The sequence below is a fragment of the Chamaea fasciata genome, unplaced genomic scaffold, assembly GCF_029207755.1.
Source record: "Chamaea fasciata isolate MVZ Bird 193981 ecotype frontalis unplaced genomic scaffold, bChaFas1.0.hap1 SCAF_29, whole genome shotgun sequence".
Taxonomy (NCBI): Eukaryota; Metazoa; Chordata; class Aves; order Passeriformes; family Sylviidae; genus Chamaea; species Chamaea fasciata.
In genome coordinates, this window is record NW_027094114.1 from 2,443,761 (window position 1) to 2,514,305 (window position 70,545).

A 70,545-nucleotide genomic window follows, 5' to 3' on the forward strand; every position below is an offset into this window, starting at 1 on the left:
TATCTAAACCTGCCCTCCTTCCCTCAACGGCCATTCTCTGTTGTCCTGTCACTCTGAAGGCCATTCCCTCTTTTCCTGTCACTTTGTTCAAAGTCCCTCTCCAGCTCTCTCAAAGCCCCTTTAGGTGCTGGAATGGACTCCAATGTCTCCCTGGAGCCTTCTCACACCCAGGCTGAACAGCTCCAGCTCTCTCAGCCTGGCTCCAGAGCAGTTCCAGCCTTGCAAATGTCCATTGTGACACTGCAGGGCTTCCTGTAACCAAGGGTGCATTGTCACACTGTGGAACCAAGGAGACCCTTATGACACTGGGGTCCCCATGGAAACAAGGGGCCACTGTGACACTTTGGGGCCTCAAGGAACCATAAGTGTCCTTTGCGATACTGCGGAACCAAGGGGCCATTGTGACACTCTGGGGCCCCATAGAAGCAATGGGACATTGTGACACTTCAGGCCCTCATGGAACCAAGGAGAGCAGTGTGGCACTACAAGGGCTCATGGAATAAAGGAACCCTTGTGACACAGGGGAGGCCAAGGAAACCAAGTGGTTCATTGTGACATTGAGGGGCCTCCGAGAACCAAGGGGCCATTATGACACTTTTGGGTGTTATGAAAGCAAACGGGATCCTTGTGGCACTGTGGGGTCTTGTGTAACCAAGGGTCTGTGTGGCACAGCAGGGCCTCATGGAACCAAGGCCATTTAAAAACTGCTGAGCCAAGTAGACCATTGGGACACTGTGGGGCCTGATTGAACTGATGAGAATATGGTGACACAGTGAGACTTTATGGCAACAAGGATCCATTGTGACACTTTGGGGTCTCCTTTAACCAGGAGTCCAATTGTGACACTGCAGAGCCAAGGAGATCATTGTGATCCTACAAGGTCTCATGGAACCAAGTGGCCATTGTGTCACTTTGGGGCCCCATTGGACCAAGGCCACCGTTGTGACACTGTAGGGCATCATGGAACCAAAGGGCCCTTGTGACACTGCAGGGCCCCATGTGTAAGAGACAGTCCAAAGATCCCTCATCTGCCTCACAACCATCGTCAAGGACAGAGACTGAAACCCCTAAAAGGGACTTTAAAATCTCAGCACAGGAGTTCTGGCCTGGCTGAGGTGGGATGTTGACCAAGTGCTGCCTGCCGGTGTGTTTGATGGAAAAACCGCAGCACGCATTTCTATCGGAACATCAGAACCTGAGCAGAAACAATGGGAAGTGACGGTGAAGTGACTGCGCCTGCTGACTTGTACTGGTTGACACTGTACCTGCTGACGGCTGACCTGTTCTGAGTTCTCAAAACGAACACACTGTACTGATTTCCCCCACCTGTTTGGCCAACTGCCTGTCGCTTCGGAGAGGACTATAAGGACCCCTGAGTTAACCACAGACTTTGAGATCTCCCCACAGAAGAAGACGGATCTATTGGCCGGACCACGAGGATTTCGTCTCTCCGTTGGTAGCAATAACCCACCTCCTTTTTCTCTTTTCTCGCTATCCTTTATTTCCCTTCAAATCTCCACTATTGCATTTGTTGGCACTAAATAAAGGTGCATTTTTGATTGAGTAAACTGAGTTGTCCCCTGCTCTGTCTTTTGCGCCTTGAGATCTTTAAAACAAACCTCAGGTTCCCTGCATATATTTGCGGACCCTGGCATTAAATTGGCGTCAAGGACAGGATCTTGATGGACAGAGGGGTTGCGGGTTTTATATAGTTTGTAAATGGGGAAGGACCCTCGTCTCAGCCACACCTAGCACGCCACTTTGGTGAGCACTGTTAGAAAGCAAGGGGGGCGAGGGAAAATTCCCACAAACTCTATATGCCCAGGCTAATAGCACTCCCTGTCATCAGGATTTCACAAAAAGATCTCATTGTGCAAAAGATGGGACTGTAGTTATGGTTTTTTGTGTGTTTTGGGCTGCTTGGTGTAGTTGAGGAGACAAGTATTTGTAACTAAGGTGAACCTCCCAGGCAGTTTTGGTCTCCTCTCCCATTCCAGGGAAGTGAAGGGAAACACAGTTGTAGCTGTGCTTTTGGTGTAACTTTAAGAATACCTCCCTGAGAGTGGTTTTGGTCCCTTCACAAAATGACTGAAAAAGATAAGAATGCATTTTATGCTTTGTTAGCGAAACATGGCGCTAGACCTTCTCCAGATGGAGAAAGGTGGGCGCAGAATAATTGGTTTAACTTTGAAAACAGAGTGAATAGAATATATTCTTTACAACATGATGCTAAATATAAACTGGGCAGAAATAAAACCATTCTTTGCTCAGTTTTGGGGGCCTGTCTCTCGGCAGCCATAGCAACCCGTTTTAAACGGGTAAGTGAAGAAAAAGCAGTAATAGAATCCCTATTAAATTTGGTAGAAGCTTTGCAAACACAATTAGAACAGGAAAGAAAGAATTATTTGCTGCAGACTTCCCTTGCAGAAGGGCGAAGTAAAAACTTAAAATCTGCAGATTCACCCACAGAAATAGAAAGAAAGGAGACATGCAACATTAAACAAATCTACCCTCAGAAAGAATTAGAACACATGTAAAATTGTGGGGAACACTGTTGCTCCAACTTGAGACCTCTCATCAAAACAGAATATAATTCTATAAATGAAGAGGATCATGATCCCCACATAACCACCAAAGAAATACCATACACAGCCACTGAATTAGCTAAATTAAAGAAAGAATACTCCTGCCTCCCAAGTGAATCAGAGACGGAGTATGTTTTTAGAGTTTCCCTCACTGGGAGTGACCAAATTCAATTAAGTGAACAAGAAGCAAGTGGGTATTGGGGACATGGAGTTTTCTTAACAACAGGAAATACACGTGCTCCATTGTCCCTGACACAGCGTGCAGCTTACTGGGCAGGGGGATAAACCTCCTTGAGAGGGGTGACCCTCTGGCAATAGTCGGCACTCCAGACCAACTCCTAGAAAACATACACAAAGCTGCATGCTTGCAAATGATACATGAAAGGAAATTAGTCTCTGGCTATGAGTCACCAATGCAACAGCCTGCCAAACCTGAGATCATGACCCCCCTAATTCGAGGTTTGCCAGAGTCTCTTAAACCAACAGCAATTCTTCTTCTATAAACAAGAGCATCTATCTCTCTGGTAGATAGACTTGAAAGATTTCTTGGCCATACAAGAGATCGAACTGGTTCCACTGACTCCACTGACTCCTCACCTTTTACAACTCCTAGCACACAATATAACAGCAGTCATAAACTTTGGACATGGAGTGAGGTAGCAGAGGAGTTAATAAGTTACAGTAGAAAATATGGACCAGTGAAGTACTCAGAGGACAAACAAGAAAAACCCAGAGGAGTCAGGCACGTTGCCTCTCCTAATGAAAAATCAGAAAAGGGAAAACAAATTTCCAACTGGCAGCAACGGTGGTGGCTAGGACTGAAAAGGGGAGTGCCACGAGAAGTAATGGATAAATTGCCATATGAGAAATTGGCTAAAATAATTTCTAATTGGCTCTGTCCCAAACATTGTATTGGAACCATCAAACCGACAACCCAGCGCACCTCCTCTCCGCAAAGACGACAGCCCATCCTCCACTAACTTGGAAATCCAAGCAATTTTTCAACAAAGATCTGCAAAACTAAGGCCATCTGCTGGATTCAGAGAACCAGTGACCCAAGAACAGTAGCAGGAGCCAGTGAAGAGAACATCGCTCAGCGTCACTCCAGGCACAGCTAATGCCGGGCACAGCTCAGCCTGTGAGGAGCTCCCATAGCTCCTGCCTTCTCCCTCCCTGCTGACAGCTCCCTCCCTCCAGCCCTCAGACTCTGCCCATGCCCCCTTATTCCCTCCCAGCTCATCCCTTTGCTTCGCCTTCCATTAATAAACACTTTGGCTTCTTCACTTTACCGGCGTCTCTGTAGAGCTGAAGCGGCGTAAAAACCTGAGCCCTGGCACACACAGGCCCCTGCTGCCGTCCTCTTCCGCGCCGTGTTTTGTGCAGAGACACAGAGGAGCGAGGCCGCGTCAGGCTGGAAAGGTGCCTGTGCTGAAGGTCCACTTCCACAACACTGTGGAGTTTAAGGTCCTACTGAGCAGCCTGGAGCTCCTGGATTTTGAAAGAGCCAACCTGAGTATGCTCTGAACTCAGCTGTGAGGGATTCCATGGCAAGCATCTACAGAGGGCAAAGGAGCTTGGAATGCTGGAAGCTTTCAAGAATAGCTTCCTGAAAGCACAGCAGTGCTCCATCGCTGCACAGGGTCAGGGAGAGGGCAGAAGCAGAGACCATCAGGCCTTAACAGGGAGCTTTGGGTGTGCCTTAGGGCAAGTGAAGCAGCAGCAGCACGGTGGCCAAGACTCGGACGCGTGACTGAGCCAATGGCCCGAGCGTTGTCAGGCAGTGCCGGGATCCCGGCTGCGGTTCTGGTCCCCAGAGCTGAGGAATCGCAGCCCCTGCCTCAGAGCCTGTCAGAAAGCCAAGCAAGTGAGAGCAGAGGGAGGGCAGCCTTCCAGTCTCTCCTGGGCATGGCCACAAAGCAGCCCCTGCTTCTCCTTCCTCTGCCTGTGTTTGGGGTGTGCTGATGGCAGCGCCAGCCAGGCTGTGCTCTGTGTTCCAAAGGCTGTGGAGAGCGGGCATGAAAAGTTGTGGGTGCGCAGCAGAGAGTCCTGGAAGGTGCTGGCAAGAGCGTCCTGCGGGAACAGGGCTCTGGTCTCTGGCCGGGAAGAGCCTGGTTTTTCTGCTGTGAGCGCAGGCAGGCGTCGAGGCAGGTGAAGAGGCAGCGGGTAGCTTGTGTTTGTAGAGGGCCTGGGGCTGCATGTGCGAACCTCCACCTGGAACCACACTGGGGGAAATCCCAGCTAAAGCTGGAGCGCCTGTCCAGAAAGCACCAGAAGGAATTCAGCCTTGCCAGGGTTTCTTAAGAGTGTGTTGGTGTTCCCCAGGAAAGGTACACATTTGGGGAAATGCCTCTGGGGGAAAGGGGCTTGCTGCTGAAGGAAAGCGCTTTCCTAGGAGCTCCCGGTGCTGTAGGAGCAACTGTCCCCCTTTGGCTCTCTGTGGTCCTTTCAGTCCTTGAGGCCCGTTGCACTTGGCAGATGGACAAGGGAAAGGAGCATGCTGTGAAGAGCAGGTTTGGAATCCACCTGGACTTGCGAAGACCAAGGCCAGGACCTGCAGCAGGGTGTGTTCCCCCCCGTTTGGACACAGGTGTGAGCAGGAGCATCTCTGTCCAGCTGCCAGCCCCAAAGCTGTCTTTGAGAGCTGTGAATTCAAAGGCCTTCGCGCACACCCCTCTCACATCTTACCTGTCTGCTGTGTTTCAACTCTTGGCAATATGCATTTGCCTCTTGCTTGCTGGAAGCTGCTGCGGCCCAGAGGGCCAGCACCGAGATGGGCTGTGTGGGCCAGGCGGCACGGAGAGTCTTGGCTGATCTTGGGGTGTCTGTGGCCTCAGAAAAGTCTTGGAAGGTTTGCCTCCCAAGGCGCCCTGCTCACTGGCTCTTCCTGTGCATCTTGGAGAGAACAAGGCAGGCATTTCTGGAAGCTGGGCATTAGCAGGCCTTCAAATGGGGGCATGTTGTGGAGCAGGCCCAGCTGAGTAACCCTGAGAGGAGCCCAGCACTCCTTGCCCCTCTTCGCAGACACGTGAGCGTTGTCTGCTTTCAGGATGACCCTGGCTGTGTCAGGGGGTGCTGCTACGTGGACATGAGACAGCCAGTCATGTCCTGCTGGGTCCCAGCAGTGCCTCGCAGCAGTCCTGCATCCCCATCAGGATGCCAGCCAAGAGAGGTCCTGGAAGCTGAGGGAGCTGATTTGAAGCTTGCGCGGGTGCCTACAGGTCAAGGCCAAGGGCGTTCCCTCAGGATAGAGCAGTCCTGAGAGGTCTCTAGAATTCAAAGAAATCAGCAGACAAATGCATTGTCCGCCAAAAGCTCTTTGATTGGCAGGAGGTTAGGGCTCTGCACCCCACCACAAGGCTTCTTTGCCACGTCCAAATTGCAGTGGCTTTCTGTAGGAATTCTATCAAAAATACCTTCTGTCTTTAGACTGCTGAGGTGATTCCATAGGCAGGGGCTTAGAAAGAAACACATTGCATCAGAATCCTAGACTTGAAGCTAATGTCCACCTGCTGGCCAGGAGGAGTCTCAGCGCACCAAAGCAGCTCATCTTCCTCACCCCTTCCCTGCACAGGGCTGATTCTGTAGCTACCCTTAGGTCTTCCCCAAGGCTATGTCTAAAGCTTTTTGTCAAGTCACTCTCTTGCCAAGTTAGGCTTCCAGGTTTTTCTTATGTTAACTGGTGCTAAGTACTTCTGGATATGTGTGCTAAGTTCTCTTTCCTTCTGTCAATTGCCTGTGCTTCCTTACATCAAACAAAGGCCTTGTTTCATTCCTAAATGTGCCTGATGCTGGCCCAAGTCTTTTGGCACTGCTTGCTTTCCAGTGGCATGTTCTACCTCCCCCGAGAGGAAAGAGGGAGCTGGAGAAGGAGCTTGCCAGGCTGCTCTCCATCCTTTACCAGCAGTCTTGCTTAAGCGGACAAGTCCGAGCTGAGCGCAAAGGGAACAGCCGTGCATGGGAAGGGTGGGTGGGAAGGATGATCCAGGAACCGTAGGCCTGGCAGCCTGAGCTTGCTGCCGGGGACGGCCTTGGAGCACATCCTCCTGAGTGCCATCCCACAGCACGTGCAGGGAACCAGGGGGTGGGAAAGCTCTGCGGAGGGATGGGGACAGCTGCGGGTCTTGGCAGGGTGTTGAGCTGGGGTTGGTGTTGCTGGGCGTGTTGGGGAAGAAGTCGTCTGGAAGATGAGAGGTCTAGGCTGGAACTGGAGTCACTTTGAAGGCACCACCTGTGGTATGGTACAGCTTTGGTTATGGAGGACAGAAGGAATAGCTGGGACTTTTTCTCTTAGTCATCCTGCTTCTCCTGCAGGGAAGAGGAGGGGAGAACTGTGCTTTCTTGGCCACTTAGATATCTGTAGCAGGGGGAGGATTAGGCCTTTTGCAATCTACTCCTTTGTTTGGGCTACTTTTGTAACACTGAGTGGACTTTCATTCGTGGAGAGCTTTTATTCCTTAAGAGAATTAGGCTCTTAACATGCCTTCCTAGAAAAATGTTTGAAACCAAAGCAAGGCCTTTATTTTGCCTCTGTGTGGTCTTATGCTTTGTAAAGTGACATTCAGTGGATGACCTTAAGGCAAATGTGTTACTGCTTTGAGGTGGGAAGGAAACTTCCAAATCTATCAGGTTCTCAGGCCATTGCTATGAATTTAGGAAGTTTGCAACTTTTTGGAACTACTTGAGTTGAGTAATGGGAAGAAAAGCTTTCCTGAATTGAGGATTCTTAAATGACAGATGCTTCTATGCCTCTGCTGCCAGGGTGATTTTGTGCTTCAGGCAATGGCTCCAAGTAGAAAACAATTTCAGCATGGAGTAACAGCTTCTGACAGAGAGCAACAGTTGCCAGCACTTGCTCCAGGTGCTCCTGCCAACATGCCCTGTAGGAAGGAGCACGGCCCCCAGCGCACATTGGCTTTGGCTGCCCTGTGGCAGAGAAGCGCCCCGGGGCACAGGTCTCTGGGGCAGGAGATGACACCAGCACTGCCAGGGCTCGGGGGGCGGCAGGTCTGCTTGGGCGGGGGCTCCGTCACACCTGCCGATTTCAGCGCTCCCCTGGCCCCAGGGCTCAGAGCAGCATCCATGCCCTGGCCCACACATTCCTCGTCTGCGTCACACCCGCGTGTTTAGGACGGCCAGCGGATGGGGACGTGTCCCAGGGAGGCTGTGCCAGCTTCTGTGCAAGGCCCCATGGCCTTCCCACTGTGGCTGCGTCGGCTGCCCTGGGGGCTCCTTCTGCTGCCCTGGGCCCGCAGAGCAGGGCAGCGTTTGCCCACGGTTTGAGCCGCTCCGAAAGATGCTGTCTCAGGGCTGTCTTCGACACTTAGGGTGAGGGATTCCTTCCAACCTGGGCCACTTTGGCTGGGCTGGGGGCGGCCCCAGGGCAGGTGGCAGTGTGTGCATTGGCCCTTTGTGACACGGTGCAGCAGCGGGGTCACCGTGGCATGGAACGGGACAGGGTGTCAAAGGACCCTTTGTGACCCGTGGTGACATAAGTGCTGGCGGTGGCACAGCCAGGCCACAGTGCTCGGAGCAGGCGACGGGACAGGACGGGATAGAGCGGTGTCGTGAGGAGCCCCCCTAGGCACACTCATTCCCGTCTGATCCGGAGCTTTTCCGAGGCGTTATTCCTACAGGTGACCTCGAGGCCAGACCACAGGACTTGGGGACCTGTGGCCTACCCGAGGCTTCTCTTTTGCACGTAGCATCGAGGACTTGTTGACTCGGACCTCTTCTGAGCCACCTCTCGTGAAGGCGCCCTTAACACCACACTCTGGCATGGCGGGCAGATTTCTTGGCCTCTTCAAAGTCTTCAGCGTAGAAAGAAAGCAAGCCCGTGGAGCACAACAGCCTGAAGAGCCAGAGCAGTTCCAGCCAGTGCAGGACGGTGAGTGGCAGAACTGGGCCACAGGGCTGATGGCTGCAGCCAGCTTGGCTCCGTCCTCTCCCACCTGTTGTGGACATGCCCAGGGACAGGACGGAAGAGGGGCTGGGGCTGAACCTGGCAGCACCCATGCTCCATCCCCTGGGGCATCCCGGGGCAGTCCCAGCCTGGGGAGGACAGGGCTGGGCTGTGTTCTCCGGCCTCTCCCGCAGCCCCTCAGCTCTGCCTGCTCTCGCTCTTTGCCAGATGCAGCCGCGGACGGCACACAAGAGCACAGGCCTGCCAGTGGCCGCTTCCGCAGGACACTGAAGGTACCTGCAGCCCTCCCCACCTGGGCTGGGCCTGCTGTCACTGCTCAGCCGAGCACCGCACTTGGAGCGCTCCATGGAACATCCCTGGCTTTGTTCCCCTGCAGATGTTCCCGAAATTCCTGCGCATTCAGCGTAGGAACACCAGCAGCACTGCAACTGCAGGTACAGCCAAGCTTAACTCCAGGCTGACCAACTGCCAGGCAGAGCCTGATGTCAGCACAAATTTGACTGCACGCTCAGAAAATTTTGTCACTGCAGTGAATGATCTCCGGGCGAAGGCTGTTGTTATGGAAATGACCGAGGGCACGACCATCACAGACACTGCCACCAGAATGACTCAAGGCCTCCCAAATACTGACAGCACCCCCACTCCCACCATGACTCATGCTCCCACCGTGGATTTTTTCAAGGAGAGTTCTGTTTCTCCTCTGCAGCGGGTAAGCAGCCTGGGGCCAGGGCTGGAGGCCTCCCAGGATTGTGTGTCCCCTCAAGCCGCTGGGTCCTCTCAGCCTTTGAAGCCATTAGAGTACTGTGTGAAGGGAGGCTGGAGAAGTTGCTCCCTTGGACAGTGCTCCAAGTCTTCCCCATGCCTCCTCCAGGTACCAGCCATTGTAAGGAATATTCACCAGAGACTAGCATCCCAGGTCACTGTGGATGCCAGGATGCAAATTGACATTGTGAGGCTGGCTGAAGAACACCCAGCTGACGTGGTGCTGACCCTCCTGCGCTGTGCCCCAACATGACAGGTATGGGCTCACCTGCCTTGAGAGCTCAGGGCTCACCGGCCTTTAGGGCCATGGCCCTGCACGGCCTGTGCAATGGGCTCTGCCAGACAGGTCCAGGACCCTCAGGCCCCTCTGTTTCCCGAGCCTGCTGCCATGCTCCCTCCCTGCCCTTCAGGGCACTGGGGCTCTGTCCCCTGGCCCCCAGACCCGCACAGGGCATGGTAGTGTGGCTGAGACATCCCTGACACAGAGCTCTGATCCCACAGAGCTGCTGCAATGATGTGGAGAACCATAGGCTCATCGAGTTCCACAGTCGAGAAGGTGCTGCCAACACTCCTCAGTGTGATGGAGGACTGGCCTCTGTCTCGCATGGTTACCTCTGATGGGGACAAGGAGGACGTCTTTGCCCTGGCTGTGAGTTTCTGGGCATTTGCTCACCCCCAGGTCGCCTCTCCAGCAGCTCTCCATCCTCTCCCTGCCTCAGGCCCTGCGCTGAAACCTGGGCTAAGGGCAGGCTCAGGGGGCACCAGGCCCGCTGCTCCCCCTGTGTCTCCCCTGGGGTCCTGCCACATGGACACCTTGGCACTGAGCGCTCTCCTTGGCAACTTCTTTTGCAGGCAACTCTGGTGGTGTGGGTGATTGTCCAGGTGCCTGAGTGCCACGAGGCACTGATCCTTCATTCCTCCCGCCTGTTTGTGGCTCTGCTTTTCCATGTTGTCATCACCACACAGCAGATGCCACCACGGGAAGTCGATCACTTCTGGAGAGCATGCCGAGAGGAACACCGCCTTCCCAGCGACCCCAACAGGTCTCTGTCCTCCTGTCCTTCCCACGTCCTTGTGGCCAGTGCCAGTGCTCCCAGTGTGACCCAGGCTTTGCTCTGCACATAGGTTTGCAGTGCAGGCCGTGAAGTCCCTGCTCTGCCGGCTGGAGTGTGACAATGAGGTGATCGCTGTGGAGTCCAAGCATGGCTGGGACACGCTGCCCTGTGCTGACACCCAGCACTATGCTGTGGCTCTGCTGGCCAGGTGAGACCCCCTATCTCCCTGCTGTCCCTGGAATTTGTGCCCTGTGCCTGGGCTGCCCCACACAGTCCCTGTGGTCATGGGCCAGAGGGCCTCGTCACTTTAGGGATGGCCGAGCAGACTGGAAAAGGCTGGGAGAGGAGGGTGCACAGGAGTGGCCGCCTCCCAAAGCACCCACGTCCCCTCCAGGGATGCTGGGGAAAGACTGCACCTCTATGAGTCAGTCCTGAGAAAAGTGTGCCCCCCCACCTCAGGCTCTTTGTTCCTTTTTGCCCCTGACAGGGAGATGTGCCATGTCTCAATCCCTTTGTCTTCCTGCATCGCAATCCATTTGCTCTGGCTGCTCAGCATTGAGAAGCCAGGCTGCGATCTGCCTCTCCTGGCATTCCTTGTGGAGGTGAGCCTGAAGGCCAGCGCGGCCTCGCTGAGCTGCCTCCAGGCTCTCTGCCCTCTCGCAGCCGCATCCCTGGCCCGGGAGGGCACCAGCGCCCTGTGCTGCTGCCTGGGGCTGGCCCTGTGCACTTCTGGGCTCCTGCCAGCCGGGCCCTGTGCCACTGCCCTCTGCCTTTCAGGTCCTGGAGTGCCTGGACTTGACTAAATGTGGTGGCTGGGTCCTGAGGGTCGTGTCGAGTTACCTGCGGATCGAGTGCAGGCAGAGGTGTCACCTGGTGCTCAGAGGCCTCCTGGTGCTCAGCAAGGATCCCCTGATGGTGAGAAGGGGACAGCAGCTGAAGCTGCACTGGGGAGAGCAGCCCCATGGGCTGGCTGGGCTTCAGGAGCTGAGGCAGCTGCTCCCAGCTCTTCTGCCTCAGCTGCCCGACTGCTTTGGGACAGGCCTTTGGTCTCTGGGCCCTGCGGCAGCAGGCTGGGCTGGCAGTGCCAGGGCGCTGTCGCTGGTGCAGCTGTTGACGGCTTCACAGCACAGCCTTGTGTTCCACACAGGCCAGAAGAATGTGCTGTCTGTCTCAAAGCTTTGTGGATCTGCTGGGCGATGAAGATGGAGTGGTGGTTGCCCTGACCCTCCGTGTGCTTACTGGTATGCTGAAGAACGAAGACATCCTGATATCCAGCACCACCGCCCCAAAGCTGGCTGAGGCACTCCTGGCGCTCTTTAACAATGTAAGGTTCTGCAACCCAAGCCACAGGCATTGGGTGCTGCCCAGATAATTTGTGCTGTCTGCATTTTCAGGCCTTTGCCTAGGTGGGCCTGGAGTAATCGGTGTAATCGGTGCTTAGGTTTTTTCCTTTCCTCTAGGAAAATAGCTTCATGCAACTGCTCTCCATTGACCTCTTCTGTAAGGTGATGGAGTTGGTAGTGGATGAGGGAAAAAAGCCCCTGAAGACAATTGTCAACAAGAGCCTGCACCTACTTTTAATCTACTGCCGTGATGAGAACCGGCGTGTGGCAAATGTGAGGTTTTGTGCATGCCTGGGAGGGGGCTCAGCTGCCTCCTGCCCTGGTGCCACGCAGGCTGCGTCCTCCTCCAGGCCTTGGCACAGGGATGCAGGTCCCTTTGCCCTGGGCTGTGGTGCCATCTCTGCATCTCTGCGGTTCTTCAAGCCTCTCGGGAAACCCTGCATTTTGCGGCCAAGTTCCTGAAGTGGAGGGATCTGGAGGAGCTACTGACCAAGGAAGATCCGTTGAATATCGATGAGTGTAAGGTAAGGATGGCTTGGAGAAGTGCCAGCCTCAGCCTGGAGAAGATCCATGGCTGCGGGGCTGGCAGCCGTGGCCCCTGCCCAGTGCTGCACCCAGGGGCTCCGGCCTGCGCCCCACACGCCGCTCCCTTCCCTGGGCCCCGTGGGCTCTTCTCCAGGCTCCTGCGGCCCCGAGCCGGGTGCCCGTGGAGTCCCGGCCCAGCGGGGCTGCGGGGCGGGGCGTCACCGCCGCTCCCCGGGCAGCAGCTGGCCCTCTGCCCCCTCCAGTGCCCGGCACCAGCGGCTGCTGGCCGGGCCTCAGGGCCGTGAGGGCAGGGGAGGCCGGGGCCGGGCGCAGCCAGAGCCCGGCCCAGGGGCTGAGCCCGCGCCAACCCTTCCCTCCTGCCACTCTCTCCAGCTGGCAGACGACAGGAGCCGAGCGGCCGAGCACCTGCAGAACCCACAGGAGTCCCTGCTGGAGGCGGCCATGCCGTTCATTGGTAAGCCACGAGACAGGGCTCCCTCCCCGGCCCGCCGCAGCTCAGCCCTGGCCCCGGCTGCTGCCCCGGCTGCACCGGCATCTGGGCCCGGTGCTGTGGAGCCCCGCCTGCCCTTGGGGCTGCTGCCGCCCTCTGGCAGCTGTGCCCTGGGGCGGCAGCAGGCGGCAAGGGCCCGGGCTGAGCCCTGCCGGGGCAGGAGGCCGTGTGGCCACAGGGGTGGCAGCGGCGCTGGCAGGGAGCCGTGCCGCTGGGGCCGTGACATGCTCTGCGTTCACAGGCATGGCCGTGCGGTACATGAGGATGTAGCAGGGAGAGCTCCAGCTCGTTGCCAGGGGTGAGTGAGGGCAGCGGGTTGTCAGCGGCTCTCTCTGGCAGGGGAAGCTGCACTGCCTGGGCCGAGAGCTGCAGTCCCCGGCTGTGGAGGGCTTTGCTCCTTGTGTGGACGAGGGCTGGAGAGGGCACAACACACAGAGATTTCAGGGGCGCGTGGGGGATTCGTGGCAAGCACCTTCTGGCTGATCCCAATGTCTCCTGCTTCCTTCTGGGTGGGATGGCCCTGGCAGGAAGATCTAGGGTTCCCCAAGATCCTGGCTCTGACCATGGCTCTGTTCTTCTCTCTTCCAGCCCTTCAAACCCAGAGGCAAGACAGCAGCCCGTCATGCTCTAACCTGCAAAATGAAGCCCGGTTTCCGCAAAAAGCTCAACAACTGGGGACGTCTTCTGAATCCAGTGAACCAGTGTCCCAAGAACACACCGGGAGACACTGAAGAGGACACCATCTCTAAGTGCTGCTGGAGCTCCACGCACAGCTGAGTCTGAGCACAATTCCCATGGCTTCAGACATCTCCCTGTTTGTAGTTAGCTCCCTCCCTCCAGCCCGCAGACCCTGCCCATGCGCTTTTTTTCCCTCCACTCTCCACCCCTTTTGACAGTTCTTTCCCTCCCAGCCCTCAAACCCTGCCCATCCCCCCTTATTCCCTCCCAGCTCATCCCTTTGCTTCGCCTTTCATTATTAAACACTTTGGCTTCTTCACTTTACCGGCGTCTCTGTAGAGCTGAAGCGGCGTAAAAACCTGAGCCCTGGCACACACAGGCCCCTGCTGCCGTCCTCTTCCGCGCCGTGTTTTGTGCAGAGACACAGAAGAGCGAGGCCGCGTCAGGCGGGAAAGGTGCCTGTGCTGAAGGTCCACTTCCACAACACTGTGGAGTTTAAGGTCCTACTGAGCAGCCTGGAGCTCCTGGATTTTGGAAGAGCCAACCTGAGTATGCTCTGAACTCAGCTGTGAGGGATTCCATGGCAAGCATCTACAGAGGGCAAAGGAGCTTGGAATGCTGGAAGCTTTCAAGAATAGCTTCCTGAAAGCACAGCAGTGCTCCATCGCTGCACAGGGTCAGGGAGAGGGCAGAAGCAGAGACCATCAGGCCTTAACAGGGAGCTTTGGGTGTGCCTTAGGGCAAGTGAAGCAGCAGCAGCACGGTGGCCGAGACTCGGACGCGTGACTGAGCCAATGGCCCGAGCGTTGTCAGGCAGTGCCGGGATCCCGGCTGCGGTTCTGGTCCCCAGAGTTGAGGAATCGCAGCCCCTGCCTCAGAGCCTGTCAGAAAGCCAAGCAAGTGAGAGCAGAGGGAGGGCAGCCTTCCAGTCTCTCCTGGGCATGGCCACAAAGCAGCCCCTGCTTCTCCTTCCTCTGCCTATGTTTGGGGTGTGCTGATGGCAGCGCCAGCCAGGCTGTGCTCTGTGTTCCAAAGGCTGTGGAGAGCGGGCATGAAAAGTGCTGGGTGCACAGCGGAGAGTCCTGGAAGGTGCTGGCAAGAGCGTCCTGCGGGAACAGGGCTCTGGTCTCTGGCCGGGAAGAGCCTGGTTTTGCTGCTGTGAGCGCAGGCAGGCGTCGAGGCAGGTGAAGAGGCAGTAGGCAGCTTGTGTTTGTAGAGGGCCTGGGGCTGCATGTGCGAACCTCCACCTGGAATCACACTGGGGGAAATCCCAGCTAGAGCTGGAGCGCCTGTCCAGAAAGCACCAGAAGGAATTCAGCCTTGCCAGGGTTTCTTAAGAGTGTGTTGGTGTTCCCCAGGAAAGGTACACATTTGGGGAAATGCCTCTGGGGGAAAGGGGCTTGCTGCTGAAGGAAAGCGCTTTCCTAGGAGCTCCCAGTGCTGTAGGAGCAACTGTCCCTCTTTGGCTCTCTGTGGTCCTTTCAGTCCTTGAGGCCCGTTGCACTTGGCAGATGGACAAGGGAAAGGAGCATGCTGTGAAGAGCAGGTTTGGAATCCACCTGGACTTGCGGAGACCAAGGCCAGGACCTGCAGCAGGGTGTGTTCCCCCCCGTTTGGACACAGGTGTGAGCAGGAGCATCTCTGTCCAGCTGCCAGCCCCAAAGCTGTCTTTGAGAGCTGTGAATTCAAAGGCTTTCACACACACACCTCTCACATCTTACCTGTCTGCTGTGTTTCAACTCTTGGCAATATGCATTTGCCTCTTGCTTGCTGGAAGCTGCTGTGGCCCAGAGGGCCGGCACCGAGCTGGGCTGTGTGGGCCAGGCGGCACGGAGAGTCTTGGCTTATCTTGGGGTGTCTGTGGCCTCAGAAAAGGCTTGAAAGGTTTGCCTCCCAAGGCGCCCTGCTCACTGGCTCTTCCTGTGCATCTTGGAGAGAACAAGGCAGGCATTTCTGGCAGCTGGGCATTAGCAGGCCTTCAAATGGGGGCGTGTTGTTGAGCTGGCCCAGCTGAGACACCCTGAGGGGAGCCCAGCGCTCCTTGCCCCTCTCCGCAGACACGTGAGCGTTGTCTGCATTCGGGATGACCCCGGCTGTGTCAGGGGGTGCTGCTACGTGGACACGAGACAGCCGGTCCTGTCCTGCTGGGTCCCAGCAGTGCCTCGCAGCAGTCCTGCATCCCCGTCAGGATGCCGGCCAAGAGAGGTCCTGGAAGCTGAGGGAGCTGATTTGAAGCTTGCGCGGGTGCCTACAGGTCAAGGCCAAGGGCGTTCCCTCAGGATAGAGCAGTCCTGAGAGGTCTCTAGAATTCAAAGAAATCAGCAGACAAATGCATTGTCCACCAAAAGCTCTTTGATTGGCAGGAGGTTAGGGCTCTGCACCCCACCACAAGGCTTCTTTGCCACGTCCAAATTGCAGTGGCTTTCTGTAGGAATTCTATCAAAAATACCTTCTGTCTTTAGACTGCTGAGGTGATTCCATAGGCAGGGGCTTAGAAAGAAACACATTGCATCAGAATCCTAGACTTGAAGCTAATGTCCACCTGCTGGCCAGGAGGAGTCTCAGCGCACCAAAGCAGCTCATCTTCCTTAACCCCTTCCCTGCACAGGGCTGATTCTGTAGCCGCCCTTAGGTCTTCACAGGGCTATGTCTATAGGTTTTTGTCAAGTCACTCTCTTGCCAAGTTAGGCTTCCAGGTTTTTCTTATGTTAACTGGTGCTACCTACTTCTGGATATCTGTGCTAAGTACTCTTTCCTTCTGTCAATTGCCTGTGCTTCCTTACATCAAACAAAAGCCTTGTTTGGTTCCTAAATGTGCCTGATGCTGGCCCAAGCCTTTTGGCACTGCTGCTTTCCTGTGGCATGTTCTACCTCCCCCGAGAGTAAAGAGGGAGCTGGAGAAGGAGCTTGCCAGGCTGCTCTCCATCCTTTACCAGCAGTCCTGCTTAAGCAAACAAGTCCGAGCTGAGCGCAAATGGAACAGCCGTGCACGGGAAGGGTTGGTGGGAAGGATGATCCAGGAACCGTAGGCCTGGCAGCCTGAGCTTGCTACCGGGGAAGGCCTTGGAGCACATCCTCCTGAGTGCCATCCAACGGCACGTGCAGGGAACCAGGGGGTGGGAAAGCTCTGCGGCGGGATGGGGACAGCTGCAGGTCTTGGCAGGGTGTTGAGCTGGGGTTGGTGTTGCTGGGCGTGTTGGGGAAGGAGTCGTCTGGAAGATGAGAAGTTTAGGCTGGAACTGGAGTCACTTTGAAGGCACCACCTGTGGTATGGCACAGCTTTGGATATGGAGGACAGAAGGAATAGCTGGGACTTATCAAAAGCCTGATGTCTCTGTGGAAGTGAAGAACGACTCAAGAAAAATGCAGAACACTTCCACAAGCCAAACACAGGTCCCAAATGGGAAAACAAACAAAGAAAACTTTGTGACCTCCAGAAGGAGCCCATGCACCCTTGGGCTAGAGCACTGCAGAAGCCAAGACATAGAGCTTCACTGAGCCAGATGCTCACCTGGAGCACCAGCCCTTTGGTGCCTCAACATGGCAGATCAAAGCCCATTTCCCAGCTGTCACTGGCTGGGGCAAATGCTAGGTCCTGGCAGGATTGCAGCACTCAGCATCCTTAGCCAGCAGCAGCAAGTGCTGGCTGGGCAGAAACTTGCACCTCTGCCTTGCACTAAAGACAGCACCCTGCAGAATTGGCATTTACTATCTCAGAAAAATCTGAGTCTGCTGTCACCACAGCTGTCGGGTTGTGGTAACATTGCTCATTTTGCTCCTCTTTGGCCTCTTCTCCAGCAGAAGAGAGAGCCATCAGCACTGCAGGTGGCTGAGGAGCTTCCACTAACTGTAGCAATGTATCTGCAGCAATGTATCTGCATAACTTGGAATACAAAGTGCTGAAGCCCAATTACCACCTAGAGATATTAGTTACAAGTAGCAGCTCCTTGGGAATATATCAAGGCCACAGAGACACAAACTGGTCTAAAAAGAAGAGGAGTCTGGGAAATTGAATACCAGGACAAGAAGAATGAGCAAGAGGGCTTGAAGGCTTGGAATTATAGCCAATCAAATTGCCTAAGGGGCGCGTGCTGAGCCAACAAAGCAGACGAACCAATCAAGAAAGGCATGAAGGTGTGAACAGTGGTCTTACAATCTATAAACATAGTGTAATGTAAATATGAAATGGCTTCTGCAGAAATCCTATCGGTTCTGTCGTTCAGAGGTACTGAGCTCCCACAAGTATCATTCAGATGTATTTGCTGGCAGCCAGAAATGAAAATTCGGGACTCAAGCTGTAGCCCTAAAGAGCAGGGAGATGCTCGAGGAGGCACCACCTTTGTTTTAGCAATTCAGCAAGTGAGCGAGTCCCTCTGTGAAAGGAATCACTACCCTCCTTGCTTTCCTTCTGGCACCTGAGAAGGACAAAGACTGTCCCAAATGCAATTTGCAGGCTGCCACAACCTGTGCTACTTGTGTCTTTTCAACACAGCTCTACCCAAAGCTGCAGCCACAGCTGACACCGGAGAGGAAAGCCCCTGAGAGCAGCAGAGTCTGTGGGGGCTGTTGGCATTTACCTCTCCTCCTGTGGCAGTGTTGAGTGCTTTACAAACCTCTCCAAAAGTCTGAGAAACAAAAGAGCCACAAAGAAAGGAGAAAGCGTTTAGATCTTGGAGTGCAAGCCAGCCCAGACTGGAGATCTCTGCTGGAAATGCCTAAAACCTGCAGGATGTAGAAGGGCTCTGTCAGAAGGCAGATGAGGCATTTTGCTCTCAAGTGCATGGCCACTGGGCCTGAAGCATTGAGGATGACTGCCTCAGCTCAGAAAGAGAGTTTCTTCTTTCTTCTCGGGTTTCAGTCTCTAAATTATGCAGTTCTAATCCCGACCATGGAGTATTTCCTTCAGCAAACTCTTGGAAAGAAAGCTTTGATAGGGGGTAGGTTTCTCTTTCAGGCAAGCAAGATTCTTCTCCCTCTGTACGTGCGGCCAGCTGATTATAGCTATACAAAAATGCAGAGGAAATTAACACACTGCTGTCCCACACTTGAGAGACCAGGAGATCTACCAGGTCCTGTTGCCTACTGCAGGCAAGACCTTGGCAGTGTGACAATTTGACAATTTGACAATTCCTCCTGGCCACGCTTACAAATTCTGACTGGGACTGAGAGATGGGACAGTCTAGCCTCAGTGTCTGAACATTTTTGCAGCTTGCCTGACTTCAGACTTGATAGATATTCTACCAGGAAAACACCTGGCCCATGGTTTTGTGGTTGGACTCACCCGCTGCCGATATTTTTGACTTTGATGGATTTTGTCATGGGATTTTCCATGCTCACAATTGTCCCTGAGGAAAACAAAATTCAAGAGACTCGCTTTGAAGCAGAGATCCCAGCTTCCAGGAGGCACAAAAGGCAGCCCCATTGCTGGGGCTCTGAACACTTTCTGGTCAGCTGGGTAACAACAACAAAACAACCAGACAGACAGCTCTGAAGTAGAAATGGCCAGCAGAGACTGATTTTCTCCAGAAGTTCCTATGGGGAATCCTAAATGTCCCTGTGATATCAAACTGAAGAGGAACATTTGGTCCAGCTACACTGCCAGGTGCACACAATACGCTATCCTCCAGACAACAAATACACAAGACGTACTCAGTAGCCCCAGGGAGTCCTCCTCGATCTGCTGTTGCTGAGCAGCAGCTGTGTCAGCACAGGAGATGAACCGACTGCCCGGGATCACCATCTCAGCTTGGGGAGCTAAGGCTCCTTGACACAATGCTCCTGCTGCAGCTGGTTTGGTGCAAGAGCCTGTGTAGATCTGGGAGAAGAAATGAGTTTGGCTTAGAAAGGTGGCTGGCAGAGATGACCCTGAGATGCCATTCCAAATGCAAGCCCTTAGGAAGATGCTGTCAGCCTGCCACACGCAGGGCTCTTCAAATGGATTTTTTGCACGTCCACTTCCCTTTGACTGGATGGGCCAAAACCAAAGGCTGGTTTTACTGGAGTTCATGGTCAGATTTATGTTCCATTTTTAGGGATCTTCTGAAGGAGGACTGCCACAAGGACCATTCCACCTCCTCCCAAGGGCTCTTTTCCCCCTCCAAGGGCTGCAGACACTCTTGCAGTTCCTTGTTCAAATGTTCTACCTCCTCCCACAGAGTGCTCTTGTCCTCCACCACGTTCAGGTCATGCTCAACCGGCAGCACTTCTGGTGGAGACAGTTCCTGCGCCTCATGCTGACCTTGGGGTTCCTTCTTGCCAGTCATTTGCTGGAAGGCTTTGCAGGCTGCCTGGCCAGATGTCAACAGTTCCACCTCGAGTCAAAAAGAACAAAGCAGTCAGAGACTACAGCTTGTCCCTGTTAGCCAAGAGTCATCAGCTGTGAGCAAAGGGAAAGAAGAGATTTACAAGGGCTACAGACAGCTTGTTTCCATCCTCCATCTTGGGCACAATGTTCCACTGTTAAAACACCTCAAGAAACAAGGAGAGCAGGAAGAGGCCAGCAGGAGTCAGTTTGGATGACTGCTGGCCAAAAGGCCAAAGGACTACTTCCATTGTCCAGGGCAGCAGTTGAGATTCAAGATACCAAGAAATGTCCTTCAGAACAGCTGTGACAGACACGACAGCAGGATGGCCCTCAGAGGCATCACCCCAACCCCATGCACATAGTTTCATATATTAAATCACTTCCACAAAATTAATTGCATCAGAATAGAGGTCGCTTTAAAAGTCTCTGGTGGTCATTTGGGAAAGATCTCATGCCTCAAATTCTCCTTTGATGGTCAAGAGCCTCTGAAAAAAAATTTCTTCCCCTTAAATACATTGAAGCTATCTTTCCAGCAGGCCCACTCTCTTTATTCTTCCACCTAAGATAACCACTTGCACTGCTAGGAGGGAATACAGGACTAACAACTGTCTGGTAAAGCTTAAGGAATTCACAGTTTGTTACGGTCAAACATTTCCCCAACATTTTCCACTGCACTCTCTTGCCAGCAGATATCACCAACCTGTTCCATTCCCCTTGCAGAACCCTGTACCTGCTATCCATGGGCAGCCAGGAGGAGAGGCAGTCACAGAGGAGACGCACCTGCCACACCAGGCAGTAACCAAAACCCTCTCGAGTCACAGCTGCAGGCCTGTAACTGCACAGAATGCTCTGGCTGCCCCACTCCTGGCCTTTTGGCTGGAAATGCGTTTTCTGCCTCATGTAGAAGTACCACAGCTGTGCAAACAAGGGCGGATGGGCCATATTCCAAAGGCACCGCAGTGTGGAGGAAGTGGTGCCCTAATGACTGAAAAATAAAACAACACACTTTTGCGACATTACTGTAGCAGGTAATGTCAAATCTGGCCTTTAACTGGAGGCCTCCAGGGGCAGATATGGAAAAACACCCGCCCCACATAGGGCAAATGTGGTCAAACAAGTGTGGAACATTAGCGTAATTGACTAGAATTCCCAATTAGAAGCACAAATAATGAGGAAATATTCCTGCTTTGCTCCCACCTCCTCTGGAGCCCCTCTTTCTTGCTCCTAGCTGTACTGCCTATCAGTACTGCTGTTTCAACCTTGGCTCCCAGAGGAGGCAAGATAAGATAGGAGCCTTTGGAACGTGTTTTGTCTTTCTGCCTATCAGAGGAGGAAAAGTACTGAAGTTACCTAGGAACTATATAACTATGCAACAGTAGTCTACAGAGCTAGGAATATATATGAAGGAAATAGAAAAGCAGAAATCATGTTGGCATTAGAAGGAGACCATTCCCCAATTCCTAACCATACCAAAATCACCATCAGCAGGATTTTCCATCTTGAAAAAACAATGGACAATTCAGAAAGGTAATGTAGATTTTATGCACAGGGTGACAAGGAAGGGAATCTTCCAATGGAGTTGAGGTTTGATAGAGTTTTTATTCTGACTCCCACTCAGGGCTTGAACTGGAGAGAGTCATCCTGAAATGGTTGTCACCACCTCCTGAACTGCCTGCATTGCTTCACTGCAATGATCAGAGATGCCCATCTGGAGAGAGGCTCAGCTGGCATCAAATAGGGTTGCAGCACAAAGGGAAAACAACAATAACAACAGCAGCAGCAACAACAACAGCAATAATGGAATCATTACTTTGCAAACTCAGTGCCTCAGTGGATCAAGAGAGATTCCCTGGTTTCCAGAAATATGCTGAAATAGGACTGGCAGGACACTCTGCACCTCTGCCTTCATGTCCAGGACCTTGCTATCACAGGCTCATATGGCCCACAATCCCACTAATCCATTCATCGAGGTTTCTTCAGCAGCAGCAGTGGCACAGCTGAAAAACGTCAGGCAGCAGTTCCCATTCCCTGTGCATGCATGGCAGTGGGGCCAGCACGACCAGGGCCAGGGCCAGGGCCAGGGCCAGGGCAGAGAGCACATGCAGCACCAATGCTGAGGAGCCACTGCTCTGACACTGCCAGTGGGACTTCCACTGAGATGAGGCATCTGGGCGTGCCATGAGCACTGAGATGGTTTTTGCAGTGCGGCGAGGCAGCTCAGGTGCCTACCTGAGCCTTGAGTAGGCAGCAGCTAGCTCTGCCAGCAGCACCATATGGCCAGAGAGCTGCTGTGTTTCAGACTCACAGCAAAGCCCACCCAGCAGGACAATTTCCATGTCAGAACTGCAGAAGTGCTTTCCTCTTGTTACCTTGGTGCATCCCAGAGCGGAAGTTTGGACTCCGTGACAGAGAATCTGCTCACCCAAGAGACTGACGACTCCGCTCACAAGGAGTTCAGCACAACCAGAGTGTTGGCAATCCCTGTGGGACCAGCTGAAGATGCCATTGCAGCCGAGGGGACAGCACCACTGCCTGGAAAAAGACAATTCTGGTGAAGTACTAAGGACACAACAACAGGCCCTAAGCCAAAGCTAACCTCCAGACGACCCTTCCAACCAAACATTGTATTTGTATTGGCTCATAAACAAAACAGGCATGACCATTACCGGTATGATAGATGAATCCGGTTGGTAGTGCAACAGGTGTTTACCTTTCCACACTTAGAAGCCAGACAAGGCCACGGAATCAGATCTGTGTGGTCTTGTTTGAAGATATATGGTCAAAGCAGACTGCCTTGGTTCCTCTCTGAGCCCGGGTTGAGAGAAAGATGAAATCAGATGTTCCTGCACTAGAAGTTTTGGTAGCTTGTTTATTCAACAGAATAAAATCTGGGGCCTCTAACAGCAAAGTCTGTGGCCTGGCCTGTGGGTGGGCGAGCTGCATAGGAATCCCTGGTTCCTGGGAGTGCATTTCCAATCCTTTGGTGTGACAGGGGCTCGCCAGCTGACGAGTGTGTCAGGAGGATGGCAAAGCATATGGGTAACTGGCGATGTACCTTTCTTAATCCCTACAGGCAGTCTTCTGCTGTAACAATCAGGTGCATTGCTTAGCTTATCCTTTGGTACTCCTTTGCTGCTTTGCACTCCAGCAAAAGCCGCTTATTTCTTACGCTGGTGTTGGCGTCTCTGGTGCTGACTGCTGGCAAAACAGCGACACGTTTGCTTCAGAGTTGGACTAGGTGGATGCACAAGATGGCAGCCAGGGCTGAGGCAGCCAAGAACAACATGGCGGCCAGGGCTGGAGCAGCCACGCCCAAGATGGAGGCCAGAGAGCAGAGGCAGCCACGCACAAGATGGCGGCTGGGGCAGGCCGAGCCCTCAGCCGTCTGTTGAAATGGACATTAACAGACACCCGGGAAACGGAGACGGCGTGGCACCTCTGCTCTGCGCACACCGACATAGACCAGCCACTTTGGAACGTCGGCTGGCAGTATTTTGATGTCGAGGCAATTCAAATAGGTGAACAGAGGAAGAAACTCCAGGGTTTGAATGTTTTGAAATAAAAACTTTTCTTTTTTTTTCCAGAAGACGGCCAAAAGCATTTTCTGTGCAGATGGACTTGGTTTAGCATCAAGAAGCATCACAAGTGGTTTCGTCCAGGCAGGAGTCACAGTGACTGTGAGGCAATGAAAACGGAGATGGGATCCGCTTGAGGCGGATAGTGCAGTGGCTGCTCACCTGCCATGCGTATCCCTCGCGGTACCTCTTTACTTAGAACTCTGTGAAGACCCTATAGAATTGAAATACAAATCAAAACTGCAGCAGGAAGTGCAGTGCAGCTGAGGTTGTTCTTAATGGGATTCTTCAAGCTGAGCAGAGACATTCTGTTCAGCAGACGCACAGGCAGGGGCTTCTTGGAGCGCTGCTGTGGCGCCCATTATTTGGAGTAGGGGATGACAGGAGAAAAGAAGAGAAGCCCCTCAGCTTCTGAAGAGGAACAGTCACTGACAGGAAGCAGTGGCTTAAGAAATGTGAGGGGAAAAAAAGGCAGCGAACGTGAGGTGGCAAGTGTGAGAAATGTGAATGAAAAAAGGAGGGAAGTGTGAGGGAAGAAAAGGGTAGGAAACCTGAGTGGGAAATGGTGAAAAATGTGAGTGACAATAGGAGAGGAAGGTGAGAGGAGGAAAAGGCAGGAAACACAACGGGAAAATTCTAAAAACATGAGGGGGAAAGGGTGAGAACTATAGGGGGAAAACATGGAAGGAAATATGAGGGGGAAAGAGTGAGAAACTTTACTGGCAAATAGAGAGAAAGGGGCAGAAAACGTGAGGGGAACATGGTGAGAATCCTGCGGGGAAAAGAGTGAGAAACCAGAGGGCAGAAAAAGGCAGAAAACATGAGGCGAAAGAAAGGTGGGAAGTTTGATGGGAAAAGTGGCAGAAAACAGGAGTGAATAAAGGGCAGAAAATGCAAGAGGAGAAGTATAAGGAACGTGACGGGGAAAGAATGCTAAACGTGAGGGGAAAAGTGTGAGAAATGTGAGAGGAAAAGGGCGAGAAACAGGAGGGTGAAAGTGAGAAACGGGAAGAGAAAATGCTGAGGAAAATGACGGAGAAAAGGAGAGAAACGTGAGGGGAGAAAAGGGCAGGATAAGTGAGGGAAAAATGGTGAGAAGCATGAGGGAAGAAAAAAACAGGAAAGAGTGGGAAGGTGGGAAAAGGTGAGAGGTAAAGCAGGAGGAAAGTGAGCTGAAGAGGGTGGGGAAAATGAGAAAAAGTTGGGAGGGGAAAACGACAGGAAAACTGTGAGAATTGTGAGTGGGAAGGGGGGGAAATGTGAGACGGGAAAGAAGAGGAAATGTGAAGAGAGAAAAGGAGAGCAGGCAGTGTTGGCATAACAGCTGAAATGATTCCTAACACATTCCCCCATACATTTGCCCACTTATTGGACAAGCCCGGAGTTTCCATGTATGTATGTCTCTATCCCCGCCTGGATTCCTACTTGGAAGCAATACAAGGGGCCAGGTCTGCCCGCCAGCAGCAGCAGCTGCTCCAAGCCGGGAACATGACATGTGGTGCTGATTTCCAGAGGCTTCTGTGTCCCAGGCGAAGCCAAGGCAGGAGTGGGTTGAAAGGTGCTGGCACTGCTGCTGCTCTGTGCCAGAGAACCCCAGCTGGGCGGGGCACGGCGCCCACTGCGCTGCGGGCTCTTTCTCCTGCCAGAGCTGGGCACACCTGGCAAGAAATCATGATGGCTTGTGGGGAAACCAAGGGCTTTGTGGAGGCTGCATTCCTCTGCACACAGCCGGGCCACCTGCAGCACAGATCTTTGGCCCCCAAGAATGGAAACCAGAGGGAAACAGCTGGAAGAAGTTTCATTCTCACCTTTCAATAGAAGAGACTAAAATGGAAGTTCCCAAGCAGGGCCTGGTCCCCGGTGCCAGCTCAGTGTGAGAAAGGAGGCATGACTTTATTTCAGTGCTGGCTGTGTGGGGAATCACTTCTCTAACATGTGCTCACTCAGAAATCTGACCTACTGATTTGTAACCATGGAAATAAGACCCACTTATTACTTTGCAGAAACTCACAGGCTAAATATTCCCTCAAATTATTGGACAAATTTAAATCACGTCTCAGAAGTGAAGAACGAGAGAGTAGGGGTCTCTTAAGGATCTCTGGTGGTCATTCGGGGAACATCCCATTCCTCAAATTCTCCTCTGATGCTCAAGAGCCTCCTAGAACCACTTGCTTCCCCTTGAATGCATTCCAGCTACCTTCTTAGGAGGACTACTCTATTCTCAAGGCTAAGGTAGCCACTTGCACACATTAATCAGTGCACTGGAGGAAATAGACGGCTCAACACTCTCTGTTAATGCTAAGGGAATTTGTGATTTGTTTCAGTTCAAGATTTTCTCAGCACCTTCCTTCTCTGGGAATTGCTCCCAAGCATTTTGTCACTACACCTTGAAAATGTGTTTGCTGACTGAAGCCACATTGTGTCTTTCCTTCAGAAATTAATCAAGAAAACACCAATTACCTACTGAAAGCCTTCTGCTCCCATCCAAATCAGTTCACTGCTCAAGCGCAAGCCACAGGCTCATCCCCGATTCCCTCTGTGAGATACAGGGCAACATTTTCCTGCAGCTGGAAGATGATTAGAAAAATGAATGAAAATTGTTGGTTCTAGGCATTGTTATTTATGGCTTGGATTTGTCCTAGTTAATTTGTTGGCTTTTGATGTGAGATGGGAGAGGGGCCAGCTGGAAGCCCAGACCAAAAGAGAAGTAGGAGAAGAGGAGAGGGGACAGAAAAGTAGGCGGTCGGGAGAGAATAAAAGTTCCCCAGTACCCAGCCAAAGGGAAAGGGCACACAGTTCGCCCTGGGCTGGGAAAAGCAATAAAAAGCAGCATTCCATTTACAGTGGGTGTGTGTGTTTGGCTCTTGGGGCAAGCTGTCCCTGCCTCACGCCCGCCTCGGTTGCCCCAGCAGAAGTGCCGTGCCTGAAGGACGCTGCTCTGTGCTGGAGCCTGCGGAGCAGCCCGGCTCCCTCCCCTGTGCCCGGAGTCCTGCACACACTGCTCACCTTTGCCAGGAGTTACAGGGCAACCGGCACAAGAGTGGGAATCCTCAGCCAGGCCTGCAGCCCTCGGCTGCCGTTTGCCTTTCTCTGCTCCTGTGCAGACTGCCGACGGCCGATGCCAACCGTCTGTGCTGTGCCCAGCTCGGCTACGCTTCCCCTCGGGAGCGGCTGGCTGCCAGCCGGGCTCTGAGAGCGGAGCATTCGCCCACTCCCAGGCTACAAGGGCCTCCTTGCAGCCTGCCTCTGCCCAGGCTCAGGCTGCTCCGGGCTCTGCCAGGGGCCTCCGCCCTGGGCGAGGCTGGGCCCGCTCTCACATCACAGACGCTGACAGCTCTGCACCAGAGGAAACCTCTCCGAGCACTCTCACTGATCTTGCTGATTTCTCACTTGAGCAAGACTCTCCTGCAGCCAAAGAGATTGTACTTCGGGATACAAATCCAAATGGCACCAACCCAAATGCTCTTGAGTCACAGCTGAAGACCTGCATGTGCACAGGATCTTTTGGCTGCCCCACTCCTCCTTTGGTTTTGCCTGCAAATGCCACTGCCCTTTCTGCCTCAAATTGAAGTACCACAGGTGTGCAAAATACGGTCAGTGGGCCGTATGCCAAAGGCACTGTGGTCTGGAGAGGATGACTGAAGCGGAGCCTTCCCCCCTTTCAAGGCACACCAAAGAAGCCATCAATGTTGCTCTGCACCTTCAACAGACAACTGAACACTCTGACGGAAATGCTGCGCTTATTGACAGGGTGAGAAAGAACGGAATCTTCCAGATGAGCTTACGATTCAGAAATTTTATTTCCTCATAACCTTATTCTATATAGATAATATAGAATATTAATCCTATAATCCTACTCTAAGCCTACTCTAAGGTGGTTATTGAGATAACCAGTCATTACACGAATGTCACATTCATGTCTACTCCTTCTTCTTCTTCTTCACTGCCGTGATCAGCGGTGTCAGGGTGAACGCTGAATTCGCTGATGTTACAAACGGATGCTGTGCACAGGAAAAAAAATTAAAACCACAAACCAAAAATCAATGAACCATGACTTTCCAAGCTGAGTGCTTCACAGGCTCAATCAGGGTCCCTCTGGTTCCGAGAAAGAGCCAGAGACAGGACCAATGGCACAATCTGCAACTACAGATTCATAGGAGGACCTTGGCATCATAGGCAAACCTGGTCCAGAATCCCACTCATCTGTTTATTCTGGTGTCTTCATCTTGATGAGACTTTTGCCCTGCCAGGGCTCTAGAAATGGTGCTTTCTGTCCCTGGGGTTTCCTCCTGCCCACAGATGTTGTATGGGAAGTTGAAAGCCATCTTCTCTTGCTTTCTGTGCAGCTCCTGCCAGACAACAGGCATGAGCCGGTTGCGCTCTCAGAGATGCCATGCCAGACTCAGGGAGAGCTGTTGCCAGCCCAAGAGCAGGAAGAGCAGCTCAGGCAGCAGGTGGAAGAGCCACAGGAGAATGAAGAGGTAAGCCTGGCTCAGCAGATGACAGAGTGAAGGGCAGGAAGAGGGGCATAAAACAGAGCTCTTGGGACTGAGGAGACCAGGAGTCCCAGAGGCACAGAAAGCACTGAGCCTTGTCATGTGCAGAGATCGGCACTGGGAAAGGAGGTTGGCAGTGGAAGCAGAGGTGGGCAGGGACGCAGAAAGAAGTGGCTGAGTGAATGTGATTTTGAGGCTGAAAGAGGAAAAAGCTGAGCCTGATGGCAGCTCCCTGTCACTTGCTCTGCGTTTGTGTGTGCAGAATATCAAGGCAGAGCCACAAGCAGAGCTGCCTGAAGCTCAGAGTGACATCAAGGCACTGAAGAGGAGCAACAGAGAAGACATGATGGAGATTCATCTCCAAGAGGAGATGAATGATGAAACATCCTCTCTCTCTCTTTTTACAGAACATCAAGGAACAGCTGCAAGCAGGGCTGCAGGAAACAGAGGCTAGGATCAAGGCAAGGGAGAAGAGGCTGGAGGAAGAAAGGAAACTCATGAGAGACAAAATTAATGCCCTCCCTCAAAGTCCAGAAAAGCGAGTGAAACAGCAATAACCGCCACAGTCACCAAGCTGGTGCTTTCTGCCCTTCTTGCCTTTCCACTGCAGAGCAGCAGGCAAGTGGGGTGATGCCTCTGACGGCCATCCTGCTGTAGTGTCTATGGCAGCCGTTCTGAAGGACATTTCCTGGTATCTTGAATCTCAACTGCTGCCCTGGACAATGGAAGTAGTCCTTTGGCCTTTTGTCCAGCAGTCATCCAAACTGACTCCTGCTGGCCTCTTCCTGCTCTCCTCATTTCTTGTGGTGTTTTAACAGTGGAACATGGTGCCCAAGATGGAGGATGGAAACAAGCTGTCTGTAGCCCTTGTAAATCTCTTCTTTCCCTTTGCTCACAGCTGATGACTCTTGGCTGACAGGGACAAGCTGTAGTCTCTGACTGCTTTGTTCTTTTTGACTCGAGGTGAAACTGTTGACATCTGGCCAGGCAGCCTGCAAAGGCCTCCTGCAAATGACTGAGGAGGAGGAGCCCCAGGATCGGTGTGAGCCACAGGAACTGCCTCCACCAGAAGTGCTGCCGGTTGAGCATGACCTGAACAGGGTGGAGGACAAGAGCACTCCGTGGGAGGAGGTAGAACATTTCAACAAGGAGCTGCAAGTGTGTCTGCAGCCCTTGGAGGGGGAAAAGAGCCCTTGGGAGGAGGTGGAATGGTCCTTGTGGCAGTCCTCCTTCAGAAGATCCCTAAAAATGGAACATAAATCTGACCATGAACTCCAGTAAAACCAGCCTTTGGCTTTGGCCCATCCAGTCAAAGGGAAGTGGACGTGCAAAAAATCCATTTGAAGAGCCCTGCGTGTGGCAGACTGACAGCATCTTCCTAAGGGCTGGCATTTGGAATGGCATCTCAGGGTCATCTCTGCCAGCCACCTTTCTAAGCCAAACTCATTTCTTCTCCCAGATCAACACAGGCTCTTGCACCAAACCAGCTGCAGCAGGAGCATTGTGTCAAGGAGCCTTAGCTCCCCAAGCTGAGACGGTGATCCCGGGCAGTCGGTTCATCTCCTGTGCTGACACAGCTGCTGCTCAGCAACAGCAGATCGAGGAGGACTCCCTGGAGCTACTGAGTACGTCTTGTGTATTTGTTGTCTGGAGGATAGCGTATTGTGTGCACGTGGCAGCGTCGCTGGACCAAATGTTCCTCCTCAGTTTGATATCACAGGGACATTTAGGATTCCCCAGAGGAACTTCTGGAGAAAATCAGTCTCTGCTGGCCATTTTTGCTTCAGAGCTGTCTCTGGTTGTTTTGTTGTTGTTACCCAGGCGACCACAAAGTGTTCAGAGCCCCAGCAATGGGGCTGCCTTTTGTGCCTCCTGGTAGCTGGGATCTCTGCTTGAAAGTCAGCATCTCTAATTTTGTTTTCCTCAGGGACATTTTTGAGCACGGAAAATCCCATGACAAAATAGATCAAAGTCAAAAATATCGGCAGCGGGGGAGTCCAACCACAAAACCATGGGCCAGGTGTTTTCCTGGTAGAATATCTATCAAGTCTGAAGTCAGGCAAGCTGCAAAAATGTTCAGACACTGAGGCTAGACTGTCCCATCTCTCAGTCCCAGTCAGAATTTGTAAGCGTGGCCAGAAGGCATTGTCAAATTGTCAAATGGTCACACTGCCAAGGTCTTGCCTGCAGTAGGCAACAAGACCTGGTAGATCTCCTGGTCTCTCAAGTGTGGGACAGCGGTGTGTTAATTTCCTCTGCATTTTTGTATAGCTATAATCAGTTGGCCACATGTACAGAGGGAGAAGAATTGTGCTTGTCTGAAAGAGAAACCTACCTCCTATCAAAGCTTTCTTTCCAAGAGTTTGCTGAAGGAAATACTCCATGGTCGGGATTAGAACTGCATAATTTAGAGACTGAAACCCGAGAAGAAAGAAGAAACTCTCTTTCTGAGCTGAGGCAGTCATCCTCAATGCTTCAGGCCCAGTGGCCATGCACTTGAGAGCAAAATGCCTCATCTGCCTTCTGACAGAGCCCTTCTACATCCTGCAGGTTTTAGGCATTTCCAGCAGAGATCTCCAGTCTGGGCTGGCTTGCACTCCAAGATCTAAACGCTTTCTCCTTTCTTTGTGGCTCTTTTGTTTCTCAGACTTTTGGAGAGGTTTGTAAAGCACTCAACACTGCCACAGGAGGAGAGGTAAATGCCAACAGCCCCCACAGACTCTGCTGCTCTCAGGGGCTTTCCTCTCCAGTGTCAGCTGTGGCTGCAGCTTTGGGTAGAGCTGTGTTGAAAAGACACAAGTAGCACAGACTTGTGGCAGCCTGCAAATTGCATTTGGGACAGTCTTTGTCCTTCTCAGGTGCCAGAAGGAAGGCAAGGAGGGTAGTGATTCCTTTCACAGAAGGACTCGCTCACTTGCTGAATTGCTAAAACAAAGGTGGTGCCTCCTCGAGCATCTCCCTGCTCTTTAGGGCTACAGCTTGAGTCCCGAATTTTCATTTCTGGCTGCCAGCAAATACATCTGAATGATACTTGTGGGAGCTCAGTACCTCTGAACGACAGAACCGATAGGATTTCTGCAGAAGCCATTTCATATTTACATTACACTATGTTTATAGATTGTAAGACCACTGTTCACACCTTCATGCCTTTCTTGATTGGTTCGTCTGCTTTGTTGGCTCAGCACACGTGCCTTAGGCAATTTGATTGGCCATAATTCCGAGCCTTCATGACATCTAGCTCATTCTTTTTGTCCTGGTATTCAATTTCCCAGGCTCCTTTTTAGACCAGTTTGTTTCTCTGTGTCCTTGATATATTCCCAAAGAGCTGCTACTTGTAACTAATATCTCTAGGTGGTAGTTGGGCTTGAGCACTTTGTATTCCAAGTTATGCAGATACATTGCTGCAGATACATTGCTACAGTTAGTGGAAGCTCCTCAGCCACCTGCAGTGCTGATGGCTCTCTCTTCTGCTGGAGAAGAGGCCAAAGAGGAGCAAAATGAGCAAAGTTACCACAACCCGACAGCTGTGGTGACAGCAGACTCAGATTTTCCTGAGATAGTAAATGCCAATTCTGCAGGGTGCTGTCTTTAGTGCAAGGCAGAGGTGCAAGTTTCTGCCCAGCCAGCACATGCTGCTGCTGGCTAAGGATGCTGAGTGCTGCAATCCTGCCAGGACCTAGCATTTGCCCCAGCCAGTGACAGCTGGGAAATGGGCTTTGATCTGCCATGTTGAGGCACCAAAGGGCTGGTGCTCCAGGTGAGCATCTGGCTCAGTGAAGCTCTATGTCTTGGCTTCTGCAGTGCTCTAGCCCAAGGGTGCATGGGCTCCTTCTGGAGGTCACAAAGTTTTCTTTGTTTGTTTTCCCATTTGGGACCTGTATTTGGCTTGTGGAAGTGTTCTGCATTTTTCTCGAGTCGTTCTTCACTTCCACAGAGACATCAGGCTTTTGATAAGTCTCAGCTATTCCTTCTGTCCTCCATAACCAAAGCTGTGCCATACCACAGGTGGTGCCTTCAAAGTGACTCCAGTTCCAGCATAGACCTCTCATCTTCCAGACGACTCCTTCCCCAACATGCCCAGCAACACCAACCCCAGCTCAACACCCTGCCAAGACCCGCAGCTGTCCCCATCCCTCCGCAGAGCTTTCCCACCCCCTGGTTCCCTGCACGTGCTGTGGGATGGCACTCAGGAGGATGTGCTCCAAGGCCGTCCCCGGCAGCAAGCTCAGGCTGCCAGGCCTACGGTTCCTGGATCATCCTTCCTACCCACCCTTCCCGTGCTCGGCTGTTCCCTTTGCGCTCAGCTCGGACTTGTCCGCTTAAGCAAGACTGCTGGTAAAGGATGGAGGGCAGCCTGGCAAGCTCCTTCTCCAGCTCCCTCTTTACTCTCGGGGGAGGTAGAACATGCCACAGGAAAGCAAGCAGTGCCAAAAGACTTGGGCCAGCATCAGGCACATTTAGGAATGAAACAAGGCCTTTGTTTGATGTAAGGAAGCACAGGCAATTGACAGAAGGAAAGAGAACTTAGCACACATATCCAGGAGTACTTAGCACCAGTTAACATAAGAAAAACCTGGAAGCCTAACTTGGCAAGAGAGTGACTTGACAAAAAGCTTTAGACATAGCCTTGGGGAAGACCTAAGGGTAGCTACAGAATCAGCCCTGTGCAGGGAAGGGGTGAGGAAGATGAGCTGCTTTGGTGCGCTGAGACTCCTCCTGGCCAGCAGATGGACATTAGCTTCAAGTCTAGGATTCTGATGCAATGTGTTTCTTTCTAAGCCCCTGCCTATGGAATCACCTCAGCAGTCTAAAGACAGAAGGTATTTTTGATAGAATTCCTACAGAAAGCCACTGCAATTTGGACGTGGCAAAGAAGCCTTGTGGTGGGGTGCAGAGCCCTAACCTCCTGCCAATCAAAGAGCTTTTGGTGGACAATGCATTTGTCTGCTGATTTCTTTGAATTCTAGAGACCTCTCAGGACTGCTCTATCCTGAGGGAACGCCCTTGGCCTTGACCTGTAGGCACCCGCGCAAGCTTCAAATCAGCTCCCTCAGCTTCCAGGACCTCTCTTGGCCGGCATCCTGACGGGGATGCAGGACTGCTGCGAGGCACTGCTGGGACCCAGCAGGACAGGACCGGCTGTCTCGTGTCCACGTAGCAGCACCCCCTGACACAGCCGGGGTCATCCTGAAAGCAGACAATGCTCACGTGTCTGCGGAGAGGGCCAAGGAGTGCTGGGCTCCTCTCAGGGTGTCTCAGCTGAGCCTGCTCCACAAAACGCCCCCATTTGAAGGCCTGCTAATGCCCAGCTGCCAGAAATGCCTGCCTTGTTCTCTCCAAGATGCACAGGAAGAGCCAGTGAGCAGGGCGCCTTGGGAGGCAAACCTTTCAAGCCTTTTCTGAGGCCACAGACACCCCAAGATAAGCCAAGACTCTCCGTGCCGCCTGGCCCACACAGCCCAGCTCGGTGCCGGCCCTCTGGGCCACAGCAGCTTCCAGCAAGCAAGAGGCGAATGCATATTGCCAAGAGTTGAAACACAGCAGACAGGTAAGATGTGAGAGGGGTGTGCGCGAAGGCCTTTGAATTCACAGCTCTCAAAGACAGCTTTGGGGCTGGCAGCTGGACAGAGATGCTCCTGGTCACACCTGTGTCCAAACGGGGGGGAACACACCCTGCTGCAGGTGCTGGCCTTGGTCTCCGCAAGTCCAGGTGGATTCCAAACCTGCTCTTCAAAGCCTTCTCCCTTCCCTTGTCCATCTGCCGAGTGCAATGGGCCTCAAGGACTGAAAGGACCACAGAGAGCCAAAGGGGGACAGTTGCTCCTACAGCACCGGGAGCTCCTAGGAAAGCGCTTTCCTTCAGCAGCAAGCCCCTTTCCCCCAGAGGCGTTTCCCCAAATGTGTACCTTTCCTGGGGAACACCAACACATTCTTAAGAAACCCTGGCAAGGCTGAATTCCTTCTGGTGCTTTCTGGACAGGCGCTCCAGCTCTAGCTGGGATTTCACCCAGTGTGGTTCCAGGTGGAGGTTCGCACATGCAGCCCCAGGCCCTCTACAAACACAAGCTGCCTGCTGCCTCTTCACCTGCCTCGACGCCTGCCTGCGCTCACAGCAGCAAAACCAGGCTCTTCCCGGCCAGAGACCAGAGCCCTGTTCCCGCAGGATGCTCTTGCCAGCACCTTCCAGGACACTCTGCGGTGCATGCAGCACTTTTCATGCCCGCTCTCCACAGCCTTTGGAACACAGAGCACAGCCTGGCTGGCACTGCCATCAGCACACCCCAAACACAGGCGGAGGAAGGAGAAGCAGGGGCTGCTTTGTGGCCATGCCCAGGAGAGACTGGAAGGCTGCCCTCCCTCTGCTCTCACTTGCTTGGCTTTCTGACAGGCTCTGAGGCAGGGGCTGCGATTCCTCCGCTCTGGGCACCGGAACCGCAGCCGGGATCCCGGCACTGCCTGACGGCACTCGGGCCATTGGCTCGGTCACGTGTCCGAGTCTCGGCCACCGTGCTGCTGCTGCTTCACTTGCCCTAAGGCACACCCAAAGCTCCCTGTTAAGGCCTGATGGTCTCTGCTTCTGCCCTCTCCCTGACCCTGTGCAGCGATGGAGCACTGCTGTGCTTTCAGGAAGCTATTCTTGAAAGCTTCCAGCATTCCAAGCTCCTTTGCCCTCTGTAGATGCTTGCCATGGAATCCCTCACCGCTGGGTTCAGAGCATACTCAGGTTGGCTCTTCCAAAATCCAGGAGCTTCAGGCTGCTCAGTAAGACCTTAAACTCCACAGTGTTGTGGAACTGGACCTTCAGCACAGGCACCTTTCCAGCCTGACGCGGCCTCGCTCTTCTGTGTCTCTGCACAAAACACGGCGCGGAAGAGGACGGCAGCAGGGGCCTGTATGTGCCAGGGCTCAGGTTTTTACGCCGCTTCAGCTCCACAGAGATGCAAGTAAAGTGAAGAAGCCAAAGTGTTTATTAATGAAAGGCGAAGCAAAGGGATGAGCTGGGAGGGAATAAGGGGGGATGGGCAGGGTTTGAGGGCTGGAGGGAGGGAGCTGTCAGCAGGGAGGGAGAAGGCAGGAGCTATGGGAGCTCCCCACAGGCTGAGCTGTGCCCGGCATCAGCCGTGCCTGGAGTGACGCTGAGCGATGTTCTCTTCACTGGCTCCTGCTACTGTTCTTTGGACACTGGTTCTCTGAATCCAGCAGATGGCCTTAGTTCTGCAGATGTTTGTCCAAAAATTGCTTGGTTTTCCAAGTTAGTGGAGGATGGGCTGTCGTCTTTGCAGAGAGGAGATGCGCTGGGTTGTCGGTTTGATGGTTCCAATACAATATGTTTGCGACAGAGCCAATTAGAAATTATTTTAGCCAATTTCTCATATGGCAATTTATCCATTACTTCTCGTGGCACTCCCCTTTTCAGTCCTAGCCACCACCGTTGCTGCCAGTTGGAAATTTGTTTTCCCTTTTCTGATTTTTCATTAGGAGAGGCAACGTGCCTGACTCCTCTGGGTTTTTCTTGTTTGTCCTCTGAGTACTTCACTGGTCCATATTTTCTACTGTGACTTATTAACTTCTCTGCTACCTCACTCCATGTCTAAAGTTTATGACTGCTGTTATATTGTGTGCTTGGAGTTGTAAAAGTTGAGGAGTCAGTGGAGTCAGTGGAACCAGTTCGATCTCTTGTATGGCCAAGAAATCTTTCAAGACTATCTACCAGAGAGATAGATGCTCTTGTTTATTGAAGAAGAATTGCAGTTGGTTTAAGAGATTCTGGCAAACCTCGAATTAGGGGGGTCATGATCTCAGGTTTGGCAGGCTGTTGCATTGGTGACTCATAGCCAGAGATTAATTTCCTTTCATGCATCATTTGCAAGCATGCAGCTTTGTGTATGTTTTCTAGGAGTTGGTCTGGAGTGCCGACTATTGCCAGAGGGTCACCCCTCTCAAGGGGGTTTAACCCCCCTGCCCAGTAAGCTGCACGCTGTGTCAGGGACCATGGAGCACGTGTATTTCCTGTTGTTAAGAAAACTCCATGTCCCCAATACCCACTTGCTTCTTGTTCACTTAATTGAATTTGGTCACCCCCAGTAAGGGAAACTCTAAACACATACTCCGTCTCTTATTCACTTGGGAGGCGGGAGTATTCTTTCTTTAATTTAGCTAATTCAGTGGCCGTGTATGGTATTTCTTTGGTGGTTATGTGGGGATCATGATCCTCTTCATTTATAGAATTATATTCTGTTTTGATGAGAGGTCTCAAGTTGGAGCAACAGTGTTCCCCACAATTTTACATGTGTTCTAATTCTTTCTGAGGGTAGATTTGTTTAATGTTGCATGTCTCCTTTCTTTCTATTTCTGTGGGTGAATCTGCAGATTTTAAGTTTTTACTTCGCCCTTCTGCAAGGGAAGTCTGCAGCAAATAATTCTTTCTTTCCTGTTCTAATTGTGTTTGCAAAGCTTCTACCAAATTTTGCAGGGATTCTATCACTGCTTTTTCTTCACTTACCCATTTAAAACGGGTTGCTATGGCTGCCGAGAGACAGGCCCCCAAAACTGAGCAAAGAATGGTTTTATTTCTGCCCAGTTTATATCTAGCATCATGTTGTAAAGGATATATTCTATTCACTATGCTTTCAAAATTAAACCAATTATTCTGTGCCCACCTTTCTCCATCTGGAGAAGATCTAGCACCATGTTTCGGTAACAAAGCATAAAATGCATTCTTATCTTTTTCAGTCATTTTGTGAAGGGACCAAAACCACTCTCAGGAAGGTATTCTTAAAGTTACACCAAAAGCACAGCTAAAACTGTGTTTCCCTTCGCTTCCCTGGAATGGGCGAGGAGACCAAAACTGCCTGGGAGGTTCACCTTAGTTACAAATAGTTGTCTCCTCAACTACACCAAGCAGCCCAAAACACACAAAAAACCATAACTACAGTCCCATCTTTTGCACAATGAGATCTTTTTGTGAAATCCTGATGACAGGGAGTGCTATTCGCCTGGGCGTATAGAGTTTGTGGGAATTTTCCCTCGCCCCCCTTGCTTTCTAACAGCGCTCACCAAAGTGGCGTGCTAGGTGTGGCTGAGACGAGGGTCCTTTCCCTGTTACAAACTATATAAAACCCGCAATCCCTCTGTCCATCAAGATCCTGTCCGTGACGCCAATTTAATGTCAGGGTCCGCAAATATATGCAGGGAACCTGATGGTTTGTTTTAAGGATCTCAAGGCGCAAAAGACAGAGCAGGGGACAACTCAGTTTACTCAATCAAAAATGCACCTTTATTTAGTGCCAACAAATGCAATAGTGGAGATTTGAAGGGAAATAAAGGATAGCGAGAAAAGAGAAAGAGGAGGTGGGTTATAGCTACCAACGGAGAGACGAAATCCTCGTGGTCCGGCCAATAGATCCGTCTTCTTCTGTGGGGAGATCTCAAAGTCTGTGGTTAACTCAGGGGTCCTTATAGTCCTCTCCGAAGCGACAGGCAGTTGGCCAAACAGGTGGGGGAAATCAGTACAGTGTGTTCGTTTTGAGAACTCAGAACAGGTCAGCCGTCAGCAGGTACAGTGTCAACCAGTACAAGTCAGCAGGCGCAGTCACTTCACCGTGACTTGCCCATTGTTTCTGCTCAGGTTCTGATGTTCCGATAGAAATGCGTGCTGCGGTTTTTCCATCAAACACACCGGCAGGCAGCACTTGGTCAACATCCCACCTCAGCCAGGCCAGAACTCATGTGCTGAGATTTTAAAGTCGCTTTTAGAGGTTTCAGTCTCTGTCGTTGACGATGGTCGTGAGGCAGATGAGGGATCTTTGGATTGTCTCTTACACATGGGGCCCTGCAGTGTCACAAGGGCCCTTTGGTTCCATGATGCCCTACAGTGTCACAACGGTGGCCTTGGTCCAATGGGGCCCCAAAGTGACACAATGGCCACTTGGTTCCATGAGACCTTGTAGGATCACAATGATCTCCTTGGCTCTGCAGTGTCACAATTGGACTCCTGGTTAAAGGAGACCCCAAAGTGTCACAATGGATCCTTGTTGCCATAAAGTCTCACTGTGTCACCATATTCTCATCAGTTCAATCAGGCCCCACAGTGTCCCAATGGTCTACTTGGCTCAGCAGTTTTTAAATGGCCTTGGTTCCATGAGGCCAAGCTGTGCCACACAGGCCCTTGGTTACACAAGACCCCACTATGCCACAAGGATCCCCTTTGCTTTCATAACACCCAAAAGTGTCATAATGGCCCCTTTGTTCTCGGAGGCCCCTCAATGTCACAATGGACCACTTGGTTTCCTTGGCCTCCCCTGTGTCACAAGGGTTCCTTTATTCCATGAGCCCTTGTAGTGCCACACTGCTCTCCTTGGTTCCATGAGGGCCTGAAGTGTCACAATGTCCCATTGTTTCTATGGGGCCCTAGAGTGTCACAATGGCCCCTTGGTTCCGCAGTATCGCAAAGGACACTTATGGTTCCTTGAGGCCCCAAAGTGTCACAGTGGCCCCTTGTTTCCATGGGGACCCCAGTGTCATAAGGGTCTCCTTGGTTCCACAGTGTGACAATGCACCCTTGGTTACAGGAAGCCCTGCAGTGTCACAATGGACATTTGCAAGGCTGGAACTGCTTTGGAGCCAGGCTGAGAGAGCTGGAGCTGTTCAGCCTGGGTGTGAGAAGGCTCCAGGGAGACATTGGAGTCCATTCCAGCACCTAAAGGGGCTTTGAGAGAGCTGGAGAGGGACTTTGAACAAAGTGACAGGAAAAGAGGGAATGGCCTTCAGAGTGACAGGACAACAGGGAATGGCCATGAGGGGAAGGACGGCAGGTTTAGATAGGATATTGGGAAGAAATTCTTCCCAGTGAGGGTGGAGAGGCCCTGGCACAGGTTACCCAGAGAGGCTGCAGACTCCCCACCTCTGGCCGTGTTCAAGGCCAGGTTGCATGGAGCCATCTGGTCCAGTGGAAGGTGTCCCTGTCCATGGCAGGAGATTGGAACTGGATGATCTTTAGGATTCCAACCCAGGCCATTCCATGATCCTAGATTTGCCCCTCCTGCTCTCATTTAGCAGCAGGTTGACATGTTCCTTTTGCAGCCATTTCCTGCAAATACAGCAGCAGAATTAACATTGCTCTGGATGTTCCTGCAGCCTCTATCAGCTCCAGCTGAGCTTTGGCTTTCCTAAACGCATGAACACACGCTCAGGTCAGATCTCTGAATTCTTCTCATATAGCTTGCCCTCACTTCCACCTCCTGGTCGTTGTGTTCTGGCTCATCCCTGTCATTTGTCCCTGAGGCAGCACAGCCCCCCTGCCCAGCACAGGCCCCACATCCCCCTCAGCAGACACGGCACAGCACAGCACAGGGTGTGTTTTGGGTGGGCAAATGTTCGCCACCAGAGTGTCCACAGCAGACCTCAGTGTCCAGTTCCAACACCCACATCCCATGCCAGGGTTCACAGAGAGCCCTGCCCTGGGGACTTCCAAGGGCTGAGTGAGGAGGGAGCCTGGGCAGGGCTGATGCTGCCCCTACACCAGTGCTGAAATCAGCAGGAGGAAGGAGATAACCACAGAACAAATAGACCAATAAACTGGGGTGAGTGCCCAGGTGTGCCAGTGGCTGATGGAAGAGGCTGGAGGGATGGTCAAAGCCCTGGGGCACCTTCTCACACTGGCCATGCCACCAAGGCCACAGACCAACCTCCTCAGTGCTGCACCTGCCAGTGTGAGATCCCTGCCAGGGGACTGGCACAGCTCCACACACCTGCTGGAACGTGTCCTGGCCCTGCAGAGTCACACAGCTCAGCTGACATGGGTGGGTTTTATCTCCTGGACACTTCCCAGTCTAGCCCAGCTTCTGCCCAACTCTTCCCACCTCCCCTGCCCTCAACCCAGCCCAGCCAAATCTGGGTAAACCACATGGCAGTGCCTGCTCTGGGCTGCTCCAGCACTGGGTGCACTCACCCCACAGCCCTGGCCCCCTTGAAAGGCTCAGCAGCTGCTGATGGGTGGAGAGGGAGATCAGGCTCCAGATCAGCCCTAGTGCTGGAGGATGAGAGACTCAGTGATGCTCCAGTAGTCAAACCTGTTCAAATACTTTCCTCAGAACCTCCTTGAGATGAGAGGTGTCCACCAGAGGCCAAGGCCAGCCAGGGCGCTCTGTCCTGCCAGCTTTTTTCTCAGAGAACCCTTGCATATAGGGAATTTTTCAGGGGGAGTATTAATTTTGCCCATGACCACCTGGAAAGACAGATGGTTCTCCATAGGAAGGAAAGCACTGAGGCACAGTACTCCAGAGGCACTGATGAGAGGCAGCCCTCAACATTACAAAATCAGCTGGACCTGTCAGGTGGCCCTTGGGATGCCAAACCAGCCAGATCTGTTCCATGTTCTCTTTGTTCCATGAGGCCCTGTAGTGTCACAATGTTCCCCTTGCCTCTGAGGTGTCACATTGGCCCCTTGCTGCCATGAGGCCCAGCAGGGTCACAGTCGGTTCTGTGGGGTCCTGCAGTGTCACCATGGTCTCCATGATTCCATGTGGCCTTGCAGTGTCACAATGGTCTCCATGGATCCACAGTGCCCTGCAGGATCACAATGGTTCACCTTTGGTTCCACCAGGCTTTGTAATGCAACAACGGCCTCTTGGTTCCACAAAGCCCTGCTGCTTCACAGTGGCCCCTTGGTCCCATGGGGCCCAGCAGTGCCACAATGATCCCATTGGTTCCATGAGACCCTGAGGTGTCACAATGGTCCCTGTGATCCATGAGGCCCTGGAGTGTCACCATAGTCTCCACTGCAAGGAAAGCACAGAGCCCCAGTGCTTCAGGGGCTGATGAACGGCAGCCACCAGAGGCCACAGCCAGCCAGAGCTCTCTGTCCTGGCAGCTTTCATCTGGGAACAATGGAATAAATATCTTGGATTCTGTACCTTGGATATATGGAATTTTAGGGGCAGAATCTTTATTTCAGCCATAAGCACCTGCATGAGAAGGGCAGTACATTCCCATAGGAAGGAAAGCACAGAGCCCCAGTGTTTCAGGGGCACATGAGAAGGGACCCCCAACATGCCAAGGTCAATTTAGTCAGGCCAAGTCAACGAGACCTGTTCCCTGTTGTCTTGGATCCATGGGGCCTCACAGTGTAGCAATGGTGGTGTCATATTGGATCCTTGGTTCCATCAGGCCCCGCTGTGTCCCATTGCCCTCTGGTTTCCGTGGGGCCTCATAGTGTCACAATGGTCCCTTGCTTCCATGAGCCTTTGCAGTGCCCAAATGGTTTCCTTGGTTCCATGGAGCTGCACAATGACACAGCGGCCCCTTGGTTCCATGAGTTTCTGCACTATTAGGAATTGTTCCATTGTTCCAACAAGGCCCTGCTGTGTCACAATGGACTCTTGGTTCCATGGAGCATTTCTCTGTCACAATGTACTTTTGATTCCATTAGGTTCCAGAGTGTGACCATGGTCTCCTTGGATCTGCAATATCACAATGGGCCATTGGTTCCATGTGGCTCTGCTGTGTCAAAAAGGATTTTGGTTCCATGAGGTCCCAAGGTGTCACAGTAGAGTCCTTGGTACTGTGAGCCCCCTCTGTAACCCAATTTACATAAATACCAGAATAAAACTCCTTAACACTAATTTGCAATTAAGAGGGCATCACTTATGCAGCCTCGAGGTCTAAAGTGGGGTAACTCATAATCTTACATGGACATGTGATTCTAAAAGAGTGTTTCTTATATACAGTTGCTACATGTGAATTACAATTTAGCCATTATCATAAAACTCAAACCAAGTTCCCAGATTCACTCCTTGTTTTTTCTATCACTGCACTCTCGAGCTAGATGTCTTCTCCGTGTCTTATAACCATCCTTGCTGGGAAACCAGGCCCTCCATGACTTTTCCCTGTGCTAAAACATCACAGGCACAGGAAAAGTTGAATAAACCCTCCTGGATTCAAGCCCAAGGTTCTGTGTGGCCAGGCAGAAGCAGGCAGGACGCAGAGCTATCAGCAATAGAAGGGCCCAGCCAGGTGGGGCAGCCGGGGGATGACGACAGCCTGCAAGGACACAGGCGCAGGGTACGGACACCATAGGACAGCCTGGGCTGCACAGGGCACAGGGATGGGCAGCAGCTGCAAGGCCCTGACAAAGCCAACTCCTGCAGCACTTTGGCCATGGCTGCTGGGCCTGGGCCTGAGCCATGAGGAGGAGACAAGTGACCCTTGCAGGCCTGGGGCCTCATTGCCTCCTTGTCCCTGCTCAGCAGCCTGGCAGGGGCCGCCCCATGGTGCTGCCCTTGGCATTGCACATCCCCACATCCCAGTGGGCCGGGAAGAGCCCTGAGCACTGAGGGAGGGACAGGATGTGCCTTGGCAGGGGCTGGGGCTCGGGCCTTGGCCCTTGGCATTTTTGGAACACATGCAGGTTTGCTCAGCATCAGAGACACCTTTGCCTTGTTTGTCCCCACCTGTCATCACTGCCTGCAGTGATGGAACCTGGGGACACTTTCTCCATTTGGTCTCTCTGTGGGTCCCATTAAAACTTCAAGAAACTTCAGTGTTTCAATTTAACTTTGAGTTCTTGAGAAGTTTTTTGAACACTCTCTCAGGGACAGAGTTGAATGTAAACACCAAATCCACGGGAGAGTCATTAAAGTCCTTGTGCTGTATCTGTGCTTCTGCGCTGGGCTGGGCTCCTGCCACAAAGGCAGCTCCTTGCAACAAAGAAAACTTCTAGAAAGACATTTCTCCTGAGGAGAAATCCTCCTTCAGATGGGTCACCTTTGTTATTTGAAATGTAGACTCAGAGTCAAAGTTTACAGTGGCATAACAAACTTTTCTGTTCCTTTCTCATCAATTGTTAACACTCTCTTTTTTTGTTTGTTTTGGTTAATTTTGCTTTTAACAGTAGAGAACATCATTCTGTTACATGGAACATTTGCTTTTGAACTTAGACCTATTGAGATCTATGCCTATGGAACCTACGCCTATGGAATATTAAGTTTTAAATACAATATGTTTGTTTCACGAGCAAATAAACACGTTGAAGTGAACAATTGTCCCCCAGACCCTCCAGGATCCCTAACTGTTCCCTCAGCATCCATTTAGCACCCCCCCCCCCCCCAACCAAAAGCATCCCTGGATCCCCTGAATGCTCCAACCCCACCGATTCCCCTTGGAGCGACTTCAGGGAATTCATCTCCAATCATCCCCCCTGGCCTCGGAGCCCCTCATAACACGGTTCTGCGCCTAAAATTACTGCCATGCCCCGTGGCCTCAAGAGGCCGGTTACAGCTCCCCAAGTTCCCCCCAAGTGCTCCCGAACCCTACACGTTCCCCCCGAGGACCTCAAGTCACGCTTCGGACACAAAAGTGACCCCAAGCGCCTTCCCGGACCCCAAACGCCCCGTTCGAGCCACTTCCGGGACTACAGCTCCCAGCATGCTCCGCGGCGCACACAGAGCCCTAATCCAGCCGTGACTCCATCTCCCGCCATGCCCTGCGCCCCACCGACAGCCACTGGAGCTGCGCCTCGAAATCCCGTGATGCTCCGCGGCCCCGTTACACCGTGTTCTACCCGCGCCTACAACTCCCATCATCCCCCGCGCCCCAGAGAGTCCCCTCAGGGCCCCCCAAGTGCCCGCCCGGACCCCGAATTATCCGACAGAATCCTTTAGTGCCCCGCCAAGGGCCCTCGCGGCTCCCCCAAGTGTCTTCCAGACCCTTAAGTTCTCTAGAAATTCCTTCCCCAGCTCCAAAACATCCCCAAATGTGCCCCAGAAACGTCTCCGTGGACCCCAAAGTAGCCCCTTTTACCCTGTCTGAGAAAATGATGAATACGATTACAAAAGGACTAAAAACAGGACTAATTAGCATAAGAAGGGACAAATCAATAGCCAATAGAGGTCAATGAATTAATGAAGGAAATTGTGTTATTTAGAACAAATGACCAATATTGTTTTTAGTTGCTAAACATGTATACCTTTTTCAATATAAATATAAAATTAGGTATGTAAAGAACAATAATAACATTATAAATCTGGAAAATATAATTATAATTTAAAAATAATTATATTTTATTTTTAACGTAATTTTTCCTATGTTTTGTGATGTCAGTCCTTGGTGGGTGAGGTTAGATATGGTGAGGTTGGGGTGAGGAGCAGGTTGTCCAAACAAGGTCAGCCTGCAAGGGGCTCATTCTTCACCATGCCCAGACCTCCTAAGGAGACATTCCGAATTAAGATCACTTGGAGAATGCTTCTGTCACTTCTTCAATGAACTGAAATATTAAAAATGTGCCCTTGGTTAAAAAAAAAGAAAAAAAAAACCACACTTGGCAATCTCCCTCCTTAACAGAACTCCAAACTGACTCCAAGCAGCTGCACAAGCCCTAAATGATAAGAACGGGTAAGGAGACCAGCTCCTTCTCAATGCCTTTACTAAGATCAACTATGAGTGTGGGGGGGCTCGAGGGGTTGCGCCCACCGCCACTGCTCCTGTGGAATAACGCAGGGAACAAGGTATTCACCATTGCCCCAGGGCAGAGCCAGGCTTTCCATCCTCGGGAAAGTCCCTTGGGCAGAACCCCAGGAAAAACTCTCATAACTCGTGGTCTAGAGATCCCTGTCTGGTCAAGTGCTGTTCAAGTTATGGTGACGAGGCAGAATCCGGCTCTGATTGCTGTCAGGTTCTCTATGGTTCTGCCGACCCAGAGTGGTTTGTCTTAGCCCTTGGTTTCATGTTGGCTCGTTGTTTTTAGGGTTTTTTTCTGCTCCTTCTGGGCGCTGAGGTCCGTGGGAGTCTTCTTCATTTACATACCGGGTGGAGTCACCGGTTGCCGTGCGGGAGCCAGCAGGGCAGGAGCCGGCAGGGCAGGAACAGGTACTCGACGGGGAAGAATACAGTTCTAAAGGAAGAGACTTTGAGGTAAATAGCATTTAACAGGGAAAGCATTACAATAACAATGGGTATGGGGTAAACAGTATTTAACAAAGCAGACCTTTTAATAGGTACAAGATAATGCGATAAACAGCCTTTAACCAGAGAAGGCAGGTATGGGGTAAAAGGTATTTAACAAAAGAGACCTTTCAAGAGGTACAAGATAACAAGGTCACTAGTATTTTAACTGAGAGAAGGCACCTTACAGTAGAAATCTTTAACTGCGTTTAGAAATTTGTATTTTATGTCTTACATTGGAGACATGAAGACAACTGAAGAGAGAGAAAGAGCTCGTGAAGGTATTCTGTGTTTTCATGAGCCCCACATTGGATTTGGGGCTGAGTCCAGGACGCTTAGGCATGGAGAGAGAGTTGAAGAAGCTGCTCAAGGAAGCAGAAGCAAAACTCCAAGTCCCTTGGAGCATCCCTGGGCCCCACTGAGGGCAGGGAATGCCAAAGGCTCCCCAGGGACTGCTGAGAGCAGATCCTTGAGGCCAGGATTGCAGGGAGCCGCAGGCTGTGAGCAGGGAACTGCAATGCTGAGCAAGGCCTGGGCTGGTTGGAGGGAGCAGAAAGGCCAAGCCCTGAGCCCAGGCCTGGCACAGCAGGGCCTGTCCCTCCCGGGTGGCTCGGGGCTGGTTGTGGGGCAGTGGGATGGGAGGGGCAGCAAGGACAAATGTCACAAAGCTGTGTGACACTCCTGATCCTCATGGCACTGCGGGCCAGTGTGACACAGCAGGGCCTCATGGAAACAAGAGGCCATAATGAGCCTGCGGGGCTGTAACACCCCAGAACACTGAAATAATGGGGGTACCCAAAGGTTCTCTTACTCGAGTTTGGTGCACAAGGAGAAATGCCAACCAGATAGTCTCAGGATGAACAGATGCACAGAATATTCTTATTTGCAAGGAACAGTCAAGGATCATAAGTCCAATTCTGAAGTTAATGGCCCATAGAGGGATGGAACCCACAACCTTAGTGATATTAGCACCATACTTTAACCAACTGAGCTAAGAGGTCAAAGCAACACACAGCTCTACTGGCAAAATATAGAAAATCAAGGAACTTGGAAAACCATTTAATAAAACATCCAACTCAAAATAAAACTCTTATCATAGCAGTAGCTTCATTGACTTAGCCCATTTGACCTGGAAACCTTTACAGAATTACAGAATGACAAAAGGACTGGATTGGAAGAGACCTCCAAGATCATTGAGTTCAACCCATGTCCCAACACCTCACCTAAGCCATGGCACCTAGTGCCACATCCAGTCTTTTTTAAAACACATCCAGAGATGGTGATTCCACCACCTCTCCAGTCAGATCATTCCAGAACTTTATCACCCTTTCCGTAAAAATCTTTTTCCTAATTTCCAACCTATATTTCCCTTTGTTCAGCCTTAAGACTCTGTCCTCTCATTCTGTCTGTGGCTGCCTGGAGAAAGAGACCAAGCCCCACCTGACTACAAACACATTTCAGGGAGTTGTAGAGAGTGATAAGGTCACCTCTGAGTCTCCTTTTCTCCAGGCTAAACAACCCCAGCTCCCTCAGTCGTTCCTCACAGGAGTTATGTTCCAAGCCCCTCACCAGCCTTGTTGCCTCCTCTGGACACATTTAAGCATCTCAAGGTTATTCTTAACTGAGGGCTCAGAACTGGACACAGCACTTGAGGTGTGGCCTCTCCAGTGCCGAGTACAGGAGAAGAATGACCTCCCTGCTCCTGCTGGCCACACCATTCCTGATCCAGGCCAGATGCCATTGGCCTTCTTGGCCACCTGGGCACACTGCTGGCTCCTGTTCAGTTGGCTGTCAACCAGAACCCCCAGGGCCCTTTCTGCCTGGGCACTGTCCAGCCACACCGTCCCCAGCCTAGAGCACTGCAGGGGTTATTGTGGCCAAAATGCAGGACTCAGCACTTGGACTTAATAAACTTCACCTTGTTGCACTCTGCCCACCCATCCAACTGTTCCAGGTCTCTCTGCAGAGCCCTCCTACCTGCCAACAGATCGACAAATATTCCCAGCTTAGTGTCATCTAAAAATTTACTAATAAGAGATTCAAGAGCCCCATCCATGTCGTCAATACAAATGTTGAACAGAGCTGGTCCCATCACAGACCCCTGAGGAACACCCCTGGTGACTGGCTGCCAGCTGGATGCAGCACCCTTCCCCACCACTCTCTGGGCCCGGCCATGCAGCCAGTTGTTAACCCAGCAAAGAGTGCTCCTGTTCAAGCCGTGGGCTGCCAGCTTTTCCAGGAGCGTGCTGTGGGAGACAGTGCCTAAGGCCTTGCTGAAGTCCAAACAGACAACATCCACAGCCTTTCCCACATCCACCACACAGGTCACCTGGCCATAAAAGGAGACATAAAAACTGGTCAAACATGACCTACCCCTCCTAAACCCATGCTGGCTGGCTCTGATACCCTGGCCATGACGCAATATAAACTGCTCCATGACCTTTACCAGGTACTGAGGTCAGGCTAACTGGCCTATAATTACCAGGATCCTCCTTCCCACCCTTCTTGTGAATGGGTGTCACATTGCCCAGCTTCCAGTCATCTGGAATCTCACCAGTGGGCCAGGACTGTTGGTAAATGATGGAGAGCAGCTTCACAAGCTCATCTGCCAGCTCCCTCATCACCCTGGGGTGGATCCCACCTGGGCCCATAGATCTATGAACATCCAAGCAGCTCAGCAGTTCTCTGACTGCCTCCTCCTAGGCACTAAGTTCCCTCCCACATCCAGTACAGAACAAAGGTTGGTCTTCCTATTGCAGTAAATATATTTGAAAAACTTTTTTTAATATCCTGTACAAAATTCCCAAAGTAAGTTTGAATTGAGCGTTGGACTCCCAAACACTTTTCTTACATGCCCTTGCAATCCCCTTAAATACTCCTTGACCTGACCCTCCTTCCAAAGATGATACATCCTCTTTTTATTCCTAAGTTCCTTCAAAACCTCCTTGCCCATCCAGGCTGGACGTTTGCCTCGTCAGCTCATCTTCTGGCACACAGGGAAAGCCTGTTCCTCTGCCCTCAAGATCTCTGCTTTGAAGCACGCCCACCTTCCCTGGACTCCTTTGTTTTTAAGGGCTGCTTCCCTAGCAACTCCCTGAATAAGTCTCGTAAATAGGCCAAAGTCTGCTGATTGGAAGTCCAGTGTAAAAGTCTTCTTGACGTTCTTCCTGATTTCACCAAATATCGAGAACTCTATAATTTCATCATCACTGTGTCCCAAGGAGCCTCCAATCACCACATCTCCCACCAGCCCTTCTCTATTTGCAAACAACAGGTCGAACATAGGCCCTCCCCTGGTGGGGCTCACTCACCAGCTGCAACAAAAAGTTGTCCTCCATACACTCCAAAACCTTCCTGGACTGCCTCCTTCCTGCTGTATTAAGTTCCCAGCAGATATCCGGCAGCTGGCCTTCAGGTGTCTGCTTGGATGAACCTGGTCTTTGCACAGGCCTTCTTTGTCTCTTGTCCTCCAAGGCTCCTGGGCATAGTCTAAACTACAAATCGATGTTATCTAAATAGTCTAAACTACAAATAACAAAAGTTATTTCCAGGTTTTGAGCACTGGTTTCTGCTTGTCAGTCTTAAACAAATGGACAACGTCCTGCTTTTGTATGGCAAAGGACTATCTGTTTTTAACACACTTGATTACACAGCAGATTATAATCTGTTTAAATTTAGTTATAAGTTCCCTATATCAGGATAGAAAACATTAAAGCCCTATCCAAAGCCAGGACAGTATCTACTCCTCTTTCTATACCACCTACTCATGCCCAGATCCTACACCTTCCAACCAAATACATATAGATATATATATACATATATAGATATAAATATACACAAGCACAGGTATCATTGCCATTGTGAGTGGCTGGGCCTCCAAGCTGTCTGCTGAGTTCACTGAGTCCATGGCTCTGATTTTGTTCATCCTAGATGTCTCCCAGGGCAGGAGGGCTGCAGTGCTGTTGGCTGGTTGCAGCATCAGGAGCTTATGACTGGTGTATCTGGAGCCATCCATCCTCATTGGCTATGGGACTTATGGCACACAGTGGCAGTGTAATTCAGCACCCAGTGTTATACAATTCAACATCACTGACTATTCTCACTCAAAGTGAAATCCTCCTGCATTACCCACATAATGCACCAAGGTCCTTGAGCAAAGATAGGGTCTTTCCCATGGATTCCATGGACAGGTTTCCCTCTGCCTAAGATAGGACTGAGGCAAACAGTTTTCCCTAACCCATTTCTCATATGCACCACAGGAACTTTATCCCCTTCTCCAGTATGTGGACTTTTTTTGGGCAGGGCCAGAGCAAATGATTAGGCATAACAAGCTCAATTGGTAGAGCCTGGTAGGTGTTCACTGACCAGGCGGCATTTGCTAAGTGGAGATCCTAACGTTTGAAGGTCCCACCACCCATTGCTTTCAAGGTGGTTTCTAAGAGTCCATTGTACCATTCAGCTTTCCCAGGGTTGGTGCATGACAGGGAATGTGGTACACCCACTCAATGCTGTGCTCCCTGGCCCAGATGTGCATGAGGCTGTTTTTGAAATAAGTCCTATTTTTTGAGTCAATTCTTTCAGTGCTGCCACATTGCCACAGGGCTTGTTTTTCAAGGGTCAACATGGTGTTCCAGGCAGTGGCGTAATGCATGGGGATGGGTCTCCAGCCATCCAGTCATGCCTTCTACCACTGTCAGCATGTAACTCTTGCCTTGGAGAGGTTGTAGCAGTGTGATGTAATTGATCTGCCAGGCTTCTCCAGATTTATATTTCAACCACTGTCCCCCACACCACGGGGCTTTATCCGCTTGGCCCTGCTTGATGTCAGCACGTTTCACAGTCATGGATTACCCAGGATATAGGGTCCATGATTAAGTCCACCCCTCAGTCATGATGCATCTGTGTGCTACATCTCTTCCCTGATGACCTTAGATGCCTAAGGGGCCCACTGAGCCAGAAATACCTCACCATTGTGTGGCAAGTCCACACCCACCTGACACACTTTAATCCTGGCAGCCCCATCCCCTGTCCATTGTTGTGATGCTTTTCACTAGCCTTCTTGGGTACATGAGCATCCACAGGATGGACTTTTACAGCCAACTTCTCTACCCAGGCAGCAGTATCTTGCCACAATTCAATAACCCAGATGGGTTTCCCTCTGTGCTGCCAATTGGTCTTTTTCCATTGTCCAGCCACCTCCACAGAGCATTTGCTGCTATGCACAAGTCAGTGGCCGTTTCTCCCATTCAGCAATATCCAAAACTAGCTGGACAGCTTTCAGCTCTGCAACCTGACTTTATACACCTTGTCCCTTGGTAACTGCTGCAGCTCATCACATAGGACTTCACAGGGCTGCTTTCTGTTTTCTGATGTATCCCTTCAAAATCCTCTCCTGAGGTAACCTCTGCAAAGGGTACATGGGGCCACTAGGACAGTCACAATGAGGTGTTTTTGCCCTTCATTCCCAGTCAGGATCCCTTCAGTTTCCAACACAGTCAGCTGTTGGGGTTCCCCTGTCATTCCAGAAATAGATATGGATTCTACCCCTACAGATATTGATGGCATCAGGGTACATCACGTGCTGGTGTCAAATAAAGTCTCACACTCTTGTGGTTCTGCTGTACCAGCCATCGGATCCACATTCTCTAATAGATCAAATGGTCCCTTTCCTCCACCTGGCTGGAGCCAGGGCCCTTTTAGTTGCTCACTTCTTGTAAATATGACTTGGAGATCCTTTCAAGAGGATCAGAAATAACATCAGCCCTTCTATTCTGTCTGAGAACTTGCCCACTGGAAACTGGAGCAGATTTATCCTTGACAAGTTTTCTGTGGTGGTGTTCTTCCTCTCAACTCACCTGTGCTGCTGGGGAAGATGTGGGTTTTCAATCCCACTTCCTCATGTCCTCTCCATGGTCACACAGTTAAAACCACAGGTTACTTCATAGTATGTCTCCCCTCTCCTGAGCAGGACTTTGGCTGCTCCCAATAGCAGAGACTCTGGTCCATACTGGCAGGCCATGGGACATTTCCTGTCTAGTTTTCTTGAGTCATCCAAATGTGTCTGCAGTGTTGGACATTCTTTCCACAGCCAATGCATAGGTCAGTAGGGAGAAGAAATTATGATCTTTGTATTGCCAAAGCTGGGTAGTCACCTGAAGAACTGTTTGCTTTTCTTCTTTCATTGACATCACTTCCAATGACGGTATACAACTATCACTATTGTATTAGGGATGGCTGAATAATGACACACAACTCTCAAGTCTTCTCAGAAGGTGTGAGCCCCATTTATTAGAGATTGTATCTTTTTATAGACTGTTCCAAGAGAGCAGGACATGATTGGTCCTCAAACAAACACCTCTCACCATTACTGAGTAATTGGAAACAACACCTCTTCATAACCATCTTTGCAAGTAAACAAGCTGGAAAAACAGCAGGTGCTAGATTGTTTGAATTAGTTCCTCACAGCTTCCCAGATCAATGTACGGGGAAATTATTTGATTTGCTTTCCCACAGGCTCTGCTGCTGCTGCCTGATACTTGAAAATTCCTCTTTGACCCAACTGTCAGCACTCACATACAACTATGATGCAGTCCATGCAAACTTCTGCCACATGGATTGTGTGCCCTGAGCTGTGGTGCTCCCAGAACCACCCAAACAGAATAATCAACTGCTTTGGAGAATGTGCAGCCCCTAGACTCAGTTTGCTGTGCCTTCCCTTTGAGAGATTTTCTTGCAGTTTAGGGTGAGCAAAAGTGCTTCAACCCATGAGCCCTTGCAGTTCTATGTTAATGTTTTATACTCTGTTGGTTATTTCCCTTGTTCCTGGTTTTCCCCTTCCCTGGTTGCTCAGGTTTGGATACTTTCCCTGATTGGTCCCTTTTCCCAATTCCTTTCCCTATTGGCCAGGTTGTGAAACCCTGCCCCTGGCTACCCTATATAGTCTCTCTCCCCTGCACCCAGCCGGCTGTTTCCTCTTTGGACCTCATGGAATAAAGCAGCTCTCCTAGCGATTGGAAAGCCTGTCTCACTGCTTTTACTCCTGCGTCGCCCAGGGTGGCTGTCATGATCCGCTCACACAAGCGGGGTTCGTGATGGTTCGTTTTAGGGATCTCAGAGCACAAAAGACACAGCGGGGGACAAACTCAGTTTACTTAATCACAAATGCACCTTTATTTAGTGCCAACAAATGCGATAGTGGGGAGAGAAAAGAGAATAGTAAGAAAGACAGAAAAGAGGGGAAGGGGATTATAGCTACCAGCATGGAGGGTCGAGTCCTCGAGGCTTTTGAAGATGCCTATAGACGCGATCTTCTCCAGTGGGGAGATCTCAAAAGTGAGCGGGGGTCTCCAGGGTTTTTATAGTCCTCTCCGAAGCGACAGGCAGTTGGCCAAACAGGTGGGGGAAATCATTGCAGTGTGTTCATTTAGAGAACTCAGAACAAGTCGGTCATCAGCAGGTACAGTATCAACCAGTACAAGTCAACAGGCACAGTCCACTGTGACTTGCCCATTGTTTCTGCTCAGATTCTGATGTTCCGATATGGGTGCTGGGTTTTTCCATCGAACACACCTGCAGGCAGCACTTGGCCAACATCCCACCTCAGCCAGGCCAGAACTCCTGTGTTGAGATTTTCAAGTCCCTTTTAGGGGTTTCAGTCTGTGCTTGACAATGGTCGTGAGGCAGATGAGGGATCTTCGGACCATCTCTTACAGCTGGCCAACACGGCTCTGCTGCTCAGGCAGCCTCACAAAAAGAGCTAATCACTCTGCACCTGAGAGTGCACAAAAGAGCTGATCACTGCACCTGAGAGTCCCTGTGCCTCCATAGATAGGTGTCTTTTTAAAGACTCCTCTAGTGAAGAAGGTCGTGGCACTTTCACAGCCAGACCAGACCACAACACTGGACCTCATCTGGATCTTCCTCCTGTTGTGAGGACCCTGCTTCCTCTCCCTCCCTCACTGACCAAACTGATTTGGTCTTGGATTTCTTCTGTATAGGGGGGCAACTGCTCCCGGCACATGTTGTTCCTGTGGTTCAGCTGCAACTGGAGTGCCCACAGTGCCTGTTGCTCTCCTTTCCTCCTCCTCCCCCTCCCCCTGAGGGTGCTTCTAGTGAGGAACAGTGCCTGGTAAAAAGTATCCAGGGCCCAGCACAATGCATAACTTTGTGCCTCTCTAGACTCACTACAGCATTTTTCTTTCATCTTTTTTATCACTTTAACAGGGTTCTGTAGTTGTTCAGGGGTAAACTTCCAAACCATTGGAGCAGAGAAATCCTCCAAACACTGACCCGTGTCCTCCCATATTTCATATGATCCCTGACTATCCTGCCTCACAGAAGATCTCTGAATGGCCTTTTTGAAAATTCCTTTTGTAATTTTAAACATGATGTGGACCACACTGAGGAGACCTGGCCGACACAGCAACAAGAACATACTTTCCTTAACATCCAAAGGGAATTCAAAATTCTCAAAAGTTCTTGTAACAGGCCTGAAGGAGGAAAAGGAGGTGAAAGGCTGGGGAAAACCATCCTCCCCTGTTCCCCCCACAGGCTGGGCACAATTACTAATGGACACCCAGAGATAACACCTGAGGCAAGGGCAGGAGAGAAGCACTGAAGACACATCCCAAATGACCCTCACTGCCCTTGATGTTACCATGTCATAAACTGATATCCCACAGCACAGCAACAAAGAAATCCTGATCCCTCTCCCTGCTCTGAAAAAGAACATATGGGAATACATACAGGATTAGGTACCACGCCCACATGAACAGACCAAGCAACATTGTGACCAGTGGCTCTGCACATAATACAACAAAGGCTTAGATCACATGTGTTTTCAGTCAGCTCTAGACAGGTCTGTTGTTATCTCAGCACTTTGTGCCTCACACTGGGCAGCAATTAAGGCTGTCATGTTTTAAGAATGGTATTCCATACTTGAATGATTATACTGAAACCACATTGGCTCTTGCTTCCCTGCTCCCTCCAGCTGGAAGCACAAAAGGCAAAGATCACAGTTTGACACAAAAAAAAATTACTGGAAACAGCAATGAAATAAGAAAACAAACAGTAACAGAAACAAGATTAATGACAAAAGGTATAAGACAAAGAATCTGCATAGAAAGTCTGTGACAATACTGACTGTTTCACCTGCCATGCTTTCTCCTCACAAAAGGAATCCCTTCCTCTCAGAAGTGAGGGAGAGAGTCCTTTTCCTTTACCCCTGGCAAATAAGATGTTATTGAATAACCTCCTAGAAATAACCACAGCAACACCCCTCAGCTACTGCAAAAAAAAAAAAAAAAAATTCTATTTTAGCGACTCTGTTCTGGCTGAAACTTGGATGGCCATACTGGTGGGGAGGCTTCAAAGGGGTGTTGGAAGATGGATGCAAACAAGAGGAATGAGAAGCTCTGGAAGCAGAAACACCTCATAGGAAGCGATGTGGGAATGGGGCTGTCAGCTTGTTCAGGGGAAGGTTCAAGGGTGACCTCCGCATCATAGCAGTGCTGGTTTGGCAACTCCTTTTGTCTCTGCAGCATTGAAGAGGACAAAACAGGGAGAAGAATTGCCCTAAAGGGGAGCAGGGAGGGAGATGAGCTTTGCCTCATCCCAGCCAAGCCTGGGAGTGACCCCTGGCACAGGGGCTGCTGCAGGAAGCCTCCCTTCCCTCCTCTCCCCCTCCACTCCTCTCTCTCCTGTCCTGGGGACACAAGGGGTGTAAAGATCCCAGGGTGCCACCTGCACAGCTCCTGGCTGGCAGCAGATATGACCCCAAGTTGTCACAGGGCCTGCAGAGCTGCAGGATGCCTCAGCCCAAGTGCCTGGGGCTGTGTTGGGGTGTCTGGGTCCCAAGTCTGGGGTGCTGATCTCTGTGCCCATTCTCTCCCAGCCCACGTCACCAGAGCAGATCCTGGAGATGTTGGTTAAGGGCAATAAAAACCAGCACAGCATCACGCCAAGGCCCACGCCACCTCCTCCCACTCCCAAGGCACTCTCCAAGTGAGTGCTGCTGGCTGTGGTATTGGTCCAACCAGTGCTGGAAATGAAGCTAGGAAGTTGCTAAGATCAACATCCCAGGGCTGTCTCACTCAGCACTGAGCCGGGAATCACACACCCCAAGACTCTGTCAAAGTGCTCCCCAGTTTTTTGGTGCAAACTTGCCAGTGGATTTCAATTCCAGCCACGTACTTCCCTGAATTTGCAGGGCTGTCACAGCTGCCTGGGCAGATGAAGGCTCTGGCTATCACTTCAGCCTGAACCTGATGCCTCACCCATTGCTACTGGCAGGGGAGTAATCCAGGGCCCTTGGAAACCCAACCAGCTGTATCATTCTCTACCACTAAACATGGGAGTTGCTGATTTTTTTCCATAACTCTGTCCCTTCTTCCCAGATCCTTTCCCTGCTTTGCTCCTTGTCTCATCTCCGGGTGTTTGGCTCATGCTCACAGCACGCCAGGTTCCTCTCCTACTCCTGCCCCATCTTCCAGTGTGATTCGCTTGACCCATTCCATGGGCAACACGGAGCCCTAGTCCCACTGCAGCCACCTGCTCCAACTAGTCTCCCCAGGGGCATTTGGAGCTGTAGCTTCAGCCATCTCTGTTCTCACAGATCCAAGTGAAGCAGCACGACCGACCCCACTATTGGCTTTGCTGGGAATCTGCGTGTGGCCAAGGTGAGCCTGACTGACCCAGCGGTCTTGGAGTGAGTCTAGGTCACAAAGGACTGGGGAGAGGGGCTGTGGGAGGGACCAGCATCAGTCGCTCACTGCTGGCCCTCGACAGCGTCATGCACCCACTGGCCGGAGGTAAGGGAAGGCTGTTCCTTGCCTGTCACTGCCGGCGTCTGGCTGTCTGGGGACTGGCCCGGGAGGGACAACCTCGAGCACCCCAGGGTTGAGAGCAGAGCTTCAGTCTCTCAAGACAGAGCAGGCAGAGCCACATCCTGCTCCGGGGCAGCAGCTGATGCGCTTACAGAAGGAGTTCCCTGGGCAGCTGCCACGGCCCCGTGATCGCGGTCATGAGCCCGCGGCGCCGGCCGGCCTGGTCAACTGCAGCACACTCTGGCTCACCAGTCAAGCCAGGTGCATCCTGCTGCTGGTTAGGATCAGGGGGGAGCAAGGCAGGGACGTGCCCGGGGCTCGGGAGCTGCTGAGTTGGGGGACAGGAGGGTGCGTGGTGAGATGGATTGATGGGTGCCTCTTTATGCCGCTGGAATTCCCCAGCCGTGGGGGTGCCGCTATGGGCAGAAGCAGCCAATTGAGCTACAGCAGCAAGTGCCCAGGAAGAGCCAGATGTGCAAGAGCTGCAGCTCCCACGTGCCGGGAAAAGGAACTGAGTGATGAAGCATTTGCTGCATCTGAACATTGAGGTCCATTTGCCCTCCTCTTTTCCTCCTCCTCCTTCCCCTTTTCCTCATTGCCATCATCCCAATTGCACATTTCTGAGACCATAACTAGAGATTTTGGGATAAAACCACTTTTTTTTTGATTGGGAATGTCCCTGGGGATCCCCATTACACCAGGGTGAGATTGCTCTAGAGCAACTGCTCTCGATCCCCACAACCTTTCTCCCCCTCCCCTGCCTTCTCCTCTTCTTCCTCTTCCTCCTCCTCCTCCTTCTTGTTACCTTCATCCCCACTGTGCAGAGCACATTCCCAAGAGAAAAGCCGGTGATTTTGGGGTAGAAATTTGCTTTTCTGAGGGGTAATCTCCACAGGGGTCCCAGTGCTGTCAGGGAAGCCTCCCTCCCTGCCCCCCGTCTTCCTCTCCTCCTTCTCCTCTTCCTCCTTGCTGTCATCATCCCCACTCCACAGGGCACCTTCCCCAGATAAAAAACAGTGATTTGGGGGCAGAGGGTTGTTTTCATGAGGGAGAACTTGCCCAGGGGTCTCAGTTGTGCCAGGGCACCCTTCCTCCCTGCCCCCTCTCTCCCTGTCCTCCTCCTCCTCCTCCTCCCCCCCACTCAGGGCACACCTGAGCTTTGCCCAGAAGAGGGGCCGTGCAGGGGGCTCAGGGGGCCAGCGCAGGTGTGTGCGCCGCAGCAGCACACGGTGCATGCAGTGAAAGGCCGAGAGCTCGGCCTCAGGGATGTCCTCGAGGAAGATGAGGACAAGGACATCACTCAGCTCATCAAAGAGGCGATAGCTGGCCATCTGGATCTCCAGTGAGCACCACTCGCTGCGCAGGTATCCACGGCTCACAACACACACTGTGTGCCGGCTGTTGTACACAGCATCCACGATGTTGTCCACTATGGCACGGCCGGGGCGAAAGTCACGGTGGTGCAGGCAGAGCCGCAGGGCTCCACGCTCTAGCTCAGGCACCAGCTCCTCCAGCACCCACTGCTCATCCCCGGAGTTGTAGGACACAAAGGTATCGTAGGTGTAGCGCCACTGCTCCCGCCGCCAGCGCCCACGTGCCCACGCACGCAGCAGGAACAGTTGGTAGTGCAACCGCCAGTACCCGCGGTGGTGCAGTAGTGGCAGCAGCAGCAGCAGCAGCACAGCCGGTGCTGTCCCTGCAAACAGGTACCGCCCCATGTCCAGGTAGCACACACGTGTGTCAAAGCAGTGCAGGTATGTGGAGGTCCCACCCATCTCACCACAGGTGTAGTTATACAGGTAGACCACCTGCGTGGGCCCACGCACCAGCCAGGCAGGCAGCCAGGCATTGGCACAGCTGCAACTCAGTGGGCACTTGCGCAGGTCCAAGTAGTGCAGGGCGGGGAGGTGTGTGGCCAGAGTCACATCCAGTGCACGCAGCTCATTCTTGGCCAGGCGCAGCTCCTTCAGTTGCGTCAGGTTCCCGAAGACCTCAGGGCCAAGACTGCGCAGTCCTGCACTCTCCAGGTTCAGGCTGTGCAGTTGGCTCAGGTTCTTGAAGATGCCAGCGGGCAGGTGGCCCATCCCGCCATTGCTGTCAGCCAGGGTCAGGTACTTCAGCTGTGCCAGGTCATCAAAGGCGTCAGCGGGGATGGCCGAGAGCGAGTTCTGTGACAGGTAGAGCGAGCGCAAGGCACTGAGGCCCTGGAAGAAGCGTTGCGGGACCACACGCATCCCGTATGGCTGCTGCGCCTGTAGCTTCAGGTCGTAGAGGTTATGTAGGTAGCGGAAAAGCGGCTGCTGCCGCAGGTGTCGGCTCAGGTAGCGCAGTGCATTGGCACGCAGGTCCAGTACACCCAGTGTTACCTGCACCGGCCGGAATGTGGCTGCTCTCACCTCCAGCAGCCTATTGCGGTCCAGGTAAAGCCGGCAAAGCTGTGAGAGGCCCTGGAATGCCCTGGCTGCCAAGTGCTGCAGGTTGTTCCCATCCAGGTCAAGGATCTGCAGGCGGTCAAGCCCCTTGAAGGCACCAGGGAAGAGCACGGCCACACGGTTGTTGCGCAGGTTGAGGTCTTCCAGCTGGTGCAGGTCGGCAAAGGAGCCGGGCAGGAGGTCGGTGAGCAGGTTGTTGTCAAGGCACAAATGTTGCAGGTTGCGGAGTCCACGCAGCTCTGCGCGGTCCAGCCGTGCCAGCCCGTTCACATCCAGCCGCAGCTGCCGCAGTGCTGGTGCATTGTCAAAGGCACCCGCACCAGCCACTAGGGTGCGGTTGAAGCGCAGGGACATATTGTGCAGCTGGTGCAGAACTGGGGTCCCGCGGCATGATGGCAGCCACTGCAGCAAATTATGCTCAGCCACCAGCTCACCCAGTGCTGCCTGCTGCTTCTGGTTCAGCAGCCGCCCTATGCAGCCCAAATGCCGCAGCCGGTTGCCAGACACGTCCAGGGCACCCAGCACCGGACAATGAGTCAGAGCCCCTCTGGGCATTTTTTTAAACTGCAAGCGCTGCAGCCGCAGCCTCTGCAGCGGTAATCCTGTCAGCTGCTTGCACAGGTATGTCAAGTCCCTTGTGCCCATCTGTAGCCCTGACACATCCACATGGCGCGGGGAGACTCCAGCCACGTGCAGCAGCTGCACCACGTCCAGTGAGTTCCCAGCCAGGTGCAGGTATGTCAGGTTGTGCAGACACAGGCGAGCAAGCTGCGCAGGGTCTGAGATGTTGTTGTAGGACAGGTCAAGCACATGCAGCCCTGGGGGCATCACCCCAGAGGTGGCCCCTGAAAGAGCTCCCAGGGAGTTGTTGCAGAGGCGCAGGACCCTCAGCATGGGTGGCAGCCCTGGGCCCAATGTTGACAGCATGGTTCCACACAGGTCGAGCAGGTCCAGGTGTGTCAGATTCTGCACAGCCATGGCGACGGGCTCCAGTGCGCTGAGCCGGCCACCCCGCAGTGAGAGCGTGCTGAGTGTGGCCAGTGGCCAGAAAGCCCTGGGGGCCACCTCCTGTAGTGGGTTGTGGTCCAGCCGCAGTGTGCTCAGGTTGCCAAGCCCAGTGAACACATCTGTGGCCAGCACTGACATGTTGTTGTGGGCCAGGTCTAGGTGGGCCAGTGCTGACAACCCCCAGAAAGCCCTTGGGGCCAGGTGTTGCAGTTGGTTGTGGGTCAGATCAAGGGTGTAGAGCCGTGGCAGGTGGGCAAAGGCACCAGGGGGCACCTGGCGCAAGACGTTGACAGAGAGGTTGAGGGATGTGGCATTGGAGGGGAGGTCGTCCACTGCAGCCCCCACGGTGCTCAGGAAGCGCTGGATGCAGCGGAACAGCCCAGGGTCCCATGGTGCCTGGATGCAGTTGCGGAAGCCATAGGGAGAGACCCCTGAAGGCACCATCAGCAGTGTCACCAGCGTCACCAGCGTCACCAGCAGTGGGGTGCACATCCTGACACACCCTGGGGAGATCCTGGATGCAGTGGGGAGAGAGTGGGATGAGGCATGTCCTTGGTACCACAGATCCCCCTCGAGGCCCAGGGACCACACTTGGGGCTCAGGGATTCCCCCCACCACCCTAGGGGATCCCCTCGCAACCCAGGGACGCCACTACTATCGCAAAGACCCCACTCCCTCATCCACACCTCAGAGACCATCAGAACCCCAGGGCCCCCACTCAGGGCTCAGGGACCCCTCATCCACACCCCAGAGACCCCCACCAGAACAACAGGATCCCCACTCAGGGTCCAAGGACTCCTCATCCACATCCCAGGGACCCACACACACACTCCAGGGATCCCCATCAGGGCCCAGGGATCTCCTTCAGCACCAAAGAACATCCACAGCCCCCAAGGACCCCTCGCCCCCCAGTCCCCAGGGATTTTGGGAACCCCCCGCTCCCCATCAAGTTCCAACCATGCCACTGCCTCCGCTTTGGGTGATTTTGGGGTTAGAAAAGGGAAGTTTGGGGTATCGCTTTTTGTCACCACTGCCCCACCCACCTCCCTGTGACGTGGGTGGGGGACGCCCCTGCCTGGACAGATTTCAGGGTCTTTGGGGGGCTGACAGGGGTACGAGGGCACATAGCTGGGTCATCCCCCCAGTGCAGCCCCCCGGAGTCTGGGGGGTCCCTGGGACACCCAAGCCTCTGCTCCCCACTCCATCCCCCCTATCCACACCACCCCCCTCCTGCCACGTGCTGCTCTTTGTTCCTCTTCCCCTTCCTCAGACTGAAACACCTGGTTTTGGTTCCTTTGTGGGAAATACTGGGCTGTAATGGGTTATACTCTTTTATACTGGGCTATAGTGGACTATATTAGTCTATACTGGGCTCTGCAGGGTTGTACTGAGTTAAACTGGACTGTACTGGGTGCCAGCACGGGGCTGTGCTGGGCTGTAACGGGACAGAGCCGCGGCCCCGACGGGACGCGGGGGGCGTGGCCTGGCTTGGGAATGGATGCGGCCCGCGTCAGGGGCGTGGCCTATGGGATCGTGGTCCCTGTGGCGTCAGGGTCTGGGGGCGGGGCCAGGGCTCGGGGCGGGCCCTGTGGGGAGCGTGGGGGCTGGAGAGTGACGGGGCGTCAGGATCGGGGGTGTGTTTGGGTCTGGGGGCTCAGGGCATTTAGGAGAGCTGCAGGGACCCGGGTGCATCGGGGATGGGGGAATTATGGGGGGGTTGGGGGGCGCCTGCAAGGACTGTGCTGTGCAGCGGCCGCAGCTCCCGCTCCGTGCATGAGCGCTGGTGGTGCGTAGCCCTCAGCAAAAGCGGGGAGAGTACCCCCCACCTGCCCCCTGGGAGGCCCCCGACGCCCCCAGGGCGATGGGCTGGAGCTGGAGTACGAGATGGCGCTGACCGAGGGGGATTCCTTCCCGACGGGGCACTTCTCGGCTGATGGGTTCGGTGCGGAGGCGGGCGCTGGAAGGGCAGTGGGAGGGGGAGTGGCGCACAGCGAGATCGGAGGGTATATTGGGGGTTATGGGGCTCTGCAGGGTCTGGAGGGACCGAAGGGATTGGTGTACATCAGGGTCTGGGCGTGTATTGTGGTCTGGGGGGCTGCAGCAATTTGGGTGCATTGAGATGGGGATGTAAAAGTGTTTGGAGGGCTTTTTTGGGGTTTGGGGGGGTTGGAAGGATTGGGGTGCATCAGTATTGGGGGATATATTGGAGGTTATTGAGGTCTGAGGAAGCTGAAGGGGCTGGGGGTACATGGGGGTTGATGGTGGGGCTGTAATGCAGGGGACCTCTGTGGATAGACCCTGGTGGATACTGGGGACCTCATGGGGTGAACCCCTTCTCACCCCACCCCCCACCTTCCCCAGGCATCCTGGAGACAGACATCACCTTCCTCCTCATCTTCATCATCATCCTCACCTTCTACATCAGTGAGCTGCTGGGGGGAAATCTAAGCTTTGAGGGGGCCTGGCAGGAGGCGATGCTTTGAGATGTCTTGTACTCATTCCCCCAGCCCTAGTCTAGGGGTGGCAGCTGCTTCACACCATCTACAAGATGCTCATGGTGGCTGCCAGCATGGAGCGTGGAGGGGGAGCTTGGGGGCTATGGGCAGGTTTGTGGGGGCTGGGGGCAGCTGCGGGGGCTGGCGGGCATCGGGGTCTGGGGAAGTTATGTTGGGATTTGGGGGGTCTTCAGAGGTTGGGAGGGGTCAAAGTCCAAGGGGTATATTGAAATTTGCTGGAGCTGGGGGTTCTGGGTGGGTTTGGGGGGGCTTTCACAGCAAAGTATAGGGGTTTTGGGGATGGACAGGAGCACTTCAAAGTCATGGGAGGTGATGAGGGGCTTGGGGGAGTACAGGAGGTATGAGGGTGCATAGACGCTTGTGTGGGGGGTTTGAAGGAGGGGGGTGCCCAGTCCTCCCCATGCCAGCTGCTCCTCTCCTCCCCCCTTGTCAGCTTCCTCATTTTCCTCGTCATGCTCATCCTGCTGGGCAAGTGCTTTTCCATCACAGGTACCAGAGGGGGTATGGGGAGGTGGCTGTCTGTCACTGTGGGGCAGTCAGGTGTCCCTACAGAGCATTTGGGGGGGGGTCTGTGGGGTAGGTTTGGGGGTCTTTGTGGGAATACACAAGATAGTCTTTATGGGGCACCCACAGCATTGGTCCTCTCAGGGGCCACATCAGACTGGGGAGTTCCATCCAGCTCTCTGTGTACATGACCCTGTACAGCATCACCCACATCACCCTGCTAAACTCCAAGACCTAGGTGAGACCCCCCCACACCCACCTGTATTTGTGCAGTTTGGAGAGGGTATATGGGTATTTGGGGAGTATTTTGGGATGCAGAGGCAGTTCGTTGACCCCCATCAGGTGGTTTATAATTGTGAGGTTCAGGTGAGACCCCTGTGTGTCGAGAGGTTTGCACACCCTCATTGAAAACTAGAAGCTGGATAGTTGCAAAAGAAGTCCTTTATTGCATCATTAAATCAGTCCTATGAAGGCAAATTTACTAGAGTCTGTAGCAGTATGCAGAAACCTTCTAATATGAAGTTTCTAAGTCCCAAGCAGAAGCTGTGGCCACAGCAGCAGCAGAGGCCTCAGTAGTCCGTGTCCCATCTTATCAGTAGCAGTTGCAGCAGTAGCAACAACAGTGGCATTGGTGTTTTCATGCGTCTTGTGTGTGGGTTCTCAAAGTAGTGCATTTTTATTCTATTTTTAGCCAAAATTTTTAGCCAATTAGGTACTTACACAAATTTTCTATAGTCTTGTTGGGCCAATCCTAAGTTAAGATTGATATGCGAAGGCAAATGCAAATTCTTACACAAATTCTACATATATAATTCTATCTGTTCCATCTAGGAATTTTCAGCAAGGCTTCATTATTTTTGTTATGACTAGAATTTAACTAACTTTGCAAAAGGCAATCTTACTGAATTATAAACTAGGCTTTAGGGCTTCTCTTACTAGCTAATACAGGCACTTAAAATTCTCTATTTATTAAAAACTAAACTTGCATTTCTACTTCGTGTCTGTGTGGATTTATGTATTTTAGTTTCTCTGAAGGTTCTAATTCAGTCCTCATATTTCTGGGCACTCCTGGGCCTGTGTGGATTTGGCCCAGGGGGGTTCATACTCCAACACCTGTGCCCAGCTGTATTTGAGGAATATGGGGGGTATTTTGAGGGTTATGGAGTATTTGGATTGTGTTTGGCTTTGTGAGATTTATCTTTGGGAGAGAGGCAGTTTTTTGACCCTGGTCAGGTGGTTTAGCCCTACAAGTTACCTGCTGGGCACAAGCTCATTGTGCTGCAGTTCAGGGCATTCAGCTGGTTCTGTGATGCCATTGCCATCACAGTCACCATTGTCCTTGAGTACTGCTACTTCTACCTTCCCTTCCTGGGGCTTATGCCCTGTGGTGAGTCCAGGGCGGTAGCTGGAGGGCATCTGAGGTCTCTGACACAAGGGTCTCACAGAGGTCTCACAAGGGTCACTCTCATAGAGGTCTCACAAGGGTCTCCCAGGCAGAAAACTCTTCAAGGAAAAATGCCGCTCCATTTCCACTGGGCAAGTCCTCAGGCAGAATTGAAGGGCTGATGTTACTTCTGACCCTCTGGAAAGGACCTCCAGCTCCGATTGACAAGAAGCGAGCAACGAGTACTGTGATCAGAGCCAGACGGGCCCTGGCTCCAGCCAGGTGTGGGAGAAGGACAGTGGGGTCTATTGGACTGTGTGGATCCATGGCCTGGCACAGCAGAGCCACAGGAGCACAAGGCCACACTGGTGCACAATGTACCCTGATGCCATCATGCAAGGGCAGAATCCATCTCTGTTTCTGGGGTGACAGGGGGATCCCAACAGGGACTATACTGGAAGCTGAAGTGCTCCTGGCTGGGCATGAGTGGCAGAAAAACTCCATTGTCAGTGGCCTTGAGGCTCTGTGTATCCTTGGCATAGATCACCTCAGAAGAGGTATTTCAGGGACCCAAAACAACATCACTGGGCTTTGGGAGAGCTGCTGTGGAGACAGAAGAAATTCAGATAGCTGAATCCCTTGCTTTGTCTTTCAGAGGACCCTTCTGCTGTGGGACTGCTGAGGGTTGAAGAACAGCAGGTACAACAGTGTCCTATTGGCAACATGACACTGGACTTCAGGACCCCGTTCATGAGCTGATCCATGATCTGGACAACTGGGCGTGCTCAGCAAGACTCGCTAACCCTTCAATAGCCCTGCATGGCCCCTGCCTGAGTCCCATGGACAGTGGACACTGACAGTGGGCTGACAGTGAATGAAGCCACACCATCACGGAGTGCTGCCATGCTGGGCATGTTAGAACTTCAGTATGAGTGGGAGTCCAAGGCAGCAAAATGGTGCCGCCACAGACATTGCCAATGCATTCTTCTCCATTCCTCTGTCAGCAATTCCCAGCCTGGGGGCCCCTCTATGGGCCCCCAGCCCTGAGGCTCCCTCAATTGGGGCCTTAGCCTTCCTGTGGCCCCCTGCCCACACAAGTGGGCTTGGTGGCCATCTTGCTTAGTGCCACCCTCAGGTCCAGGGGTGTCGCAATGGGACACGCAATAAAGATACTTGACTCCAGTCAGAAGGCAGTAGAAATCAGAAGGCTTTATTTACAATTCATTCAGCCCTTTTATAACACGCTGTGCTAAGAAGGCACGTTATTGGTCCATAGGAGTAACCCCTCTCCCATTGGCTAAGTAACAGAAATAGCAAACAATCCCTGTTACAGGAAAGGAATATTGTTTGCACAAGGGGTTTTTTTGGGAAAAAGAAAACTTGAAAAGTTTCCCTTGAGAAGAGCTAGCTCTTCTCAAGCTCAGAAAATATCGAGTCCACACTGGGGGTTCCTGGTGAAGGGGGAGCAGGGGCTGACGATGGAGCTCAGTGCCCAGTCACATGGGGGGAATGTCCCACTTTCAGGGGGGTCTCAATCTTATGGGGAGGGAGTGTCCAGTCCAATGATGGGTCCCCTAATCCCGTGGGAGGAGGGGGTGTGTGTCCAAATCCCATGAGGAAGGTCTCAGTTCCAGGAAGATAAATCAGTTACATGTGAGGGTCTCAAGGCCATTAATTTGGTGGGGGGGGTGTCCCCAACCCAATCCCGTGCAGAGGGGCCCAGATCCCTGGGTAGGGGAATGTGGGAAGGGGAATGTGTATCCCCTGTCCCATCAGTGGGGCCCCAAAAATGAAGTGGAGGAAGGATGCTCTTGCCCCATCCTGTTTGCCACACTTTTGGGGCCCTCCCCTGCATTCAGGGTGTTCCCTCCCTCTATTTTTTGTATCCCAGAGGAACACAAGACCACTAGAGGGATGTCCCAGCTGGCCACGAAGAGTCCTGGCACCTCCTGCCACAGGGCACAAACACTGGGGGATGGGGGTTAGGGTGGGAACATGGGGAACACACGCAATACTGGGGACACATGGGAGACATGAGGACATTGTGGCATATGTGGAGGGACAGATGGGACATGAGGGACCTTGTGGACATATGTACATGAGGGAGATGAGGGGACATGGGGACACAGGGTGGCAGTACTGTGTCTATGGGGAGGGGCGGTGTTGGAAATTATGTAACTTCTAAAATTTTTAACTACCTTTAGTCAGGGGTTTTGTTCATCTTTGCCCAGGGGGAAAGGAACTTTCTTTTCAAAAGACTGTTTGCTGAGCAAGGCCTGATGAGCTTGATGTTTCAATGAACTGGTAGCTGCCAGAGGATGCTCAAGAGATAAATGACCATCAATGCCTGAACATCCTTCCTGGTGTGTCAGAGACACCTGGTCTGGAAAAAGATCGGTAAGAGAACAAAGAACAAGGACCTAATTAGCATTGGAGGCAAAGTGATCAATAACCAATAGGAAACCAAATACAAAGAACTGTGTAACTTGTGGCCAATGAAAATTGCACCAATTAATTTTTCTGGGTTTTGACTGTTTAAGTATGTGAAAAATCTAGTAAACAGCTGTGTGTGATGGAATGGTTTTCTCTGCACAACCCAAGCAATATATGGATGAAATTATTTTCAGAATAAAGTAATGCCTTAATTCTCTAATACTAAAAATGTTGTTGGAGACTCTTTGTTTTTCCTGCAGTTTTGGTGACAGCAGGACAGTGCCTCCATGTTCCTCCATATCCCCCCACATCACCTGTGTGTCCTTTTTCCTCCAGATGGGTTTTATGGACAGCTGCAACCCTCAACTGATCCCCACTGGCCACAAGGAGGCACTGGGAGCTACTGGGACCGTGCTGGGAGCAACTGGAGGATGCTGGAACCATGGTGGGGGTACTGGGATCACAACTGGCGTAACTAGGATCATACAGGGAACGACTGGAACCGTGCTGGATAGTGACAGGGAGTAAGGAGAATCATACTGGGGGTGAATGGGAGCAACTGGGATCATGCTGGTATCATAGTGGGAATGACTAGGATCATACAGGGAATGACTAGAACCATACTGGAGGTGAAGGGGAGCCACTGAGATCAGGGCCAGAAGGATCCAGCAAACTCCAGGCCTTGGTGCTGGGACAGGCCTGGAACAGATTCCCTGGGGGGAGCCCATGGCACGGACAGGAAAACCAGGGCATTGGGAACCGCCAGGGCTTGGGAAAGGCAGGTCCTGCCTGACTCACCTGATTTGCTGTCCCCACGTGGCCCAAGTGGATGTTGGACATGTATGGGTGTGTCTGCCTGAAGCTCAGCAAAGCCTTTGGCACTGCCTCCACCTCCCTGCCTCTCCTGGAGCACCTGCAGCTCCTGGCTGGGACAGGTGCCTCTCACTGGGAACACCTGGCTGGTGGCCAGGCCAAGGAGGGGTGGGAATGGGGCCACAGCCAGCTGGGGCTGGGCACTGCTGGGATTCCCCAGGGCTCAATGTTGGGGCTGGTCCTGTTCAACATCTTCATCTGTGACTTGGACAAGGGGATTGAGGGCACACTCAGGAAGTTCACAGATCACACCAACTTGGGTGGAAGTGTGCATCTGCTGAAGAACAGGAAGCTCTGCAGAGGGATCAGGACAGGCTGCACTGATGGGCCAAGAATAATGGTGTAAGAGTCGAAAAAGCCAAGTGCTGGGTCACAACAACCCCATGGAATGCTCCAGGCTGGGAAAGGAATGGCTTGAGAGCTGCTCAACAGGAAGGAATTTGGGACTGCTGGTTGGCAGCCAGCTGGATTTGAGCCAGTGTGTGCCCAGGTGGGCAAGAAGGCCAGTGGCATCTGGCCTGGATCAGGAATGGTGTGGCCACCAGGACCAGGGCAGTGATTGGAGGCCCCACCTTGAGTCCTGTGGGCCCAGTTCTGACCCCTCACTGCAAGAGAGACATTGAGCGGCTGGAGCGTGTCCAGGGAAGGGAATGGAGCTGGTGAAGGGCCTGGAGCACCAGGAGCGACTGAGGGAGCTGTGGGGGCTCAGCCTGGAGAAAAGGAGACTCAGGGGAGACCTTCTGGCTCTGCACAACTCCCTGACAGGAGGCGACAGCCAGGCGAGGTTAGGCTCTGCTTCCAGGAAAAAAGGGACAGGACAAGAGGAAATGGCCTGAAGCTGTGCCAGGGGAGGTTCGGGTTGGACATCAGGAAGAATTTCTTCAAAGAAAAGGTTGTCAGGCATTGAAATGGGCTGCCAAGGGAGGTGGTGGAGGCCCCATCCCTGGAGGAGTTCAAGTAACAACTAGACACGGCATTCAGCGTGATGGTTGAGTCATAAGGTAGAAGGTGGTCAGATGTTGGACTCAGTCTTGGAGGGATTTTCCAGCCTCAGTGATTCCGTGAAATGGGTGTGTGGTGGCCCACTGGAAGGACTGGGAGGAACTGTAGGATTTAGGGGGACAACTGGGATGACTAGTGTTAGAAACTGGGAGGTTCAATGGTGTCAAATGGGGATGTGATGGCCCGCTGGGAGAACTGAGGGGCAGCTAGGTGACCTGGGTGAACAGCTAGGGGCAACTGGAAGGCCTGATGGGGTCAAATGAGGGGTGGGGTGGCCCACTGGGAAAACTGGGGGTAAACCGGCAGGTCTGTGAGGCAATGTCCTGAAGAGACCCCAAAGCCCACATGGGTCGCCGTAGCTTCACTAACCCCCCAATCTGCTTCTCCCAGTGGATTTCATGGACAGTTGTAACCCTTGACTGACCCCTACTGGTTACTGGGAGGCACAGGGAGCTACTGGGACCATGTTTGGAGCCAACTGAAGACGCACTGGGAGCAAATGGAAGATGCTGGAACCATGTTGGAGGTACTAGGACCACAAGTGGGGCAACTAGAATCATACAGGGAACAACTCGAATCATGCTGGGTTCGTACTGGCAATGTCTGTAACCACACTGGGGGCAACCAGTATCATTCTGGGAGTGACTGGGATCATAGTGGGATCATTCTAGTAGGGACAGGAATTGATTTGGACCATTGGGGATGTGACAGGGATCATACTGGGAGCCGTTCTGTTCATACTGGACTCACACTGGGAGTGACTGGAAGGCACTAGAATCATATGGTGGGGGACTGGCATCACACTGGGATCATTCTGGGAGTACCTGGAACCACGTGGATAACCGGGAGCAACGGGAACTACACTGGGAGTGACTGGGATCACACTGGGACGATAACCGAGACTCCGCTGGGAGCGCCAAGGCGCGAGGTGCCCGGGGCGGGGCCATGCAGATTTATGCTAATGAGCCCACGGCTGCCGCGGCACCATCGAGTCGCGGCGCCCGGCGGGGCAGAGCGGTGGCGCACCCCAATTGGCGCGTGGGAGGAAGTGACGTCAGGAGAGGCGCGGCGCAGCGGGAGATTTGAACGGCGCGGCGGATCCCGAGCGTGAGGTCCCGGGCGGGGAGCGGGAGGACTCGGGGGGCCCCGGGGGTGGCGTGGGGGGCCCCGGACACCGGGGGCCGCCCTGACCCCCCCTTCCCCCTCCGCCTGGTCCCCTCCAGCCCTGCCGGACGCCTGGAATCGCCCTGACCCCGCGGTGGACTCGGCTGCACCATGCCCCGCCCCAAGCCCACGCCAAGACGGCGCGGCCACCCCGCAAGCCCCCCACCGCCCCGGCCGCGGGCACGCAGTGAGTGAGGGGACGAGGACTCCCCTTATAGACACCCCCTCTGGACCTCCCACGTCGAGGCCCCTTTTAGACCCCCCTCCAGAGCTCTTATGGACCCCACTATAGAGCTCCCCTTATAAACCCTCCCCCGCCCCCCCACCTGTACCCTATATACCTGTATACCTGTGCCCTATATACCCCTGCCATCACCCATAGTCACCCCACACTCCCTCTCCCCTATAGCTCCCTATACCCTGTGCCCTATAACCCCCGTACTCCCTGCCTCCTGTAGCTCCCCTGTATCGGCCATCACTGTAGCTCCCTATAGATCCCTCATGCACGCAATGTCCCCCCAGACCTTAGAGATCCCTTATAACCCCCCCAGCTTTCCCCTGTCCCCCCGGCCCTCATAGCCCCCACTCCTTAGATCCCCTATAGGCCCCTGTGTCCTCTCAGGCCCTTTGGATCTCCTATACCCCCCATGTTCCCTCAGAGCCCCCCATCTGTGCCCCCCAGGCCAAATAGATCCCCTAAAGCCCGTACAGACCCCCATCCAATGCTCCCCCAGGGCGCCGCCCGGGTCAGGGAGCACTGCAGGAGATCCGCAGGTACCAGAGCAGCACCTGCCTGCTGCTGCGCCCCGGCCCCTTCGCCTGCCTGGTGAGAACCCCCCACATCCCAAAATGAACACTCCTGCACCCCAAAATCCCTGGACACCCCAATTTCCCTGATGGAACCTCCCCAGCACCCCCCATGGACTCCCAAACTTCCCTGGGACCACACAGATCATCTCAGATACCCATAAAATCTACTTGGGGACCCCCAAACCCCTCCAGGACCCCCCCAAATCTACCTCAGGACCTCCAGCATTCTCTGGTATCTCTCAAACCACTCTGGATCCCCTCTCCTGGGATCCCCAAATCCATCTCAGGACACCCTAGATCAACCCTCTTGGGCTCTGCAACCTCTCCCAGAACCTTCCAATCCACCCTGGGATCCTTCAGCTCCCCACAGGCCTCCCCCAAATACCCACTGGGACCCTTCAAAAAAATTTTAGGACCAAAATCCAAGCCCCAAATCTACCCTGGGACCCCTGAAATCCAACCTGGAACCCTCCAGTCTCCCCTTTTCCCCCTCCCAAACACCCATTGGGACCTTCCAACCCCCTCCAGACACACCAAGTCACCCCCCAGAAACCCAAATCACTCCCTGGGACTTCTCAGGACCACTCCCTTCCCCTAGGGTCCCCCCTCAACTCTGTTCCAACCCTCCCCATGTCCTTGTCCTCCCCATCCTTGTGACATGGTGGGCCTGTCCTCCCCCAACATCCTTGCATATCTCCCAATGTCCTTCTGTGGTTCTAGACATCCTTGTGTCCCGTAACCTTCAGAGGCTGCATGGGTTGGGTGTTCCCTGTGCCCCGCCCCCTGTGCTGGCACTGTCCCCCCTGTCCCATCGGGATGTCCCCTCCCCAGGAGAGTGTCCACATGTTCCCATGGCCAAGGGTATTCCCAAGATGTTCCCAGAGTGGTGTGTCCCCCCTGCCTC

At 52.7% G+C, this 70,545-nt stretch overlaps 1 protein-coding gene and 3 pseudogenes across 1 annotated transcript; 2 read left to right on the forward strand and 2 right to left on the reverse strand.

Annotated features, from left to right (window-relative positions):
- Positions 1–2,084: 2,084 nt before the first annotated feature.
- On the forward strand, positions 2,085–28,311 carry LOC136302453 (uncharacterized; annotated as a pseudogene).
- Positions 28,312–34,919: 6,608 nt separating this feature from the next.
- On the reverse strand, positions 34,920–36,491 carry LOC136302454 (uncharacterized; annotated as a pseudogene).
- Positions 36,492–56,153: 19,662 nt separating this feature from the next.
- On the reverse strand, positions 56,154–59,447 carry LOC136302562 (toll-like receptor 13). The gene has a single exon (XM_066206034.1). It carries the CDS (start codon positions 59,445–59,447, stop codon positions 56,229–56,231), a length of 3,219 nt encoding a protein of 1,072 aa, XP_066062131.1. The 3' UTR covers positions 56,154–56,228.
- A 9,295-nt stretch (positions 59,448–68,742) lies between these two features.
- The window catches only part of LOC136302554 (histone H3-like centromeric protein A), a 3,417-nt pseudogene continuing 1,614 nt past the window's right edge, over positions 68,743–70,545 (forward strand).

Excerpts from the sequence above, each read along its gene's own strand:
- LOC136302562 (XM_066206034.1), bottom strand. The coding sequence starts at position 59,447 with ATGTGCACCCCACTGCTGGTGACGCTGGTGACGCTGGTGACACTGCTG.